This window comes from Trachypithecus francoisi, unplaced genomic scaffold (assembly GCF_009764315.1).
Source record: "Trachypithecus francoisi isolate TF-2019V2 unplaced genomic scaffold, Tfra_2.0 Lachesis_group0, whole genome shotgun sequence".
Taxonomy (NCBI): domain Eukaryota; kingdom Metazoa; phylum Chordata; class Mammalia; order Primates; family Cercopithecidae; genus Trachypithecus; species Trachypithecus francoisi.
Genome location: NW_022681453.1, coordinates 144,465,782 through 144,535,679, shown reverse-complemented (window position 1 = coordinate 144,535,679; position 69,898 = coordinate 144,465,782). Strand labels below are relative to the sequence as shown.

The 69,898-nt window shown below is 39.4% G+C and overlaps 1 protein-coding gene and 2 long non-coding RNA genes across 3 annotated transcripts; all 3 read right to left on the bottom strand.

The window, feature by feature from the left end:
* Positions 1–28,292: 28,292 nt before the first annotated feature.
* TM4SF1 (transmembrane 4 L six family member 1) lies at positions 28,293–37,065 on the bottom strand. The gene is made up of 5 exons (XM_033212349.1): positions 36,616–37,065; positions 34,921–35,010; positions 34,684–34,829; positions 30,955–31,135; positions 28,293–29,129 (listed from the first exon to the last, which is right to left on the bottom strand). Exons 1-5 carry the CDS (start codon positions 36,790–36,792, stop codon positions 29,115–29,117), a joined length of 609 nt encoding a protein of 202 aa, XP_033068240.1. The 5' UTR covers positions 36,793–37,065; the 3' UTR covers positions 28,293–29,114.
* Positions 37,066–37,993: 928 nt separating this feature from the next.
* Positions 37,994–48,679, bottom strand: LOC117084043. Its single transcript, XR_004437295.1, has 3 exons — positions 46,629–48,679; positions 40,681–40,892; positions 37,994–38,563 (listed from the first exon to the last, which is right to left on the bottom strand). It is a non-coding gene; the product is annotated as an uncharacterized LOC117084043 (long non-coding RNA).
* Positions 48,680–59,641: 10,962 nt separating this feature from the next.
* LOC117084044 lies at positions 59,642–63,570 on the bottom strand. The gene is made up of 3 exons (XR_004437296.1): positions 63,056–63,570; positions 60,471–60,615; positions 59,642–59,816 (listed from the first exon to the last, which is right to left on the bottom strand). It is a non-coding gene; the product is annotated as an uncharacterized LOC117084044 (long non-coding RNA).
* Positions 63,571–69,898: the final 6,328 nt, after the last annotated feature.

The window sequence follows — 69,898 nt, the reverse complement described above, 5'->3', positions numbered from 1 at the left end:
GCTTTTGTATATTAACTCACTAAATTTTTTCCCCAGTTACAACTATTAGACCCAATTTTTTTTTTTTTTTTTTTTTTTTGTTGAGACGGAGTCTCGCTCTGTCGCCCAGGCTGGAGTGCAGTGGCCGGATCTCAGCTCACTGCAAGCTCCGCCTCCCGGGTTTACGCCATTCTCTCGCCTCAGCCTCCCGAGTAGCTGGGACTACAGGCGCCCGCATCTCGCCCGGCTAATTTTTTGTATTTTTTTAGTAGAGACGGGGTTTCACCGTGTTAGCCAGGATGGTCTCGATCTCCTGACCTCGTGATCCGCCCGTCTCGGCCTCCCAAAGTGCTGGGATTACAGGCTTGAGCCACCGCGCCCGGCCTAGACCCAATTTTTACACAGGAAGAAATCAAGGCACAAAGAGGTTAAATAATGTGCCAAAGGTTCTCAAGCAAGTGAGAGTTATAACTGTGATAATCAGGCGGCAAAATCTGTGCTCTTGACCACTACATACCCTGTATTAATTTACTGCATCTATCAGTGTTTACTGTGGCATAAAACACAACAAATGAACGGAGTGATAGTCATTAACAGTAATCATCTGATATTTCCAAATCATTGACTCCCCCTGGGGTGAGTTGGGTCATGTGATTAATGAGCTGTATGTGTCATTTCCAGTCAAGCATTTTAATTGTGAGAGACTCTCCATGGCTGGTTTTTGCGTCTTGCATGGAGAATGGCAATGTTAGAGATGACTCTACAATTGTAGTATGATGAACAGACTTTCTATATTGACTCTAATGGGCATATCACATAAGCAAGAAATAAACCTCTGATTTTCTAAGCCCTTGCTATTTTGATACTGCTGCTTACTGAAGCATAATCTAGCTCATTTTGCTGATATAAATGATGTGTTTCTAATTAGAGTTAAATAGAAAAACATACGTTTTTAAAAATTCCAAAAAAGTAAATATATTACTTTATTCTAAAATGTTTCTCCTGAAAATTTTGTACTTTGAAAAACTGAAGGAATAACACAATGATCACCGTTTATCTTTCAACCAGATTCATCAATTGTTCATGTTTTCTCCTCTTTATCTTTCTCACATAATTTCTTTCTGAACCATCTGAAAGTTGTAGACATCATGAAACTTCACTAAAAAAACTTCATAGGCAACTTCTAAAACCAAGAACATTCTTCTACATGGCCACATTGAAAATGGAAAATCTTGATTCCTTATTGAATTACCATATTTTAAAATTCTACAATGTACATAAAATAATTTTAGAATTCCAATACCAACATAACTATAAATTATACATCTATGAAGTAAAGTTTAGGTTTCTTGTGGTCCCTTTTTTTCTTTAGAATATAAAGACACTAAGCATAGGTCATCAGGGTATTGTGTTTGGTATGGAAAAGAGTAATTCAAGTAACCTTTGGGTTTATTTTTACTTTTCAGATATTAAAAATGGAATCTCATTATATTGCCCAGGCTGGTCTCAAATTTCTGGCCTCAAGTAATCCTCCCTTCTCAGCCTCCTGAGTAGCCAGGACTACAGGCATGAGCCACCATGTCCAGCTCTCAAGTAACTTTGAAAACAGTACTCTGACTATATATTCTTAGTAAGTTGTGTTCTTTTTTTTTCTTTTTTTTTTATTATACTTTAAATTCTAGGGTACATGTGCATAACGTGCAGATTTGTTACGTATACTTGTGCCATGTTGGTGTGCTGCACCCATCAACTTGTCAGCACCCATCAATTGGTCATTTATATCAGGTATAACTCCCAATGCAATCCCTCCCTCCTCCCCTCTCCCCATGATAGGCCCTGATGTGTAATGTTCCCCTTCCCGAGTCCAAGTGATCTCATTGTGCAGTTCCCACCTATGAGTGAGAACATGTGGTGTTTGGTTTTCTGTTCTTGTGATAGTTTGCTAAGAATGATGGTTTCCAGCTGCATCCATGTCCCTACAAAGGATGCAAACTCATCCTTTTTTATGGCTGCATAGTATTCCATGGTGTATATGTGCCACATTTTCTTAATCCAGTCTGTCACAGATGGACATTTGGGTTGATTCCAAGTCTTTGCTATTGTGAATAGTGCCACAATAAACATACGTGTGCATGTGTCTTTATAGCAGCATGATTTATAATCCTTTGGGTATATACCCAGTAGTGGGATGGCTGGGTCATATGGTACATCTAGTTCTAGATCCTTGAGGAATCGCCATACTGTTTTCCATAGTGGTTGAACTAGTTTACAATCCCACCAAGAGTGTAAAAGTGTTCCTATTTCTCCACATCCTCTCCAGCACCTGTTGTCTCCTGACTTTTGAATGATTGCCATTCTAACTGGTGTGAGATGGTATCTCATTGTGGTTTTGATTTGCATTTCTCTGATGGCGAGTGATGATGAGCATTTTTTCATGTGTCTGTTGGCTGTATGAATGTCTTCTTTTGAGAAATGTCTGTTCATATCCTTTGCCCACTTTTTGATGGGGTTGTTTGTTTTTTTCTTGTAAATTTGTTTGAGTTCTTTGTAGATTCTGGATATTAGCCCTTTGTCAGATAATAAGAGCTATTTATGACAAACCCACAGCCAATATCATACTGAATGGGCAAAAACTGGAAAAATTCCCTTTGAAAACTGGCACAAGACAGGGATGCCCTCTCTCACCACTCCTATTCAACATAGTCTTGGAAGTTCTGGCTAGGGCAATCAGGCAAGAGAAAGAAATCAAGGGTATCCAGTTAGGAAAAGAAGAAGTCAAATTGTCCCTGTTTGCAGATGACATGATTGTATATTTAGAAAACCCATTGTCTCAGCCCAAATCTCCTTAAGCTGATAAGCAACTTCAGCAAAGTCTCAGGATACAAAATCAATGTGCAAAAATCACAAGCATCTTATACACCAGTAACAGACAAACAGAGAGCCAAATCATGAATGAACTTCCATTCACAATTGCTTCAAAGAGAATAAAATACCTAGGAATCCAACTTACAAGGGATGTAAAGGACCTCTTCAAGGAGAACTACAAACCACTGCTCAGTGAAATAAAAGAGGACACTAACAATGGAAGAACATACCATGCTCATGGATAGGAAGAATCAATATCGTGAAAATGGCCATACTGCCCAAGGTTATTGATAGATTCAATGCCATCCCCATCAAGCTACCAATGAGTTTCTTCACAGAACTGGAAAAACGGCTTTAAAGTTCATATGGAACCAAAAAGAGCCCGCATTGCCAAGACAATCCTAAGTCAAAAGAACAGCTGGAGGCATCACGCTACCTGACTTCAAACTATACTACGAGGCTACAGTAACCAAAACAGCATGGTACTGGTACCAAAACAGAGATATAGACCAATGGAACAGAACAGAGTCCTCAGAAATAATACCACACATCTACAGCCATCTGATCTTTGACAAACCTGAGAGAAACAAAAATGGGGAAAGGACTCCCTATTTAATAAATGGTGCTGGGAAAATTGGCTAGCTATAAGTAAAAGCTGAAACTGGATCCTTTCCTTACTCCTTATATGAAAATTAATTCAAGATGGATTAGAGACTTAAATGTTAGACCTAATACCATAAAAACCCTAGAAGAAAACCTAGGTAGTACCATTCAGGACATAGGCATGGCAAGGACTTCATGTCTAAAACACCAAAAGCAACGGCAGCAAAAGCCAAAATTGACAAATGGGATATGATTAAACTAAAGAGCTTCTGCACAGCAACAGAAACTACCATCAGAGTGAACAGGCAACCTACAGAATGGGAGAAAATTTTTGCCATCTACTCATCTGACAAAGTAAGTTGTGTTCTGAGGACAAAGGGGTCTTGCAAAGAAATCTTGATAATAATTTGACATAGACATTCATTTGTTTTCTTTTATATTCTTCTTTAGGGTTTGCTTTTTAAAATCTTTTAATTAGATGAATCACTTTTACTTGGTTTGACAGTCAGCACAATATAAAAAGGTATATTTAAAGAAGTGCCACTCCCATCCTTTGCTTCCATTCTGTTCCTACCCTCCTCCATAAGTAGATATTTTCATTAGTCTCTGTTTTATCCTTTTTGTTTCTTTTTTTTGTTTTGTTTTGCAAAAATAAGCACACACACACACACACACATTTCTCCTTATTTTCCACACGGTAGTGTCCTATATATGTTCTCTTTTTATTTTTCACTTAATAACATCTCCCAGAAGTCACTGCATATTAGTTTATAAAAATCTTGTTGTTGGTCAGGTGAGGTGGCTCATGCCTGTAATCCCAGCACTTTGGGAGGCCAAGGTAGGTGGATTACTTGAGGTCAGGAGTTCAAGACCAGCCTGGCCAACATGGTGATATTCCATCTCTACTAAAAATACAAAAATTAGCCGGATGTGGTGGCATGCACCTGTAATCCCAGCTACTGGGGAAGCTGAGGCAGGAGAATGGCTTGAACCCAGGAGGCGGAGGTTGCAGTGAGCCAAGATTGTACCACTGCACTCCAGCCTGGGCAACAGAGTGAAACTCCGTTTCAAAAAAACAAAAACAACAACAACAACAAAAAAAAACTTGTTATTGTTATTGTGTCTGCATAGTACTCCATCATGTAGCTGTGCCACAGTTTAATTTATTAGTGGCAGCTTGGGTTGCTTCCAGTATTTCACAGTTGAAATGATATTGTGATGAAAAATTTTGTATGCGCGTTCTTTCATATTAGTGGAGATATACCTTCAAGGTAGTTTCCCAGAAGTGCATTTTCTGGGTGGAAAAGTAAATAACCATAATCATAACTGTTAGATATTTCCCAGTTTCCTCCATCAGGGGTTGTATCATTCTGCATTTCCACCAGCATTGTATGACAGTGCTTGGTTCCCCCCAGCCTCACCAACAAAGTGTGTTCTCAAGTGCTTGAATTATTGCCAGTGTAATAAATAATAAATGATATTTCTACATACTTTTAATGTACATTTTTCTTATTATCAGTAAAGTTGAACATCTTTTTATGTGGTTAAGGGCCATTTATATATCTTTTTCTGTGAACTGTTTATGATTGGTTCAATTTTTCCATCAGGTTTTTAAATTTTATTCTTTTGATTTTTAGTCACTCTTTATATATTAAAGAGATTAGTCCTTTGCAATATAAGTTACAAGTATTTTTACTAGTATTTATTTGTCTTTTGACTTTGTTTATGATGTATGCCTTGCCAAAAAAAAAAAACCTTTATTTTCATGTAGTCAAATTTATCAAGATTTTCTATTATTGTTTTGGTATCTCATTTTATAGCTTTGAAAATAATTATCTCCAAACCCAGTTATAAAACTTTATTCACGCTTTCTTCTAGTACTTTTTTGCTTTACTTTTTTTTTTTTTTTTTTTTTTTTGAGACGGAGTCTCGCTCTGCCGCCCAGGCTGGAGTGCAGTGGCCGGATCTCAGCTCACTGCAAGCTCCGCCTCCTGGGTTTACGCCATTCTCCTGCCTCAGCCTCCCAAGTAGCTGGGACTACAGGCGCCCACCACCTCGCCCGGCTAGTTTTTTGTATTTTTTAGTAGAGACGGGGTTTCACCGTGTTAGCCAGGATGGTCTCGATCTCCTGACCTCGTGATCCGCCCGTCTCGGCCTCCCAAAGTGCTGGGATTACAAGCTTGAGCCACCGCGCCCGGCCACTTTTAGATTGCTGATCCACTTGAAAGTTATTCTGGTATATGCTGTGAGATAGGGATCTGAATTTATCTTTTTGAAATGTCTATTGTAGTTATCACTACACCATTTTTGAAAGTTATTATTTTCTTTAATGATCATCTTTGTTATTTACTAATTTTTATATGTCAAAAAACAAATCAGATCAAGTTAGAAAATTTTAAAGAATGTATCATACTTACAAAATAACTGTTTTCCAACCAGGAGAATTTGAATAAATGTAAGAAGGTAATAATGGTAAGAAGCTCACCTTATAGCAGTTATAGCACAGTGTTCAAAGCATAAAGAAGAAATTATTTTCACCGTTATTGTGATTGGCTATTATACATTCACACTCTTTTTAGGACAAATAGTGCTGTTCAAGTTAATTTATCTACAGCTGATTGGCTTAATTTCACCGAATTATACTGGCAAGGACATAAAGCTATGCTTTGCGTTTTGTTTATGTTTAGAAATGAGCATTTCAGGAAAATCGAGATGAACTTTTGGTTATATAGTTAAAGATGGTTAGCCTTGGGGTATATCTAAACTGTAGCCTCCATTTATTTTTTTCTTTAACACATAAATACTTGGGTCTATTTGGAAATGTCTAGTCTGTTCCATTTGTCTGTCTCTATTCATACTATATATATTTTTTAATCATATGCAGGTGTTACTCTCCTGTTTCTCTTGAAATCTAATTATAAGTGCTGTGCCCATGGGACTTGGTGACTAACTGAATGTGGAGTTTGGAATAGAGGAAAGTGTCCAGGCTAACTCCCATACTTCTTTCCCAGATGACTAGGGTGGAAAGTAAGGCTGTTTGCCAAGATGTGGCATGGAGACAGCATAAGGAGAGAGTATTAACAAAGGATGGAAACTTTGTATTGCACTAGGAGTATGCCTAGCAAGAGGAAACCAGAAAAAGGACTGAGAGCAAAGAGTTAAAGGGATGTGTATTAGTTTTGTTACCTACCATCGGGGTCTTGGGCTCACAATGCAATAAAAATTGAGGCCAAGGGTGGTGGCTCATGCTTGTAGTCCTAGCACTTTGGGAGGCGGAGGCAGGAGGATCCCTCGAGGCCAGGAGTTTGAAACCAGCCTGGACAGGATAGTGAGATTCTGTCTCTTAAAGAAAAAAGAAGAAGAAAAATAAATTGACATGAGATCAAAAGAGTTTTCCCAGACAAGGCTCAAGCACAAGGGAGGGAGCACAAGAAAGAGATTATTTGGCTGGCCTCCTCGGAAGGTGATAGAAAGGCAGTTTTAAAGGAGTGAGGTTTAGGCATGCAGAGACGGAGAACTTTTAACACCTGTACAGTTTGATTTCATGCTCCTTCAAATATAACATGTCTTATTAGCATGTTAACTCTCTACCTCTGGGTGTGATTTTTAGTATTATAATGAAGCTAACTTTAAGGATTGGTCACTCTCCTGGCTTTGTACGCATGCGGGAGATAGGGTTAACTTCCTTGAGTAAGATTTGTGGTGGGAGCTGCTTATTTCAGCTTCCTTAAGGTCCTGCAATCAGTGGGTATAGCACCTTGAGCAAGATTTATAGTGCAAGATCTGGATGGTCTGGTTGGGGTCTGGTCCATGCCAGCCCCCAACAGCTTACAGTAGAGGTCCTCGGTAGTCACAGGGCAAGTAGGCAGTGAGTTCATTCCAGATCTATCACAGCCTCTTATAGCTGACGTAACAAATTACCACAAACTAGGTGGCTTAAAACAACAGAAATATATTGTCTCCCAGTTCAGGTGATTAAAGGTCTGAAATTAAGCTGCTGACAGGGTTGCTTTCTTCTGGAAGTTTTGAGAGAGAATCTGTTGCATGCCCGTGTCCTAGCTTTGGTGGTTGCCAACAATCCTTGATGTTCCTTAATTAAGCAGCATCACTCCAATCTCTGCCCTTTGCACAGAGTAGATTCTTTATAACTGTTGGCTCAATGAATGAACGAATTAATGTATTTTAAAGTAACTGACAGTACAAAGTATATTATTCTATAAATTGCTTTTTCGTTATTGTCATAATTTCCTTTTCTTCCTCTTAAAAATAAATTGATTTACCTGGTACCTTCTGGTACAGATTTATATAGCAATATTTGAAACTCTTCTCTAACCACTCCTGAAGTGAGGACTCTTAAACTGGGTATTTCAGTGTTAGTTTCTCACCACTAAGATGTAGATTAATTTAAAGTCCCATATAGTCTGTTTATACTGATGCAACTTGGAGTAAATTACAGATGATATAAAATAAAACTGAATTAGAAAGTATATTTTATTTAGCAATTATGTGGTGCTTACTATCTTCCAGCTACTATTTTAAGTATTCTACCAATACTAGCTCATGTAATCCTCACAACAATCCAGTGAAGTGGGTACCATTACTATCTTCAGGAAAATAAGGCATAGCGAGGTCAAATTACTTGCCTGAATTCATACTGGCTGGTAAGAGTTAAGCTAAGATTAAACTGGGTAATGTGGCTGTGTGGAGTCTATGTTCTAGGCTGTCTCTTGAGAAAGTGCCTTTAACATTTTGTTAGGTTGGTAGTTGCCTTTTTCTGCAGCGTGGGATGAAGAGATCAGCCTGCATGTTTCTCCTGTGATCCCCATCTACAAGCACGATACCTGCATCCAGCTGCTCACAACACAACACACACAACTCTGTAAGAACACACAATCAGGTACACACACACTGGGCAGTGCAAATCGGAGAACAAGAAGCCATTTTCTAAAGTCACCACAACACAAAAGGCATCTTTCTGCTTAAAAACATCCTCCTACCTCTAAATTGACATGACTAATTAGAACCCTTAATTCGAATTCTGGTTACTTTTTATCTTTCTCTTTAAAATTTCATGTACTTTTGTGCTCCGTATTTGCATAATGAAAAAATACAGTAATTATTTTTCCATAACAAAGGAGTCATTAGGCAGAGCCCTCTGGGTAAATGGGTGTTTTAGATGAATGTTTTAGATTTGTCATGATAGGTCATTGATTAGGATAGAAAATAGAGTACACTGCAGTATTGTTTTTGTGAAACCTTGTATACAGAATTTCTATTTTATATATAACAATTCCCTACACAAGGTAATTCTGCCTACAAGATTTTCCATGCCTGAATTAACACAGCTCTGCTACAAGGTGGTAGAAAAGTTAGCGCTAGACAGCAAAAGCTATGAGTTATGAAACAGCCGTTTTTACAGTTTCAAAAAATATAATGCCTAATCTCCACTGGGTACTTAATTCCATTCATATATCATGGTTTACAGCGTACTTTACTGACACAGTCTCATGGACCTAACAACTACCCTGCTAGGTATGTAGGAAGGACACTGTCATCTCCATTAACAAGCGAAGAGATAAGAAAGACAAGATGGCAGAGGTGGGAGAGGCAGTCTCTTGGCTGTGCTAGAATGGAGCTGCCCCTGGAATCCACCTTTCTAGGCATTCCACAGTTGCTGGTTGAGGAGCCTGCCCTGGTACTGATGTGGTCACAAATGCCTCACGGGGTTAACAAGATGGGAGATAAAGTTAATTTTGAGCACCAGTTTGTAGAGGTGACTCCCTTCCCCAATGGTGTTTCCAAGACCACTTCTAGCTCAGAATGTGGGTGTGTAAGGGAGAAGTCCTCATCAGCAACTGCTCTGGTTGCCTGTGACCCAAGCATAGATCTGCTCAACCTCCATATTCAGTTAAACCAGTGGGTCCCAACCCTGGCTGCACATTAATTCCTGATTAAAAATCCTAAACCCAAAGCATACTGCACATAAATTGTATCACACTATTTGGGGTTGGGGTTGGGGCAACAGTATTTTTTAAACTCCTCAGGTGATTTTAATGCATAGCTGAGGTCAAGATCCACAGAATTAGAGAAATACGATGTTCAATTAAGTTCAGCCTAAAGCTGCCTCCTTACATATTTTAAATCTGGCCTAAAGTTTTCTCCGTACATAGTGAACTGTTACCTAACTGGATGTGTAAACGGGCTGTTACCTACTCTTTTACTCTTTTACCAATCACTGAGTTTTGGCCACTAAAGGTGGCCAACTGTTCAAACCATGTTCAAATAATGCAAATGCCAAGCTGTAACCAACCCAGCTATTTCTGTTCATCACTTCTGTTTTCTGTATGCCACTTTCCTTTTTCTGTCCATACATTTTCTTCCATCACACGACAGTGCCAGAGTCTCTCTGAACCTATTTTGGTTCAGGAGGCTGCCCAATTCATGAATCCTTTTTTGCTAAATTAAACTCTGTTAAATTTAATTTGTCTAAATTTTTTGTAAAGAGATAGGGTCTCACTCTGTCACCAGGGTGGAGTACAGTGGCGTGATCATAGGTCACTGCAGCCTCAAACTTCTGGGCTCAAGTCTCCTGCCTCAGTTTCCTAAGTTGCTGGGACTACAGGTGTGAGCCACTATACTTCGCTATTTTTTTTTTTAATATGGGGTGTTGGTATGTTGCCCAAGCTGGTCTCAAACTCTTGGCCTTAGGTGGTCCTCCCACCTCAGCCTCATGAGTTGATGGGACTACAGGCATAAGCCACTGTGCTCAGTTAGAAATTTTTTCTTTTAACAATGGTGAATCTCATCTGGTCTAAACCTGTAGCTCTTTATTAAATGGATCAACTCTTGATTTGAACATAAGAAAAATGCACTGATGATCTGATCAATCTACACATTTTTGACTCATTTTCATGATTATAATAAAGCTCAGTTTATAAAGCATTCCTCAGCATTTCACTTTGCCAGTATTATCTAATTTAAACCTCTCTGAAGGTAGATCTATAGTCTCTCTAAGTCACAGGTGAGAACACTGAGGCACATAGGGCGATGTACTCAGATCACACAGTTGGTAAATGTGGAACTGGGATTCAAACCAAGTATCCTTGACTCCAACACCTGACAATTTCTGAGCAGCATTCCCTCCCATGTAAATTACTGATTTCATGAACTGGCTCTACTTTTGGTTTTTGGTATTTGTACATACATTTATGCTTCTCAAAGTTAGTGGTGGCAACTGAAATTAGCTCAGATCTTCCTCCTCTCTGCTCCTAAAACTGTCCTGTACTTCTCTCCAGCCAAGTGGATTCCTTGAGTGGAGAGGCTGTGTTTGTTCTATACTGTTCCATGCTAGAAAAATGCCTGACACTGGGGCTCACACTCTAAACCACATGAACTATAGACATTCACTAATTCACACAGTCATATGCCTATGTATTAAAAAATGCCACAAGAAACAGACTGCCGTGTTCAACTAGAAATAAAAGCAAACATTCCAACTACAAGACCATAGTGAGTGGCACGAATAACTTTCCCAGGAGATTCTTTAAAAATTAAACAGTTCCCTATAAAATTGTAGACATTTCAACTGAAAGATATGTTAGAGAAAAACCTAATAATTCAGTGTAGTGTTATTTGAAATTCAAAAATTGGGTCATCCCACTCTCCCCTCTTCCAAAAAAAAAAAAAAAAAAAAGTTTGCATACCATGAAGTGAAACAGGAAATGAAACAAAGCTGTGTTTAGTGGCCTGGAGTGTGATTCTCAAGGGCTCCCAAAAACTTGCAAAAGTCAATATTATGTAGTTAAGAATTTTCAGAAATGTAAGTAAAATTGACTTGTAACATTTGATTTAACCAGTAGAAACTGCTCCAAAAACTCAATGTATCAACTCTGAAAACAAATTGCTGTATCCCCTGCCTACCCTAGTAATTAGAAGGTCAGTGTCTTCCTCCTGAAGTGTACCTCTCAACCGTCCAAGTTTGGGTTTAGGCTAGCCTGGTATCTTCAACACAAGGAGAGACCATTGGTCAGGGCTGTCTTTACTTCTCTAGGCCACACGGTGTCACTGTTGAAGACCAGTTGGTTCACCAAACATCATCTCTGCTGTGAGGATCCAGGGGGGTGCCAGTCCCTGCTGGGGCCACAGGGCCCTTTTTGGAGGACAGTGGCCTCCCACAACATGTAGCTCTGCTCGGGGCCCCATTGTGGCAGCCCTTTAAGTTCATAAAATCAGTTTATGAACACCGGAGCTGGCCCCAGAAGCTTTGAGTCAAATGGATTCCACTGTTTCCAAACAGATTCCACTGTTTCCTCCTAATGATGGCCAAGGGGTAGGTGGCAGTGTTATTCCCACCACAATCCTGCAACTCGGAAAACATAAAGGGTCTCTCTAATACCACCTTTTTCTAGACAATCTAGGTTACTCATCCTTTGCTTACCTCTCTTCTGTGGTTTAAATGATAGTATCCCCTTAAGAAAAAACTCCTCCTGGGAGTTCATAAGGCTCTTTTTCATCCTGGCCCGTAAGAAAAAGCTGCTTGCACTTCTCTTACTAAAAACTGAAGAGCCACAAGAGAAGATTAGCTTCTCTTGTAGGGCTAAGATAAAATAATACAATTATATTTTCATTCTATCATTTTTATTTTTTAGTAAAGTTCAAGATCTATGATATAATATCTTTGTGATTTTAAATGTATCTAATCCCCTCAGGGGTATTTTATCCTTTTATTTCCCCCACCACCAGACCCGCCCATATTTTCACCATACTCTGCTTAAATATTGTCTGGCCTAATGCCATATTTATTGAGAAGGAAATGAACTTGTTCAAGTCAGGGGCAAATGTGAGACTGAGGGCCTTGACTACTAGTACGTGCTCTTTCGACAACACAATCCTGTGTCTCCATTTCTGGAGGTATTATTAGGTTTGGAAGGCCAAATAATTACGTACAGATTGGATGGGAGCTAGAAGTGAGTTGAGATGGGTGGTTAAGTTAGGTCTGTCAGCATCTGCACTGGTTTTCTGCATTCCAGCACTGCATACACACGCATTTGACCAGGGGCCACTGAGTTCCAGTTGCAACTGGTCATTGGAGCCACCTCACTCACCCTGCTCTTTATTTTCCATATCCCTCTCTCCACCCCAGGTATTTGTCAGGTTCCCACCATGTCCACTCATAGCAACCATGTGTTATTGTTTTGACCACCTGGAATCCCCTTTTTCTTACCTTTTGAGAACTACCCTCTAGTATTCATGTCATCCTGTTCAGTTGGCCAATCGTAGTGGCCTGTTACAGCTACCCACTGAATTAGGTAGATAGACTTTGCAAGGACTGTCAAAATATCTCAACTCTGGGGCCACAGTGAGTTGTTCCTGTGACCTATCTTAACCCTTTTGTACTACTATAACAAAATACTACACTCTGGGTCATTTATAAACAATAGAAATTTATTTCTTACAGTTCTGGAAGCTGAGATGTCCAAGGTCAAGACACTGGAATTTGGTGTCTGATAAGGGCCTTTTTTGCTGTGTCCTCATATGACAGAAGCCAGAAGGACAAAAAAGGGCCTAAGCTAGCTTTCTTCAGCGTTTCTTTCAAAACAGATACCAGTAAAATTCTAAGATTTTCTGACTTGATACACGATAGGTGAAAGCTCTTCATCCGTCACCAACAATACCAACTAGTCAAACACAAAATACTCTCTTCAGTATCTTTCTGTCACTTCAGATACACAAGTGGAGTTGATACAGACTGAAGTTATTGAGTTTGACAGTAATATAAATTTAAGTGTAGACTCTTTCAACAGCATCCACATGAGGTAAAAAGGAAAGAGACTAACACTTATTTCTTATTTTCTTTTCATCATTCAGTGTGTTGGGTTCTATGATGGCCAATCTCCAAGGTGGTTCCCAGTGATCCCTGCCTCTTGGGTAGTCCCTTCCCATCTTGTACTATTGTTGGCCACTGTGACAATAGAATATGAAAGAAGGAATAATAGGTAACTTCCAAGATTAGGTATAAAAGACTGCAGCTTCCATCTTGGGCTCTCTTTCTCATCACTCACTCTAGAAGAAGCCAGTTGCCTTATTGTAAGAAGCTCTATGGAGAGGTTCACAGTGTGGAGAACTGAAGCCTTCTACCAAGAGCTGTGTAGGTGATTTTGGAAGTGGATCCTTCACTCTAGCAAACCTTAGATGACAGCAGACCCAGCTGACACCTTGACTGTAACCTCTTCAGAGATCCTGAGGCAGAACCTGAGCTAATCTCCCCCTGGATTCCTGGCCCGCAGAAACTGCGAGAAAAAAACTGTTGTTTTAAACTATTACATTTTGAATAATCTGCTATGTAGCTGTAAATAATGAATAAGTGTTTTTCCAAGGTTACCCCTTGAACAATCCTGAGGGATAGTTATTGTCATATTTAACTTAATCTAAGATGCCTCAATTTGAGGAAGACCCATCTATGAGCCATTCTTCTGTCCATGAGCTAGTCTATGAAATAGTTAAAAGGGCAAAAAATACTGCTAATGAATCTATGACCTGCCCTCAGTTGTAAGATACACTCAAATTTCAGGTATGTTATTGGGTGACAAAAATGTACATCTTAGAATTGATGAAACATATTGCCTGCATTTTTGTAACAGGGATTTCTTCTCATTCATTGGGAAAATAACAGCTTTCTTTTCATCCCCATTTTTCAGCTTGATGAGGAGTAGTCAGTCAGTATACGTTTGTTGAAAGGTTTTGTTTTTAATACAGATGGATATAACATGACTTCTAGGGTAAACCAGGACTCAGCAGAGAATTTTTTTTTTTTTTTTTTTTTTGAGACGGTGTCTCATTCTGTCGCCCAGGCTGGATTGCAGTGGTGCCATCTCAGCTCACCGCAAGCTCCGCCTCCTGGGTTCATGGCATTCTCCTGCCTCAGCCTCCCGAGTAGCTGGGACTACATGTACCCACCACCACACCCAGCTAACTTTTTGTATTTTTAGTAGAGACGGGGTTTTACCTTGTTAGCCAGGATGGTCTCAATCTCCTGACCTCGTGATCCGCCCGCCTCGGCCTCTCAGAGGGAGCACAGATCCTGTTCTTAACTATTGATCCACATGGAAAGTGTTTTGAAGACATAAATTCTTCTGAATCTCATGTTAGTCAAAGGAAGGCTCTTTTCCAGATTTCTTAAACAGCACTGTCCTCTACATTTTCTTTTGCTTAACTGATAATGTATTGCCTATGTGGCCCTTTAAAATCAGCCTAAGGCAGTTCCCAGCTCCTTAGAATAACTGACACTGAATGTCTACACCATGCCAGCATTCTCACTTACGTTATCTGAGCCAGACATTATCATTCCTGTCGGATGTATGAGGGAAGAGAAGCTGAAGGATGCTATGAAACTTGCTTAAGATCACAAAACTAAAAAATGATAGAGGCTGGAGTTCTACCAGGCTGTTCTCACCGCCCGCCTTCCCGTGTCATTGCACCTTCTCTAAAGAATGGTGGTGTGGCCTGTCCATTGGCCTTAAAGGATTTTCATAGCAAAGCAAAAAAGGCAGCCAAGTTGGGCGAGAGTTTTCAGAGACCTCTCAATGTGACTTTTGCATGAATAACATGCTGTCTCTCGTCTTGGGAACACAGAGTGTTTCATAAACATTATCTCATTAGTTCTCACAACACCAGACATTTTCAAACAAATGAGTTAATGTTTGCGGAAAGTCCTTGAGATATGAAGATTGTAGGCACAGTGTGAAAGTACAGCATTGTCCTAAAGCCTGAACAAGGCTGTCAAAGGGTCACAGCCTTGGAGAGCTTTCCTATGAAAATGTCAGATCTTTCAAGTCATGGAGATGGAGGAAGGAATCAAGCGGGTCAGGTCCAACAAAGCCATCTCTGGTTTGGGGATGGAATAGATGTATAATTCAGAGATGCCAAAGGGGATTCCACTGGCAACTCAGATCAATTATTGATCCTGCTTGACAGGCTGAGGAGAGATGGATTTCAAAGCCTAGGCTCATTGGCAAACAGTTCTGAGAATGAGTAGCGATGTTTACCATGGGTGTAGAACTGAGAACTGGAAGCATATGTTCTAGGAATTTACCATTCTTGAGGTCAGTGATTCTCAATCATGGCTGTATACTAGAATCATCTGAAGAGCTTTTAAAAATACTAATACCCAGGCATTGCCCCAGATCAGATGAATTAGAATTTCAGCGAGTGGGGCTTGCTCATCTATATATATATTTTTTAAGTGCCTGGATAATTCTAATTAGCAATTCGAATCTAACTCTAAGTGAACTCCAAGTGGTGAGTCTAACCTGACTCTAATTGAGTAGCATTCTCTAGGGCAGTAGTTCTCAGCCTTGACAGTACTTTGTGATTCACGGGTTCTATCAAAAACTTACTGATGTCTAGGTTGCACCTCATATATCCTGATTTAATTGATTTCGGGTTTGGCCTAGGCTTTGGGAATTTTGAAAGTTATGGGGTGATATTTTTAATACAGACCTTATTTTATTTTATTTTATTTGGTTTTATTTTTCCAAATATACAATTGGTTGGACCTGTTCCTGCATCTTCACCAGAAGCTGGAACACCTCCACACTGGGTGTTTCTGGTATAAATTATTTGAGCTCTGTGCATTGAAACCAGTTTGATAAGTCTTTTACTAAGTAGCTCCTGAAAGGTTGCCCTGGACAGACAACTTTTACTCTTCAGTCTCTCAGAGACCTCAGTTGGGATTATAAGCTTACAGCTGGGACTTCCCTACTGAGTTTGTCATATGTAGCTTTGTCAGGCAAGACTAGGTTATTGAGCTTGTCCCAAACTTTGCCTTTGGACCACTTCTTCTTTCTGGCCTTGCCACCAGATTTGTTTACTGGGTCTCTGTCTTTCTTGGTTGACTTTCCAGTGTCTTTCTTCTTCTTGTCATCCTTGGGCAACATCGTGATGCCCAGGGGGTAGCAGTAACCACTTTAACCTCGCTAAGATGTCAGACAAAAAACTATTTAGTTTTAAGATCACTTTTAAGTTCACAGCAACATTGAACTGAAAGTAAAGAGGGGTCAGTTCACATATACCTCCTTTCCCTACCCTCAACCCCACAGCCACCTCCATACACACAAAATCTCCCTCACTTCCAACATCCTGTATCAGAGCAGTAAATTAGTTGCAAATGATGAACTTCCATTGACACAGCATTATCACTAAAAGTTCATAATTTACATTAGAGTTCATTTGCTGTTGTATATTCTATGGACTAGGACAAATGAAAAATGACATATATCCACCATTATAATGTCATACAGGGTAGTTTCACTCTCTTAAAAATCCTCTATGCTCCACCTATTCTTCCCTCCCTCCTCAGTAACACTTGGCAACCACTGATCTAGTTACTGTCTTTATCGCATTGCCTTTTCCATGGCATTTATAGTTGGAATCATACCATATGTAGTATTTTCAAACTGGCTTCTTTCACTTCATAATATACATTTAAGGTCCCTCCATGTCTTTTCATCACTTTATAGATCATTTATTTTTAGGGCTAGATAATATCCCATGGTCCAGAAGTCCAGATGTACCACAGTTTATTTAGTCATTCATCTACTGAAGGACATTTTGGTTACTTCCAAGTTTTGGCAACTATAAATAAAGGTGCTATAAACAGTCTTGCATAGGTTTTTGTGTGAACATAAGATTTCTACTTATTTGGGTAAATACCAAGGAGTATAATTATCGGATTGTATGGTAGGAGTATATTTAGTTTTGTAAAAAACTGTCAAACTGTTTTCCAAAACTGCATTCCCATCAGCAATGGGTGAGAGCCCTTCTTACTCCACATCCTCACCTGTATTTGGTGTTGTCAATGTTAAGGACCTTGACCATTCTAATGGGATTATAATGGTATCTTGTTTTAATTTGAAATCTCTAATGATTTCTGACGTTGAGCATTTTTTTATAGGCCTATTTGTCTTCTGTATACATTTTTGATGATGTGTCTGGTCAGGTCTTTTGCCCCTTTTTTCATGAGGTTGTTTGTTTTCTTATGTTGAGTTTTGAGAGTTCTTTGTGTTTTTTACATAACAGTCCTTTAACAGATATGTATTCTGCAAATATTCTCTTCCAATCTGTTGTTTGCCTTCTGATTCCTTTTGATGGTGTCTTTCATAGAGCAGAAGATTTTAATTTTAGTGAAGTCCAACTTGTCAATTATTTCTTTTATAGATTGTGTCTTGGGTGTTATATTTTAAAAAGTCATCTCCATAGGTCATCTATGCTTTCTACAATGTTATCTTCTGGGAGTTTTATAATTTTACTTTTCACGTTTAGGTCAATGATCCATTTTGAGTTAATTTTTGTAAAAGGTATAAGTTCTGTGTCTGGATTCTTCTTTCTGGCATGTGACGTTCAGTTGTTTCAACATCATTTATTGAAAAACAACTGTCTTTTCTCTATTGTATTGACTTTGCTCCTTTGTCAAAGATTAGTTGACTATATTTATGTGGGTCAATTTGTGGGCTCTATTCTGTTTCATTGATCTATTGTTCTATTCTTTCACCAATACCATATTGTCTTGATGACTGTAGCTTTTATAGTAAGTCTTGAAGTCAGACAGTGTCAGTGCTGTAATGCTGCTCTTCTCCTGCAACATCGTGTTGGCTACTGTGCATCTTTTGCCTCTCCATATAAACTTTAAAATCAGTTTTGACACCCATAAAATGACTTGCTGAGATTGCATCAAACTAAAACGCTTCTGCACAGTAAAGGAAACAATTGACAAAATGAGAAGGCAATCTATGAAATCGGAGAAAATATTTGTAAATCATATATCTAATAAGTGGTTAATGTCCACAATATGTAGGGAACTTAATAGCAACAAACAAATGAACAAAGCCAAATAGACGTTTTTCCAAAGAAGACATACAAGTGGCCAACAGGTTTATGAAATGGTGCTCAGCATCACTAATCATCAGGAAAATGCAAATCAAAACCACAGTGCCATATCACCTCACACCTGTTAGGATGACTATTATCAAAAAGACAAGAGATAACAAACATTGTCAAGGGTGTGGAGAAAAGGGAACCCTTGCACACTGTTGGTGGGACTGCAAGTTAATACAGCCATTATGGAAAACAGTATGAAGCTTCCTCAAAAAATTAAAACTAGAACTAATATATAATCTAGCAATCTCAATTCTGGGTTTAATACATTCAAAGGAAATGAAATCAGTACCTTGATGAAATATCTGTACTTCCATGTTAATTTCAGTATTAAGTGTCCATTGACAGATGAATAGATGAAGAAAATATATATGAAATATTTTAAGTCATAAAAAATAAGTAAATTCAACTTTCAACAACATGGGTGAACTTGGAGGACATTGTGCTAAGTGAAATAAGCCAGACATAGAAAGAAAATGTTACTGCAGGATCTCACTCGCATGTAAAATCTTAAAAAGTTGAACTTATAGAAGCAGTGGATAGAATGGTGGTTGTCAGGGACCTGATGGCGGGGAAAATCAGGAGATATTGGTAAAAGATACAGACTTTCTGATATAAGATAAATAAGTTCTGAGGATCTAATGTACAGTATGGTGTGTATAGTTTATAATACTGTATTGTATACTTGAAATTTGCTAAGAGGGTAGATTGTAAGTGTTCTCACTACACACACACACACACACACACCAGAAATGGTAACTATGTGGAGTGATGGATGTGTTAATCAACTTAACTGTGGTAATCAATTCACAATGTATATGTATATCAAATCATCACCTTCTACATCTTGAATATATAAAACTTTTATTTATTCAGTTATACTTCAGTAAAACTGGGAAGAAGAATCCCAAAGTTCATGATTTGTGTGAGGAAGGGGAAAATGGGGCAAGAGCTAAGGAAGCAATTGTATAATAGAACTACAGTTCTAAGTTTTTTATGGCCAAAATAATAATCATATCTGATGCATAACTTTATAGTTTATGATGAATTTTCATTTGAGATCTAATTGAACCATCCCAATGTTGGTAGGCAGGTAGAGGTAATATTATCATCTCTGTTTTACAGATTAGGAAACTGAGGCTCAGAGAGAAAAAGTGACTTGTCCAAGATCAGCAACCATGACCCAAACAAAAGGTTCTTGAGTGAAAGCCCAGCACCCTTTCTGTTTCTTCAGTTGTTCAAATCATATGGTTGCTCAGCTACTTAAAGCTACTTTCTATGTACTTCACAGTTGTCATTTAATTCCCTGTGACATTAAGAACACAATTGTCAGTTTATTCTCTGTGACATTAAAGAGAGAATAATTTCCAAAGAAAAAAATTAATATTCACAAAGCCAAATGGGAAAAAAACAAAACAAAAAAAACCACCTACTTCTGATCTATGGGAACTGTTTAGTTTGCTTTACCTTCAAACCTGTTTCTGAGTGTTGCCAATGGGAGAGTGGAAGATGGGGAGCCATGCAAAGGGTGGTGCTTAAGGAGGACCCAGAGAGCCTCTGTAACCCTCCTCATTCTTTTTCTCTGTGCCTGAGCCCAGTTCTCCCACCCGGCATGGTTCTGCAACCATGAAACCCTGATGCCCTCACATGCATAAGGAGCCCTGACCATGTGGACGTGGATATGTCTCTCATTCTGCAAAATGAGACTCACGATGGCCTCCAGTGTGATGTTTCTTTGGGCCAAAAAAACAAAAACAAAAACAAAAAAAAACACCTGATTGCTTTCAGGTTGCCTGACTCACAGGGCATCTCGATGCTCTGGCCAGAGACACTGAAGACTGAATCACCTAGCTTGCCTTTGCAGAAACTGTTTACTAATATGTCATTTAATTTCTGTCTTTTTCCAACCTTAAGCTTTGTGTGCCCCTCATCCACAGCATGTCCTTGCCCCCCATACCTCTACTCCCATGCATAAAAGGATGCACAGGCAAATGTACATGAAAGTCTCTTTTCAACCTCTGCAGGGGATTGTAGGTGACCTATACTATTGCCCACACTTACGTACAAGCGTACCCTATGACAAGCATTATTGGGATTAAGAAATATTGAGTGGTACTTCTATCTCTGAAATTCTGTTGTCTCTCCTATTTAGAGAAGACTCTTACAATTCAACTACAGTAAGACTTTTTTCCTCCAAAATTGTGACATCGGAAATCAGGACTCGCCTTACAAACAAAAATTGTTTAAAGGACATATAGTAGGCCGGGCGCGGTGGCTCAAGCCTGTAATCCTAGCACTTTGGGAGGCCGAGACGGGTGGATCACGAGGTCAGGAGATCGAGACCATCCTGGCTAACACCGAGAAACCCCGTCTCTAAAAAAATAAAAATAAAAATAAAAATAAACAACAAAAAAAAGGACATATAGTATTTTCCTAGAGAATTGAAGCAAGAACAACAGGGTAGAAGCCCTGTAGACCTGTTTGAGTGCAGAAGACACGGACAAAGCATATCCATGTTCTCATCCATTGAACAGGCTGCAGCTTATAATGTGATACATTTTCTTTTCTCATCCTAAGCTTTTGGTTGTCATTGAAGTACTCTTCCAAATTCCACGTATCTATTGTCATTTAATGAGAGTTTACTATGTTTCCAGCTCTGCAATTTTTGTTACATCTGCTATTCATTCTCTTTCCAAAGCTGTAGCCCTACGGTCTCACAGTTAAATAATTCAGAAGTTTTGAGTTAAATAGGTTTTTACAACAAGATTTTAAAGAGCTAGTGGAATGTCCATGTGTGTAGTGAATCTTTTGGAAAATTTATTTGGTATGTATTATTTCCCAGACTTTTTCAAGGCATCTCATAAGACATGTTTAGTTCAGAAGATGCTGCTGAGGTCTCAGAGACTGCTATCCCCTTCTCTGTTATGAGTTGAGTTGTGTCTTCTTAAAAAAGATATGTTGAAGTCCTAACACTTTAGAATGTGACCTTTTTTGGAAATACAGGCTTTACAGAGGTAATCAAGTTTAAATGAAGACATTAGAGTGAGCCTTATTCCAACACGACTGGTGTCCTTATAAAAAGGAGGAAATTTGGACAGAGAGGCAGACATGGGGAGAGGGAGGACAATGTGAGGAGACAGGGAGAAGATGACCATCTACAAGCCAAGGAATGTCTGACATTTCCCAAAGCTAGGAGAGAGGTCTGTAACAGATCCTTTCCCAGTGCCTTCAGAGGGAGCATGAGCCTGCTGACACCTCGATTTCAGACTTCTGGCCTCCAGAAACATGAGACAATATATTTCTGTTTTTCTAAGCTACCTACCAGTTAGTCAGACTTTGTTTTGGAAGCCCTAGGAAATCCATATGCTCTAGCTGGGTGGTAGGTAAATCAGGCTCAATTTCTCCCCTCTTTACTTCTTTGTTTTAAAAAATATATTTGAAAACTTCTATCATAAGTATAAAATTAACAAAAAATACCCATTTATCTCCTTTACCATTGTAATAGAAGTATCCATTTTTTTCTAGGCAAATAGCCAGCTACATTAGAAACAAACTTTTTCTACAAATGACCACAGAACAAATATTTTAGGCTTTGTGCGACATGTGATCTCTGTCAACTGCTCAACTCTGCCATTATAGGGGAAAAACAACCATACACAACATGTAAATAAATCAGTGTTGCTGTGTTCCCATAAAATTCTATTGACAAAGCAGGCAACAGACCAGATTTGTCCCTTGGGCCATAGTTTGCTGACCCCGGATTACTGAGCACCTGCTGTATGTCAGGCACTATTCTAGAAGTTGGCAATGCAATAGTGAGCAACATAGTCAAGGTTTCTGCTCTCACAGAGCCGGAAAATCTTGTTTACAGCTGTGTCCTCAGCACCTTGTGCAGTGCATGACATACAATGAGCAATCCATAAATACTTAATCAGTGAGTGACTGGAAGTCCCCCAGGCAGGAAGAGATGAGCCAAACCTTGAGAGTGCTAGGCTAGAGGAAAATTCTGGGAACCCTGGGATGCTAACTAATGCAAAACAAAAGAAGCTCCACTAGCAGTTTGATTCCTTGACAAAAAACAAACAAACAAACAAAAATCAGTGAGTTCTCATATGCACCAAATGCACCAAAAGACATGTACAAAAATGATCACAGCAACATATTTCCTAAGATCCCAAAACTGAAAACAACTCAATGTCCATCAGTAGAATAACGGATATTATTCCACTCCACTGCAACATTTCACACAGAAGTTTTGTGTTTTATTTTTATGTATTTATTTTTCATGTCAATGAATTCAAAGGAATCACACGTAGGTTTTTGTATAGAAACAACACTAGTTTCCTAAGAGGTGACTTTTCTTTTTTTTTTTTTTTTTTTTGAGACGGAGTCTCGCTCTGTCGCCCAGGCTGGAGTGCAGTGGCCGGATCTCAGCTCACTGCAAGCTCCGCCTCCCGGGTTTACGCCATTCTCTCGCCTCAGCCTCCCGAGTAGCTGGGACTACAGGCGCTCGCCACCTCGCCCGGCTAATTTTTTTTTTGTATATTTTAGTAGAGACGGGGTTTCACCGTGTTAGCCAGGATGGTCTCGATCTCCTGACCTCGTGATCCGCCCGTCTCGGCCTCCCAAAGTGCTGGGATTACAGGCTTGAGCCACCGCGCCCGGCCAAGAGGTGACTTTTCAAGATATCTATGTTCACTAGTTGTAGCTTACAACTAGAAGGCTCTGTGTGTCAAACATTCCACTTGCTACTAATTCTTACCACACCCCTCCTTGTTCCCAGAACATGTACCCCAGAACTTAAAGTATAACAAAAAAATTAAAAATAAAAAAATGAAAAACTAAAAAAAAAGAAAAGAAAAAGAAAAGGAATGGTGAGAGGAGATAACTTGGCTTTGCACACAATCTTAGTGGGAAAGTTTCTAGTTCCTCATCTTGAAGTATTATGTTAGCTGCTTTTTGTAGATGTTCTTCATCAAGTTGAGGAAGTTCTCCTCTATTTCCAGCTTCCTGGCAGTTTTTATCATTAATGAGTGTTAAATTTTATCAAATACTTTTTCTACCACTAGTGATATAATCATGTGATTTTTCCTCTATAGCCTGTTGGTGTGATGGATTACATTAATCAATTTTCAAATGTTGAACCAGACTTTCATACCTGAAATAAATACCATTTGGTCATGGTGTTAAAAAAAAAAGAAAAAACAAAAAAAACAAAAAACAGGAACCCTTCAGTAAAGATTATGATATAATTTCTTAAGACTGGTGGAAACAGCAAGGCAAGGACTTTGAGGTAGGGGGTTCAAAGGCTCTTGAGATATAAACTGCTGATGTTTTCTATTGAGGAGATGGTGGATCTTTCAGAGAGTTCCAATAATAAATAATAAAGTTATTTGCATTAGGAAAGAGTCTCCTGGAATAGTAAAACTGTGCTCAACAAGAGTATGGAATAATAAAACCATGAGGATGTCAACAGTAAGCTGTGGAGCGGTTTATGGTTTCCGTTCTCCATGCCCAAGTTGTGTGAGTCTTGGGGGAGGAGGGAGTAGATGATTTGGGTTCTTAATATTTGTGGGATTCATTCATGCTGTTTCATGTATTGAATATATGACAGTTTATTATATGGATATCATCTATCATCTGAGACAGAAGTGGCCATTTCAATTGTCCCTTAGTCTTGCACACGAATCAAGGATATCTGTACACATGTAACAAAGAGGAGTGTGGTGAGAATTGGTAGCTGGTGGAATGCTTGACACAGAGCTTTCTAGATGCATGCTGCAACTACTGAACACAGGCACTTGAAATGGCACCTCTTGGGGAACTGTATTATTGCTGCTATATGAAAATCTGTGTGTGACATGTTCATGAGATATCTACTGTCTCTGTCTCAAGGAGTTAGCTACATTAACTGAGGTTACATCCAGAATTATTGTGTCCTCAAAACTGGGGGGCAGGGAGGGAGGAGAGATGGTTTTGATTCTATTTATTTATTTAAGACGGATTCTGACTCTGTTACCCAGGCTGGAATGTAGTGGTGCCATGTTAGCTCACTGCAACCTCAGCCTCCTAGGTACAAGCGATTCTCCTGTCTCAGCCTTCCCAGTAGCTGAGATTATAGGCATGCACCACCACGCCCAGCTAATTTTTGTATTTTTAGTAGAGATGGAGTTTCGCCGTGTTGGCCAGGCTGGTCTCGAACTCCTGACTTCAGGTGATCCACCCGCCTTCAGGTGATCCACCCGCCTTGGCCTCCCAAAGTGCTGGGATTACAGGCCTGAGCCACAGCACCTGGCCTTGATTCTCATTATTTACAAGAATCATCCACATTATCTCATGCAGAAATAGTTTGTTCTTTTTAATTGCTGTATATTAGGAAAGTGTGTGTGTGTGTGTGTGTGTGTGTGTGTGAGAGAGAGAGAGAGAGAGAGAGAGAGAGAAATGAGAGCAAATAATTGATTCTAGGAAGTAACATGAAATCTAGCTCCAGAAAAACGTAATAGACTTCTTTAACTACGATAATTAAAGTATGTGTCTAAATTGGCCAGGACTTGCATACACAAAATATTTAATGTTAAGAGAAGGACGACCGGGGAGAGTGGCTCATGCCTGTAATCCCGGCACTTTGGGAGGCCAAGGCGGGAGGATCATGATGTCAGGAGTTCGAGATCCCTAACCTGGCCAACATGATGAAACCCTGTCTCTAGTAAAAATACAAAAATTAGCCGGGCATGGTGGCGTGCGCCTGTAATCCCAGCTACTTTGGAGACTGAGATAGGAGAATCGCTTGAACCCAGGGGGCAGAGGTTGCAGTGAGCCGAGAAAATTAAAATAAGGAAAATGCAAGCTGTAGTACACAAAGCCCTGATAAAAAGCCAATGCTCAAAGTAAAGGTATGTCATTACTTTATTTTTAAAATACAGAAAACAGATACATGGTTGATATTTGTAAAAATTTTAGTGGCTAGACTAAGTAGAAACTGTGTACTTAACATTTCCCAAACACACAATAGAAATTATGGGCTCCCCATTATATTTTTAGCCTATGGTTACTGCCAGCCTCACCTGGCCCATCCCTTCACCTAATTGCAGGCATAATTATTCCCCCGCATTTACTGCAGGATGACTCCTCTGTCCAAGCACAAGAACAATGGTTTTCTCACATACCTGGGGAGTTTCCGTTAAAGACTGTGGACTGTTCCCTGAATTATTTTAGGACTGCATCTTTCTTCTTATCTCATTTTTGTTTTATTTCTAAAAGTAATATGTGCTTATGGTAGCAATTTCAGAAACTATAGATAAGCGAAATGAATCAAGACAAAAATCACATCGAATCTGATTGAAATTCCTTTTCAGTAATATATTTAAATGGTATGTATAATATACATATACCTAGTAGAGAGAGATATAGAACCCTTCTTTTCTATATTTTTGAAACTTTCTCTTTCATGTAATGTTGTGCGGTTCATACATTTACCTGATGTAACAGCCACTGACTAGATTTATCAAACCAATTCCTTATTATCAGACATTTAGGCTCTTGTCATTTTTTTCCTGGTGTTACAAACAATACTCCATAATTACTTCTGGAAGCTGAACTACTGTGAACGTCCTTGATGATTCCCTTAGAATAAATTTCTACAAGTAAAAATACTTGGCTAAAGGATGTGCAGGCTTTATGTATTGTCGACACATACCACCAAATGGCTTTTCTGAAAAGTTGCATCAAATCCCATACCTGTTCTCATCATGGGTAAGTGTCAGAGAAAACAATAAAAAAGAACTCACACACACACAAGAAACTCAAACTGTGGTGAAGACAACATTCTATCAATTGTCTGAGATTTCAATACATGTGATTTCCTTTGTGTAGGAATGTATTTATAAATTTGGTAACTATGGTAAATTGACACTCAGAGGCCATGTGCACTATTCAAGTGATTCAGATTCTACAGTAATTTTTATTGTTTTAATGTTGCCAGGTAAGAATGAGCTGTTTTGGTACAACCCCTGAGGGAGTTTCCAGCCAAATTGAAAGGCCTAGAATATTACAAACCAGGAGTGTAGGCTATAAACAGAGCTTAACGAGGGTGCAAGGTAACTTCATGACAATGTCTACTATTAAAGGATTCACAAACAAGGGGAAATGTTGAGTCACTCAAGCTTAGGCTCTAGGATAGGGATGACTGAGGCTCTCAGGGACCAAAGTCCCCATTAGGCGGGTGGAGTATCTGAGTGCCAGTGTAGGATAAGAGGAAGACTCTAACCCCTGGGCCCTGGTGGCAGAGGAGGTAGATGAGGCAGAGGAGAGGAGCAGGGAAAACACAGAGTTCATGTTACACCTACTTGGATTCAAATCAGTTTTTTGGTTTTTTGGTTTTTTTGGCTATAGTTTTTTCATTTGCTAAAGATGTGGCCTTGGACAGATTACTTAACCTCACTGAGCTTTGAGTCTACAAAATAGAGACAAGTAATACCTCCTAGCGCTGTTGAGAGATTTCAGTGGAATATTATGTGTAAAACTAATTACAATGAGTGACATACTGAAGGAACTCAAGAAACAGTTGCTGTTATTATGATAATGGTTGATAATTATTATTGCCATTTCCTTTGAGGATAGATTTAGGAAAAAATGATGCTTATGACTGATTGTCATGCCTTTGTTCTTGGATCCTGTATTGCAAGGGTTTTTAATCTGGTGTCCAAGAACTCCCAAAAGACCCCATGGATAAATATCCGGGGGAATGGGATATTAGATGGGAAAAAAGTGTCATTTTTTACTAACTTATAACAAAAATTTAATATTTCCTTTAATTATGACTATGCAACAAACCAAAGTAGCATCAGTAATACTGATCATACTTTGATCTACAATAAAACATTTGCATATGTTTTTATATCACATAAAATTTGCTGCAGGTATCTCAAAATATCATTTTAATTGAAATCGTATTTCAAAAGTACGATACTCAGGGGGTTGGGGGACAAGGGGAGAGAGGGCAAATACTTAATGCATGTGGTTGATGATGGGGTGATAGGTGCAGCAAACCACCATGGCACATGTATACCTGTGTAACAAACCTGCACGTTCTGCACATATATCCCAGAACCTAAAGAAAATAAAATAAAAATAAAAATAAATAAATAATAAAAGTGCTTAGCATATTGGCTAAATCTGCTCAGAAAAAAAAAAAAGTATGATAGTTCCTAGACCCACTCATTAGAAAGCTGTTAGAACACACGTTATCACTGTCTGTCCACAGGTGTTGAAGTGACAGAACTGGATGTCAAGACAACTACACTATACATTTAAAAAAAATTTTCATAAAATATTCTAGTGTATTGGTTTTCTTCATAATTCTATGCATTTTATGTATTTATGAACACTATTCTTCGAAGATGTCTGTAGGCTTCACCAGCCTGCCAGAGGGACCGTGGTACACAATAGGCTGAAATCTTCAATCAGGGGCCACCCACCTCAGGGCAGCTTGCCCATAGGAGGAGCTCTGCTGTCTAACAACTGGTTATGCTTCTCTATAAATTTGCTTGTCTATCATCCAGACCAATGAACTCCAAAAACAGAACATTTCTATAGAAAATTCCCAATAAGTCCGGGAATCCTGTCACTTCAAAGAGCCTAACCCTGTAAGTAAGGAGAAAAATGCTTGTTACCCTTCCAGGCAGGCTGATACCTGCAGCACGTGGTAGAAAGGATCACTGCCTAACTGAGGTGATGATCCCACAGGTACAGCAATGGCAATTTACAGACAGCAGAGAAAGAGGATGAGGGAGAGAGAGTAGGATAAAGAAAGGAAGCCGTTAGCAACAGGGGCCACATAACCTGCAAATTGGGAACAAAAAAGGGGGGAGAACAAAAGAGAACTTTAAGGACAATGAAACTAAACAACAACAAAATGGTAGTGAATACTTTATTGTGTTGTAAACAAGTTAGTTTTGAAGGTATTTCCTCATGGTCCTCCTGCCCTCACTCCTCCCCCGTTCCTATGACGCTGATCAACTGCTTTATTCAGTTTCCCATCTTTCTTCTGGCCCAGTCTTCTCAGCCTTTCTTTTTTTAAACACGTGATCCCTAGTACTCGTCTTTGGAGGACAAAGGGCTTTCCATATGCTGGGAAAATTTGAATCTCATAGTACTCACAACAACTAGCAGCATTGTAAGTTTTGATGCATTCATTTGGATTGGAACATTCTCAATCAGTCCTTCCACTCTAAGTAAATATTTGTTTCTCACAGAACACAAGGCAATTCAAAGGGCCTCTTGTTAGAGATTTATAGGTGTATGAATGGGAAACATCATACAAGCAGTGAAAACAAAAATCTTTCCAGGTTGTCGGATTTTCTCCCTCTTGGTCTTATAAAAAGCAACTAGACATCTTTAATTTAAAAAATACATGCACATATATACAATAGTGATTGGAATGTTATTTTTATCCAAAACATTATAGAGTTTATCTGAGATATACTGAGGACTCTCACTCAGTCTGTAAATTACCCCCAGAGGGTGGTTTGTTTCCTCATTCCTTAAAAGAAAATAGGTTTACCAAATGTAAACACTGACATCCTGTGAAGATGCCAGTCTTTATAGGCCTTTGTAAAAGTAGACTATGGGGAGTATGTTACACTAGTACAAAGTTTTACAAATGAATGAATACAAGTGAAATATATAAATTACAACAAAATAGAGGAAGATTGTGGCTCTGTCCTGGGGTGGTTCTTTTAGCAGTCATATTGCTGTAAAGAAAATAAAATACCATTAGGTTATAATCACGATAAATAATGATGACATTTTAGTCCTTTAAATTCCTATTTTAAGCGAACATAAACACATAAACAAACGGACCTCAGCTTCAGCAAAGCTTAGGCCAACCTTACTTAGGGCTGAGACAATGCTCACGAAATGTTTCCTAAACAAAACCGGATCCCTTGTTCTCCATGAGTAAAAGCCGCAGAAAGGGCCCATGGAAACTGCAGGATACTGATGCTGTGTTGCTTTCAGTGCATGTGTGTGGGGTTTTAATCTTAGGGATTTAAAAGATAATGCCATGGAAGTTTCACACTGGTATGAGCTCAATGTGGGTAACCTTTCAAGTTAAATGCTACCGAGTTATAGACCTGACTCTTCTACGTGAAAAGCTCTGCCCTTTGAAAGTGTCTTTTGTCCTATAAACAAAGGTAACAGATCTTCCCTGTAGTATCTGGGAAGAAGCCATCCCTACAGCGACTCAGCTGGGAAACCCAGTGTATTTACTACCCCAAATCAGAGGAGAGTATCACTCCCTGCCAAATCACTTCAGCCATTTTGGTCATCAGCTCTTTATGCTTGTCCCCAAAATGTACTGAGTGAGTGCATTTAGTACAAGAAATCACTTAGTTTGAACTCTGCCTTGTATGAAATTCAAGGCTAAAGGTAAGCTGCATTACAGCAATCCCCAGAGGATACTTCTCTGCCCTTCCCCAACCATATTGCTTGAAAAAAGCTCTATATTGAAGGTTTCCCACCCCCTTATTTTCTTGGAAATTTGCCAAAGAAATTATTAATCTTACTATACTTGCCTGATAAGGAAGACTAGATTTCATTTTAACTTTCCCCCAAAATTACAGAAAGTTTCCTTTTATTTTCAGCAAAGTTTTTCATGGTGGCAATGGACTTTTAATTTTCATTAGGTTTTCATCTTATTTTTAAAAGAAAATTAACAGATCTGGCACCAGAGGAGTAAATGGTTTGAAAAATATAAGACATAAAATAACCCTCTCAAAGATAGAATCAAAGCTGGACTGACATCAATTCAATAATATATATATTTTAGGAGGATATAGAAACAAGAACTTTCACTGCTACAAACAAATACATTTTTTTCCTCCTAAATCATATCAGGAAACAAGTGCTTCCTGGTTTTCTTTCACAACGAAAGGCTTTTCATGAGCTGCTGTTCAAAGGCTGCTAGTGATTCTCCATACTTACTGCTTAGGCATTTTTATGACTCCTTATTAGGAAGGAATTGCAGAAAATCCAGCAGAACAGCAAGTGTGGAATAAAGGTTAAATGTAGGAGCTTTTGCATAAAATGACTCAGGGTTTGAAGCCTGTCATTTCCTGAGTAGGTGTTCTCAAGCCTATTGCTTAATATTTGAGTCATAGTCTTATCTGAAAAATGGGTTTAGTATAGTGCCTGATGCATGCAATGGTTGGCTATTACTTATGTATACTAGTTGGGAATATGACAGCAAACAAAGAGTAGACATCGCTTTTTTTCTGTCTCTACAGCCAGAGCAGAGGCAGTGAATTAGATCCTGAAGGGAGCGCTGTGTCTATGGGCAGCGTGTTCCTGTGTACATAAAACCAACTGCAAAGAACTAAGACAATCCTGTGACTGTAAGACTTGAGGAAGCTTGTTACTGACAGCTAAAGTGAATGCTATAATTGTGTTGCTACAAAGATGATATCAGAATAAATGCTGGTAGGTCGAGCATGTTTGGTTTTGCCTTTTTCTTTATGATGAAAACAATGGTATATTAACACCAGGGCCAGACTACGACATTTTTATGCAGGTTCTTACCTGTTGGCGAGAGCAGCAAAAGCCACATATGCCTCCAAGCACTCCATTTATTACTTGAATAAGACACAAGATGAATTCAATTCCACCAAGAGCCAAGAGGATAGAAAACAGAGATACATTCCATTCCACAACGTGCTTGGGTTCAGTGCACTGGGACCATGTGGAGGTATCCAGAAGGTACCTGTGGGTAAAAAGAGAAACTTCTGACACATGGCCATACTTAAGGGGATACTTCATAAACTACTTTTGTTTGGCGGTTTTTCATTCAGAAAAAAAAGAATGAATTTTTCAATATCCTGTGTAAGTTTCTTCTAATGCATGTCATTCCATAAAATGGAGGAAGTTAGCCCAGATCCTACTATAATGATAAACATAAAATTATAATTTATAATTTTTGACCTCTAATCTAAAGGATTACATGGTCAGAAATTCTCACCTTATAATGATGTTTATATTCCCTAACAGACATCTGAATTCTTATAAACAAAAATAAAAATGCAGAACTGTATTTATGCTGTATTTAAAGCTAGGTAAAATTCATGTATGTGTATGGAAGTAAACTATGAGCAAATGCGGAAAAATGAAAATAATTCATGTGCTAACGTAGAGTAATTATAGATGTTTTTAAAAACTGTTTTCCAATTTTATTGTTGTTATTGATATAAAGATGGGTATTTGTATTCAATATTGAGTGAATACTTAGAAAATACAATCTCTTTAGGCTAGTTTTTTTTTTACTTTAAAATATTAATTTAGATCATTTTGTTACATCTCAATTTGTTACTTTTGAAAATTTTCCAAATTCTGGCTAGTTTGGAGATTTAATATGCTAGAATTTTTCAGTTGAGACCTTTGGAACAAAGCTATTTTTTGCTTTTAAGGAATAAATTAATTTGCAACATGAAGCACAGGGATTAAACCTAACTAATTTGATAGTTCTTTACTTTTTTTTGAGACGGAGTCTCACTCTGTTGCCCAGGCTGGAGTGCAATGGCGTGATCTTGGCTCATTGCAACCTCTGCCCCCCAGGTTCAAGCCATTCTCCTGCCTCAGCCTCCCAAAGTGCTGGGATTATAGGCGTGAACCACCACGCCCGGCTGATTCCTCTTCACTTTCATGATGCTGTGCCCAAGGGTCCATAATAGCAGGTAGCACACTGCATTCACTCATTCAACAAAGATTATTGAGCACTCGGTATGAGTCTGACACTGAGCCAGAGCTGGGGATATAATGGAGCACAGAACACGGGCTCTGTCCTGAAAGAGCATGGCTTCTAAAGGAAGAGACAAGTCACAAGTAATCTCAATGCAACAGATATGCTGATCAGTAAACAAAGTAGGGAAGAGCCACAGAGGAAGGGCATCTAACCTAATCCAGGGAGAACACCTGCTTATATATCTATTCAATAAGGCTGAGCTCCATGAAGGTAGGAGCCAGACCTATTCATCATTGTATATCCAGCCGCTAGAATACTATCTGACACACAATAGCCCCTCAACACATTTTAAAAGCAGTTGAATGATAAATAACAACATGAAGTTACTTTGTGAAATATCCGCAAACCATACTGAGGTGATATCTGACTACAGATTATAGGATTTAGTCAATTTTATAAATACCTGGATATTCTTCCAGTATGAATTCTACTTCTGATAGCTCTCCTAGAATTTCAGCCTTTGCTAAAGAGTATTTGGATTCTTAACGAAATATAATACAATCATGTGGGGAAATCAAGGTTTGCCTTGATTCCACAAAGAGGCCTGGTATAATTCTTTTCTCATCACGACTTCCTGCCACAACAGAACAAAGGGGCTTGGAATTTGAGACCTAACTTTAGAATCGTTTATTGAGCCAATCAGAGATTATAGTTGTTCATTTCAAAAAAAGTTCTGTCTTTGTGGCCCTGTCTTGCTGCATGTCAGCAGAACAAAAATCTGTATTTTCAGGTTGCAATGTAAAAAAAATTCTTTGGCTCTACCTGACTCCCAGGCAACTAACCTGTGGCTTGTGACTGTTAGTTATTTCCCATATTGAAATCCTTGGACAGTTTTAAATGAAGAATGACGTAGAAGAGAAGGAAGGTTTCTTGTAGAATCCATGGTGGATAATGGGAGGGGCAAACAGTCAAATAGCTATAAAAACCGTTTAGCAATACTACCACCGCTTCCTGCTTTATGGCTGCATAAGTCATGACTTTTCTTAGAAGTATGTTTGTGCAATAGTTTTGTATGTTTGTACATATGTGAATAGCCATTTTCTACGAGTACATCCAGTATATTCTGATAAAAGATGAGTCATGATTGATCACAGTTTTGAACATCAAAATTTCAAACTTCCATAAGTATCAATTTTCCTTCAAAGGCTACCATTGGGTTATGTTTATTGTAAGGTAGTAGATAATATTAACAGTTAACAGTGGCAGTTTCTCACGACGTGGCAGCCTCTGTGGGGAACATTTTACATATTATTTTATTAATTCTCATGACAATTGCAATTGATTTTGTTTTGCCAGTGGAGTAACTGAGATGCAGAGAGCTCAGTTCACCTTTTCCTGTAGGTAAGTGCAGAGCTGGGATTAAACCTAGGTAATTCAAATTCATGATCTCATAACTATGCTAAATTTATGAGATTCATATATCCTCACTACATCCTTTAAATTCATGGGACAAACACTCTTGATAATATAATTCATTATTAATATTATTTTTAATCATGAATCTCAAAACTAAACCTTTCAAAATTCATTCAGAAAGTTGAGTAGGGAAAAAGTAAACTCAGAATCAACTCCTGCTCAAAGAAACATGTCATTCATTCATCACCACATACATCCATTTCTATCAGCTGTGCTGTTTCTGTTCTTGATAACTGATAGAAAAAATTAGTATCAACATAGAACGGTGGAACAGCACCAATTATCCTGATATTACAATTGTGAATAGGCCTTACTTATATAGCTTAGTAACTAAAAAAGGGAGCATTGTACATAGTTCATATGTTTTATATGAGTGTATGTGTATATAGGGGTAAGGGCATAATTTGCCCTGGGTTTGGGTTAAATTCATACAGTTGCCATTCTTGTTATATATGGATTCTGTAATACCTTCTTATAAGACAGTAAAATGTATTACACGTAATCAGACAATTGTTCTGGTATAATGTATGAAGTAATTGAGATGTACTGTGTGAACACAAACTCTACATCTAGACTGCCTGGGTTCAAATGCTAACCACCGCTTTCTGGCAACGTGACCTGGAATGAGTTACTTCATCTCTCTGGGATTTCGTTTCCTCATCTTTAAAATAGGAAGTCACTTCATAGGGTTATTATGAGGACTGAATTACTGATTCTATTCAAAAGCACTTTGTATTTGGGAAGCTGAGGAAAGAATATTGCTTGAGCTCAGGAGTTAGAGGCTGCAGTAAGCTATGATTGTGCCACTGCATTCTGGCCTGGGTGACAGATCAAGACCCTGTCTCTGGAAAAAAAAAAAAAAGAAAGAAAGAAAGAAAGAAAGAAAAGAGAAGAAGCATTTAGAACTTGTTTAGGTCAGGGACTGGGCATCCATCCTTGGATACCTATTGCCTAAACCATGCCTGAGTCAGTGAGAATAAACAGTGGCTAGGTGGGTGGATGGATGGATAAGTGGATGCCTATCTGGTTTGATGGAGCTGCCACTATATACATGTGGTGGATAAAAATGTGTAGCGATGTAGAGAATAATTACATACTGGCCCTCGGTGCTGGCAAAGGTGTAGTTCCACTGGCCGAAGGAATCAAGACATAGTGGTCCTTCTGCCAAGCCGAGGGCTGCCACAATGACACAGTAACCAGATCCTGCAATTCCAATGAGAGCAGCCAGTACAGAAGAAAGCATCTAGGGAAAAGGAGAAACACAGGAAGTGAGCCACAGAATGCCACAGCTACACCTTAGGAGTCATTTTCACCACCAAGGCAGGAGGACCTACCGCACATCGTTTGCCACAGTTTTCATGGCCACAGCAGCCACAGCAGTCATCCTGTTCCAACCCAATGAAGACAAATGCTGGCAGGAGCATCTGGTTAGGAAACAAACAAAGTCAAGTCATTAACTTGCCCAGGCTCATATGGGTCGGGTTAGGCATCTCTCGGTAAAATATATTTATTTCTATTGATGTTAACTGGCTTTGATGAGGTTGACCAAGTATCTCAAAGAATGTAAGCCTCTGAGGAGAAAAAAAAAACATCTAAATGTCATATCTGCTTGTTTTCAAGTAATCTGTCAAAACACTTTTTAGGGTGAGGGTGTAACATGGGAGGAGTAAAGTAATAAACTATAAATGTGTTTATTCCACAAGAGTTTGTCATACAGTCCTAGATACAAATTCTGTTTTGGAAATAGTAAACCCTTTTATTAAATCTAATTTTTTCCCCTTGTAAAATGCAGAAGATACCAACAAATCTTTAATAGAATAACTGAAACTTTTTTGTAAATGGGAGACATGAAAGCTATATATAATAAATATGAACTGCTTCCTTGATTGTACAAATGCATAGTTTTAACTTAACATTATTAAGCTCTTAAGATAAAGTAAGCATGAAATACTTCAGGTTCAAGATCGAAAGAAACTTAAGTGTGATGTTATGTTTAAGACAAATAATCATGTTAACAAGATAATAATGCTTAAATCTCAGGCAGACGGGCACAGTGGCTCATGCCCGTAATCCCAGCACTTTGGGAGGCCAAGGTAGGAGGATCACTTGGGCCCATGAGTTCAAGACCAGCCTGGGCAACATGGTGAAACCCCATCTTATTAAATAAAATAAAATTAAATAAAATCTCATTAAACAGATAATTTAGGGCAGATTTGCCATGTCATAATCAGTGTATTAGGTTTAAACGTTTTAGTATCTTTTACTTGATTAAGAAAATGTATCATGTATGGTGCCATTCCATAAAATTTTTCTTTAAAATTTTTAATCTCAGTACTTTAAAGTAGCAAACTTAAGTTTGTTCACATTCTTTCCATGCTGTGGTTGAAGCTAATGCTTTCAGCTCCCAGGATGGCAGAGAATTTCCTTTCACTTCAATCAAAAACAAATCTTGGAAAAAACAACACATTCCACTGTTAGCTTCAGACACCGACCTGCTGCTAACTGTAGGGTTTTTCCAAGATGCCACACCCCAGCCTTACATAAAGGAGAAAGCTTAGAGTTCTTTTAAAATAGCAGTGCACTCACAATTCATTATTTTTCCCTATCACAGATGGCTGAAAATAAACAGTAGAGAATTTGGATTCAAAACTGTTGATTTAGGCAGAGAACCAGCCAACCCCTCCCGGCTCCCCGGAGCAAATGTTAAATGACTACCCACTCTAGCAGAAACTCTATATATAGTCTCTCAAATCTGATTTAAGAACGAATATCTGTTTCCTACCTATAGAGTTTAGCAAAAAGGCAGTTCACTTTTAGTTGAAAGAGAGTTTTGTAAAACAACATCTAATAAAATTACTAGGCTATACTGTACTTACCTCACTTTTGTATAATCTGCTTTCAAAGGAATGAACAACAAAAAAGTGTCCCTTGATTTGGAAATATGCATTACAAAAAACTTTCCATGAAAATACATAATTAAAACATCTAGGAAACAGGAGAGAATTCAGTAATAATCCTGAACGACTTACCAGCAGGCCCCCTCCTACGATGCCAGAAAAGAACCACACGAAGCGGCTGAGGTGGTTTTCGGAGGCATACCTTGTTTCCCCATTGGGAAAGTAAAGCAAAATATTAGCTGTAATGCACAGGAGGGCGAGCCCCACCAGAGAATGTCCGATGCATCGTGCACACTTCCCGTAGCACATGGTGGTCTGCTAGGTTTTCTCCCCTTTCTCTTTGTCTTCAGCTCAGTGATACCCCAAATTAGATGAAAGCGTGCCCGTCTGGTGGAGAAACCAAACACCACTCTCAGCCCATTCCTGCTACCTCTTAAATACTGCGATTCTTAGTCACTGAGTGGATGAGGTACTTTGCTTTCATTGGTCCTAATGGCAGGCTCTGGCTGTGGTGCGAAGAGGCAGGGGGAATGTCCCGCCCTTCAGACGAAATCCTTGGGACAGGCAAAACCAGGGGCAGGACGTGAGAAACAGCCTCAGTTATAGGCAACAGGGAAAATGATTAATCTTGAACAAGGCATTGACTGTGCAACTCCTCCACAAGATAAAGAATCAACAGGAAAGCCTAACATGACTTTCCAGTAACTGCCAAGTGTCTGAGATGCGACAGCCCTGGTTGAGGCTTTGAAAGACAGTGGGCTGTGCCCCTGCTCCATGCAGCTGTCTGGACAGCTTCCAGTCTGAGAGCTCTGTGTTCATTTTACCTTTGCGCTGATTTAATTTACAACCTGGGGCAAATCTCCTGAGCTCATTTCCTTGCCTATTAAATACAAGGTGTCTGAGACATCACCCATGGATTTGAGGAGGCTGTTGGGGAAACTACAGAGCAAACTTCTTTACTCTGCCTACAGCAAGCTCTGCAGGATGGATTTCAGTGTTCAGCCTCCCTGGATATGTGCCCTTAAAACAAATCTGCACAACAGAGGCGGCATCAGTCAGCACAAAGGGCTCAGGTGCTTTTTAAAAATTATTGAGTGTTGCTGTCAGGAAAAGCAATGCCAGGAATGGCCAAGGAAGGCTTAAAGCATGGGACAAAAATAAAAAGAGGAAGAAGAGAGGGGGAGGAAGAGAATGAGAGGGAAAGAGGAAAGGAGGAAGGAAAGAAGAGAGGGAGGGAGGGAGGGAAGAGAAGAGGGAGGGAGGAAGGGAGGAAGGAAGAAAAGGAGGGAGGGAGGGAGGAAGGAAGGAAGGAGGGAGGGAGGGAGGGAAGGAGGGAGGGGGAGAAAAAAGTAAGAGAAAGGGACTTGGCAAGCAGAGTGGAGAAACAAGGTTCAGAGAAACAGAACTGACTAGGACTGTCACAATCCACACAGAGGTAAACAGATGGTTTACCCAGCCAGATCCTGAGACCAGCTTCCACAGGCTCCCCACACAGGGCAGATAAGGGGTGTTAGACTAACTTTCTATGTGGTTACCTTGAAGAAGGAGGGGCTGGGCACTGAATAAATTTAAGCCTTGAACAGCAGATTGCACCAGCCAATGGATGGCAGTGGGAGGTGGACAGGGTGGTTGGGTAGGGCCAAGACTGGAGGGCCTGGTCACCAGGACAGGATAGAGAGTACAGAAAATAGAAAAGGCTCAAGGTAGGGAGGCTTTAGCTTAGAAGAAGGTGAATGAGGTTCGTGAATCTAGAGTCTGAAGGATTTGACCCGAAACTAGAGCGTGGGACACATACCAAATTTGAGGAGACCAGCTGTGGTTCATGACACGGCATGGGACCAGAGGAGGGCCCAAGAAGTGTGGCCTCAGCACACTAACAGGGGTGAAGCCAGGATCCAGGATGGCCTGAGGAAATAAATCAGCGGAGTTGGGAAGCCTGGAACCACCCACCTGCTCAGGCAGAGGCAGGCAAATCCTCACAAGAGTGCCACTGGGTCACCACCATGTGTCCAACAACAGGGAACGTGTGTTCGGCCTGACGGCTTGGAGACAGGATTCCACTGGTGACAGAGCCTGGGCCCTATGGGTGAATGACAGCTTGCTTTGTTGAAGCGTAATCATTGCAACCCTACTCTCTGCTGATGTATCCCACCTGGGGCCAAAACGGGGAAAACTGATTCTTAAACTGATATGGTTAGGCTTTGTGTTCCCACCCAAATCTCATCTTGAATTGTAATCCCCATAATCCCCATATGTCAAGTGAGAGACTAGAGAGAGGGAACTGAATCATGGGGCAGTTTCCCCCATGCTGTTCTTGTGATAATGAGTTCTCATTAGATCTGACAGTTTTATAAGGAGCTCTTCCCCGTTCTCTCAACACTTCTCTTTCCTGCTGCCTTGTAAACAAAGTGTCTTGCTTCTCCTTCACCTTCCGCTATAATTGAAAGTTTCCTGAGACTTCCCCAACCATGCAGAACTGTGAGTCAATTAAACTTCTTTCCTTTATAAATTACCCAGTCTCAGACAGTTCTTTGTAGCAGTGTGAAAATGGATTAAAACGACGACTTTGCCCTCAAGTGCTTAAATCTCTTTCTGTCTTCTTTCCACCATCTCCAAGTCAGTAGGGAATGGAGAAGAGTGAGGGACTTGGAAAGAGAAAGCCTGGAGTGAGACCCCCAGCTCTGCTATATTTCAGCTGTGTGGACTCAGTCCAGTCACTTACATTCCAGGACTGTTTGCTAATCTATAAGACAAAGGGCAGGGCTAGATCAGTAGTTCTTGGAAGGTTTTTGAGAATCTTAAAATAAAAAATAAAGATTTTTTGAAAATCTTAGAATAAAACCCTCTCCCCAGAAAAAAGAAACATACATGCTGCAGGATGCTGCTCACATGTGACTTCGTCAAAGAAGTCCTCTCTGAAGACCTATCTAGTGAAGATATTCCTCTATCTCCAGTTACGCTCCATCACGTTACCCTGCTGTATTATCATCACAGAATTTATCAGCCTCTGAAGTTACTCTGTGTATTTGCTTCTTTCCTTTTCTGTTGGTGTCTCACCTCCCAACTGAGTGCAGACAACTTCTGCCTTGTCCACCATTGTTTCCCCAGTGCCTGGAGCATGTCTGGTGCATAATAGGTACTCAGTAATAGTATTGAAGAGTTGGGTGAATAAAATAAGTGAATCTATGAGTTTTTAAGCCTCTTGTTAACCAGGCTGATGCTCCAGTCTCCCCACCCTCAATTTCATTATGCCTCTCTGTGAACTCAAGATCTCCCAGCCTCTCACACTATTGCTCCCAGGCCCTACCACTGTCTGGTTGTTTGATTTGGGGCAAGCTATTAACCATTGTGTACTGTGTACCTCTATTTCTATAATTCATTCATTCACCAACATCTGTTGATTCCTACTATGTGTTGTAAGTTCTGAGGTTATAGCAGTAAGCAAAGCAAACAACAAAATTCCTGCCTTTAAGGAGTATCCACTCTATCAGAAAGAGGGAGGCAAATAAAAAATAATAAGTAAAATACAGAGGGTATTAGATGGTGATAAGAGCAGAAAAGGGAAATAGGTGGGAGGAGAAGGCCTTACTAGAGGACCTCTCTGAGACAAATAATAGAATCTGCCTCACAGGGTTGTGGTATGCAGAACTGAGTCAATGTGTGTAAAGCTTGAAGATTCTGGCATTTAGCAGTCACTCAAAAAATGTTACTTATGATTATTTACTATTTTTATCAGCCTGCTCTCTCAGAGGAGATGTCTCTACTTTATCTGTGATTCATTATATTTGCTTTTCTGGGATTCTATCATTCCAATATATGTTGGATTCCTTTGTTATCTTTCCCAATAAATTTTAAAATACTGGACTTCCCCCAGTTATAGTAAAACTCATTTCTAGCTCCTTCATCCCTTCTGGAATCACCCTTAATCCATGACACCCTTGGAAGCAGTGGTTTTTACATCACAGAACTGCAGGTTCCAGAGCATGAGCTGCTGGTTCTCAGCCCCATGTTTGGATATGCCAAAACTGCCAGAAAGGCCCTGCTATTCCTGCCCAGCCTACCCTACCCCTGCCTTATTACCCTGACTGAACTTGTTACTTCATCCATGATGCCTTTCATCACACCCCTGCCTGCTTCCCCAACCACCCCACCGTCTGCCTGCTCATGACTCCCGCTTTGTTCTTATACACAACACACCTCCATGGCAGCTCCGATCCGACCACGATGTGCAAGTGTGTATCCTCCTTAGCTTCCTTCACTGAAGTCTCAGAGAGCAGGGACCTTCTATTTTCTTCTTTGAGGGCACAGCGGCTAGCACAGTGTCAGGCATTTAGTTGACTTTCAATTAATATTTGCCAAATTTTGTTCAGATGAAGAGGGAAGTTGAATATGTTCAGTTCTAAGATTATCTGCATTTAAGCAAAGTCAAAACATCTTATGAAAAGTTAGGGAAAATGGGCATTTACTGTATTTAAATTAGAAAATGTTCAATTTTACCTATCATTAACATAAGCAACTGGTATATGCTTCTTAGCATTAGCTCTTTCAACGTTTTCATGCACAGACTGTGGCTTGCAGAATAATTCCAGGGGAAACTCCTTTTGCTTATATCAAGTGCTATATAAGCATAGATTTTCATGCTGAAAGAAGCCTCAATAGAGTGAACGGAATCATTATGGCCATTTTATAGTTAATCCCACAGGGGTTAAAAACTCTTCCCAAGGTCATCTAGCTAGTTTGCAGTGGAATTGGGTTACCTTTAAGCATTAACATAAACAGTCTATGATTCTATGTGGTTGTGTGATTCTAGGAGGAAGATTTGAACTCAGATCTCTTGCACCCTAGTTGTGTTTTTTCCACATGTATTTCTCCTTCCTTGTAGATTCTTACTCATTTGAACACGACAAATGTAATGATTCCTATATAGTAACCATGCTCATTAGAGCCTTCTGATTATAGTAACCATGCTCATTAGAGCCTTCTGATTATATTATAGAAGCCAGTTGAGTTACCTAAAACAAAGGGGCATTAATTACAAACTTCAAAGGTGGAGATGCAGATAGGACGATGGAACTCATGGATAGGGCAACAAAGGTCTGAAAATTCTGAATGTCCTACTCCACGTTTTGCATTTTTGACTCTTTCTATTCATATACTTTATTCTTCTTAGTGCAGTCTCATTGTCTCTGGCTCTCAGTTCACACACAAAAAATATGGTTACTGACAATTCTGAAGTTTATGGTTTTCTCAGTTCAAGAGATTCATCCCAAGTCCAGATTGTGAGAGAGGGGACATGCATTGGACAAGACCAGGCCAGGTGTCCATGCTTGTGGGGTCAGGTGCCCATGCCTGTGGGACCAGGCTCCCATGCCTGTGGGGCCTGCATAAACTTGGCTGCTGGGAGCCATCCCTGCAACCAGGTACATGGAGGAGAAGTCATTCTCAGGAAAAGGTGAGTGTGGGACCAGGCAGGGAAGCCAGTTGCTGTCCTTTATTTGGAACTATAATCAGGGCAGACAACCACAGTAAAGAGATGCAGAGACAGGGAGCAGTGTAAAACCACCTTACACACAGCTTCCTGGCTTTCCCCTCACTTTAGGTTATATCTCAAATTATTATTGGGCTAAAAAATAAGCTCTGTTGGCCCAATTAAACCAGAATTAATCACCAATTCCCTATCTCTATCTGGTAATTTTAGTTCAACATTGCTCAGCTGATGGCTCATTAAGCCAAGAACTCTCCCAGGTCTCAGTTGCCATTTTCAGACAAGACACCTCCTGAGGTGCCTGCCCTATGGTCTGAAGCTCAAGATGTGGCTCTGGGTCTCCCTTCCTGAGGGCTAGCTACTCAGAAGCGCTGGTCTGACTTCCTGTTGAATGAGTGAGCTGATGGCATCCAGGGCACCTAGGACATCTAGTGCACAAATACTTGAAGGGGGAAGGACTCTCATGTTCTGATTTGAGTATCATTTCCTTGGGTTGAATCATTAGAGCCTGGCATGTGAGATGTGGAGGGCTTCAAAGACCATTTGACTTTCAACAGAAAATGGTCTATGGTCTAAAGCAACACACCCTGATTCAGCCCAAGGGAAATAGAATGTCTATGGGTGAGGCCAAGAATCTGCATTTTAAGTAAGTCCCTCAAATGACTCCAGTGCACAAGCAGAGTTGAAGTTCACTAATGTAGGCGGCCCAACTTTCTAGTTTTATACGTGAGGCTACACAAGTCCAGCAGGGTTCATTTCAGTTGAGAAGAAAAATCATTGATTAAAATAAAAAACCCTGGCCGGGCGCGGTGGCTCAAGCCTGTAATCCCAGCACTTTGGGAGGCCGAGACGGGCGGATCACGAGGTCAGAAGATCAAGACCATCCTGGCTAACATGGTGAAACCCCGTCTCTACTAAAAATACAAAAAAAAAAAACTAGCCGGGCGACGTGGCGGGCGCCTGTAGTCCCAGCTACTCGGGAGGCTGAGGCAGGAGAATGGCGTGAACCCGGGAGGCGGAGCTTGCAGTGAGCTGAGATCCGGCCACTGCACTCCAGCCTGGGCGGCAGAGCGAGACTCCGTCTCAAAAATAAATAAATAAATAAATAAATAAATAAACCCTAAAAAATTTAAACTGATGAATTAATGTGTTTGCACCTTTTGAACCTGGTTCACCAAGTGGTTCTTTGTGAGATAGGAGAAGTAGCAGGCCACTTCCAGTTCCTCTCTCTGTCTGATGAGAGACCAGTTCCTCCCTGGGAAAAGTGGGAAGTTCTCTCATGCTGGCCTCCTTCCCCAGATCACAGCTGCCTTTGGGGAGAATGACAAAACTGTTTAGGGTTCCTGGTTAATACGTACCCACTTTCCGTGCATTCAGGGGAAGGGGAGTGTGGAGTGGAAGGAGAGTAGGCACATGCAAGTCACTCTGATGCTGTAATTTAAATTTACAGCTCCCTTGTGCAAAGCTGTTTACAGGTGAGGAAACTGAAGCTCCTCTGGGTTAAGCATGCGGGCCAAAGTCACAAGGCTGGTGAGGAATTAGGCCTGGATTCCTCCTACGCAGGGCTCCCTGACTCACGTACCCATGCTCTTTCCTTCACACACTGGGCGGATTTTACTACAATGTTGATCAGATTTGGGGACTGTTTCTTTGGCATTTCTAAATAACATAACTTTGAGACATTAATCACTTGGATTCTACTTTAATTCGACGAATGATTTTAAGGTTAACCTGATATCTCAAAATTAAAGCGACAGCTCCTGTTCTACAAACTTGGTTTTATTGTAGCAAAATAGAACTAACAACAAACAAGAGATGTGTGCAATTAAAAGTTTTTAAAAGAATTGTCTAGATTCAGTAGAGGAGAGAAATAATAAAGCCTATTTTCATTTCCTTTACCGTGGTCTAACTTATAAAAGGATTTCCCTACCTGTGTCACTGGTCATGATTGCAAGTTGTCCAGGTTCTCGGTGTTTTGAACAAAGAATTGGACAAAATGCCCAGCAAAGCAAAGAATGAAGCAACAAAAGAAGAAAAGCAGGGATTTATTGAAAATGAAAGTACACTCCACAGTGTGGAAGTGGGCCCAAGCTGCAGCTCAAGGGCCCGAATACAGAACCTTCTTGGGTCCGAATACCCCCTGAAAGTTTCTCATTGGCTACTTCATGCTCACTTCATATAAATGATGTGGTAGCCTGAGATCAATCTGATTGGCTGCAGACAGCAGACAACCAGAGGATGAAGTGAAGTTACAAAGGTCACACTCCCCTGCAAACATCTAATTGGTTTCAAAAAGCAACCAGAGGATAGGGTGAAGTTCCAAAGTTATACTTCTATACAAACTGAAGACTCCGCCCATGATCAGTCTGATCAGAGCCACAATCAGACCATCCAGAGTCTGGAGTGAAGTTACTAAGTTTCAAACAAAGACTGTGCCAGCAATCAGTCTGATTTGTCGCTTACAGCCAATTTCCCATCTGCCACACAGGAAAGGTCAAAAGGAGTAGCCTCTGGTCCTTTTGTTACTGAGTAATGGAAAGTTAGGGTTTTCCTTGCAATTTCGTTCTAGGAAGTCGACGTGAAAAGCCTTAGGTTCCCTGTCTCCAGACTCTATTCTCCTCCCTCACATGGCCTTTTGACCTTATATAAAATATGCTTGCTTTTTTGCAGAAAGATTGGGGTGGAACTCTCCACTCCTGCTTTCATATCATTTGAAGTTCAGACCAGTGAGACTTCCATCAGTTGGGAGTTGAAGATGCCACAAGGACAAGAACTGAGGATGGTTTGCTCAGAGCTGATTTTTAGACACCATTTTCCAGGGATCCCTGGTGATAGAGGAGCATTTTTTTGTGGTTGAGTTCTGAATTTAAAAGTTTCCTACTATACATTTGTTTGGTCATTTCTGTGACTTCACTACTTTCAGAGACTTGGACCAAAGCATAAATAAGAGGCAGTGTGAGCATTCTCCAAGTAATCATTCCAAGTTGGTGAGTTCATACTACACCTAGACCTCATGGCCTCGCCACTCTCAAGTCAGACTGGTTTTTGTGGCTGTCAAAGTCCAACATGGCAAATTTCCCACTGATACTAAGTGAGCTGAAAACTCAAATTACAGTTGATTTTGCCCTAGGGAATCTTACCAAGAACAGCTTTACAGCAGTGGAGAGTTGAAACGTGTGTGTGTGTGTGTGTGTGTGTGTGTGTGTGTGTGTGTGAGAGAGAGAGAGAGACAGAGAGGGAGAGACAGAGAGAGAGACAGAGAGAGAGAGAATAAGTGAGCATATGTGTTAGAAAGACAGACACCCCCAAAAATGTGGCAGATTTGGTTTGGCTACACTGCTTGCTCTTCTGGCCCAGGTGGACAGTTAACCTTCCTTCCCCCTCCCTGTTCATAGTCTCTGACTGGCTTTGATGCGGTAGAACCGAAGTCCAAATAAGCATGACCCTAGACTCTAATACAAACACCATGCTTCAGATTTCCTCCCCAGAAAGGGAGTTGAGATTCTAACCAGCTGAATCATCTAGTGACAACTCCCTTCATTGTGTTAAGTTACAAAAACAGTTGTTCACTATGGGAACCCTGATGGGAAATCCATTCCGCTTTCAGGTTAAACCGTTAGCCTGGCCTGTTTCACATGACTGTAAGATTCAACAAGGTCCTGATATTTCAATAATGCCTTCACCGTGATTTGGAAGTTACTTTTTCAGACTTAGAAGGTGAGGAAAACTTCAGTAAGAATTGCAAAGGAACTGAAAAACCAATTTGAAACATAAACACTATCTGGAATGTTTATAATGCATTTATTCCTTGCCCAATAGAAACCAAATAAGCTTCTCTGCTGAGACCCTTCAGAATAGCTGTCCCTAAGAGGAACTAAATCAGGAATTGGGGATAGCTGGCAAGAAGATTTATCAAAGCAAGCTCAGGATGTGGAATCCCTACATTGCCCTGGATCTTCTTTTGCAGGTGCAGGTTCCTAGAGTTCTTATTCACCATCCTGAGGACACCAGGGGAATAAGAAGGGTTGTGGGGCCTCGTCCTTCTTGACTTTCTCGCCCTCTGATTTCCTGACTGTCTTCTCAATGGTCCTGATGTCTTCTATAATGACTTGATGATTTTAGGAATCAGAGTCCTGGACACAGAGACACATCCAGGTTTGGCACCAGGCTTGTGTGAATTCTTTTCTGACTATTTTTTTAATGAAGAAGAAGGAAGAACATAAACAAGTGTAAGTGGAAAGCATTTTTTTTTCTTCTAGGATCACATATGTGATACTTTACATGGATTTCTTCTAGGTTGTCAATATGTCAAAAACAGCTAAAAAAATTATTACAGGGAATTATTAAAGTCTTAAAGGAAGATAGTCTCACAGGAGGATGAGATCCCTGACAAACCTATATTTTAATTATTGTCTTAAAAGGATGTGGAGCAGAATTTTCCCCTCATTTTCATTCTTCAGTTAGAGCTTCTGATCAACATAAGGATCATTCACCCAACAAATATTTACTGAGCAATCACTTAGTGCTAGGCATAAGTCTAAGAGCTTCACACATGTATCTTACTACGTTCCACAGCAATCTTCTAGGTAGGTGCTATCGTAAACACTATCACACAGGGTATAAAACTGTAAGAGCTTAAGTGCCTTTCCCAAGGACTTACAGATTTTCCAGGGTGGCCAGGATTTTAATTCAGGCAGTCTAAATCCAGAGCCTCTTAACCACTATACCGTGTTGCCTCCAACCTGGGGGAACTGGTCTGAAGAGAGCAAGTATTACCACGAGTGTTAATACCATTATAGGTAAAATACACACAGTGCCCAGACACTGGTTTCTAAATACGATTCTTCAGTGAAAGAAACCAAGGCACTTTGGACTTTGGAGAAGTGGCTAACTGCAGGGCTGAAACAAGAAGAATGTGAGATGATTCTGGAATATTTTGTGCCGGTGTTCTGTGTTCTTTTATGAGATGGTCATTCAGGTGAGGTCACAAAAGGACATACAAGGAGGCTCAGGAAAATGCAGTTTACCGTACCCACAGATCCTAAAGACAGGAGGCACAGTACACCACAAACAGCCTCAGGGGAAAGTTCCGGGGTTGCCAGGAGGCAGAGGGTTAGGAGTGAGAGGAGAGCCAGGCCACATGGCCATGGGAAAAGTGGGGCAGGGTGAACTGTTTAGGACTTGCTGGTTTGAATATTTTCCATAGGCTCTAAGTCATGGAGGTGTCCTCTAGTTGCTTGGTATCTGGCCTTGGAATGACTAAAGCAGAGAAGGGTTACCTCTTGTGTGTATAGCCAAATAGAAGAGATAATGATCTGGTCTGGTTAGTTTACATATCAGAGACATGCTCCTGGCTGAGGCGGGTGTTGGTCTCTCTCCCCAGTTCTACCGGGAAAGGATTCACTTTGAAGCTTACTCCGGTCATTGGCAGAATTTATTGCTTAGTATTTGTAGGACTCTCACTTTTTCGAAGTCAGCAGGAAAACAAGACTGTAGAAGGAGTCTGCCAGCAAGACAGATCCTTACATAATGTAACAATCACAGGAGTGACATCCCATCACCTTTGCCTTATTTTATTGAATCCCATCACCTTTGCCTTATTTTATTGATTAGAATCAAGTCACAGGTCCTACCCACACTCAAGAGGAGGGGATTATATGAGGATGTGAATACTAGCAGTCAGGGATTTCGGGGGGACATGATAAATTCAGCCACGGTGATGCTGTGTTCTCATTGCATCCTATGAGGTGGTTCGCCATACCCCTTAGTCTACTACAAGCGATGTTAACTTGAATCACTTAATGAAAGTGGTGTCCACCAGGCTTCTCCAGTGCACTTACTCTTTTCCCGCTTTGTAAATAGTGTTTTGTGGAGAGATACATTCGACAATGTCAATATTGCCTTTTCATCAAATTTTAGTTAATATCTCTATGAGCTCATGAAGTCCTATTTTGTTCAATGAATTATAATCCATTACTAATGCTCAAATTGTCCCAGATTTGGCCTGTGAAAGCCCTTTAAAGCTGGCTCCTGTGTCCTTTTCACGGGACATTATTCTTTGGCCACTTCCTTACTTTCTGGATGTATTGTTTATATTTTTTATTTTCTGTATATTATAATGTTTTGATTTCTTAAAAACCTTGATTATAGCCTCATAGAATATCCAGCTAAATTGCCCAAAGTCTTGACCCACAGGAACTGTGAGATAATAACTATGTGTTGTTTTAAGCTGCTTTGTGAAAATTGATTGACTGCAATATAGAAAACTAATATAGTTGTTTCCATTTTATTCTCACCAAAGATGCCTGCAATCTTCAGTTGCATCAAGATAACAAAAGTAAGGAAAGACTGAGGAAACATGCTGGGTTGAAGGAGACTAAGGACATATAACCACACAATGCAAGATACTATCTTGAACTGGATCCTGGACTGGAGGGAAAACTATTGCTATTAAGGACATTACTCTGACAACTGGTAAAATTTAAAATTGGTAAAATTTAAATATGGACTGTGGGTTAGATAACAGCATTTTATAAATGTTTAATTTCCTCATTTTGATTATTGTATGGTAGTTATATAGAAAATTATAAAGTGAATGTGACAAGATGTTAATTTCTGAACCTAGTAAGGGGTATATGGGAGATATTGGTACTATTCTTGCAACTTGGCAGTCAGTTTGAAGTTATAAAAAGATAGAATAGTCCAGCCATGTTTGTTCATACCTGTAATCCCAGCACTTTGGGATGCCAAGGCAGGAGGATCTCTTCAGCTCAGGAGTTCGAGCACAGTCTGGGCAATACAGTGAGACCTCGTGTCTACAAAAAAAATCAAAACATTAGTCAGGCATTGTGGTACACACCTGTAGTCCCAGCTACTCAGGAGGCTTAGGTGGGAGGATTGCTTAAGCCCAGGAAGTCAGGGCTGCGGTGAGCTGTGATTGTACCACTTAAGCCTGGGTGACAGAGTGAGGAAATAAAAAATAAAAAAATTTCTAATGTGTGATTTTACTTTTAGAATAGTATTGGAAATCATTCAAAGAGCTCTTTTGCCTCTGTGGGAACTTTAGGGACTTGAGGAGCACTGAGATATAAGGTACTCACCTATCAGTGTCACATAGGTATAAAGAGCATGAATGATACATAGCCTTTTATCACATTATATAGGTTTGGTGTTTTGTCAGGAATTTGATGTCAAGACTTGCCCTTTATGACTAATTCTTATGTGTCATTCACCTAGAAGCAATAATCCTTGGATAGGTGTGCAGTAAATTTGGCGTGACAACAATGTTGTCTTTGGTAGACCCTGATGGGACACAGTCCAGCTCTCTTTCTGGCCTGAGGCCCTTGTTCCTCCTCCTGCTGAGAGCGTGCTGTGAGTGTTAGCCATCCACAGCCCAGGTTCTCTCAGGGACTGCCCTCTACCTAAGGAAGCTGCGTCACCCAAGCTATGGCCCCTCCCTGAGGAGAAGCCATCTCTAACCACTGAGGAGGCAGACTATATACCTGGCTTCCTTGCCTCAACTGACAAACTTGGTAGCAGTAGGGAGTTGAATTAACTCATTTCTTTTAGGTCCTATACATGTGTTGTTGTTTTTTTTTTTAAAATCAGTTTAAAAATTCACGTTCCTTATGGCTCAGAAATGTTCCTGTCTGCATTCCATAGGAAGCAGCAGCAATGTTGTCAGGCAGCCTAGGGTTTGGGAGGTGAGTTGATGGGTTTGGAGAACGCATGTGCTGAAGACGGGCTTCCCTGGGAAACAGATTCTGCGTGGAGATGAGCTTACAGGTGGTCTCTTAGGGAGTACCCTCAGGATCATCCCTATGAGGGGAGAGGAGTGAGGGAAGCAGGGCTGGGCAGCAGATGAACTCTGATGCAGTTCAACAGAGGCCTCCGCCAACCCCACGGACAGCTGTGGAGCTAGGATGACCCTACCAAGTTTGTCAGTATCACAGACCCTCTTGTGATACAATGTCCCTTTTCAGGACAAAATGATCTTTAATGAGTTGGTTTACTTAAAAAAATTTTAACATATACAAAATTAGAATAACATAATATAAAGCCCCATAGATTTTCTCTCACATGGCTCCAACAATTATCCGTGACCAATTTATCTGCTTTGATACCTCAACTATTCCCACATTATTTGAAGCATATTCCAGATACAATATTATTTCATCTGTTTTTCAGTATCTTTAAAAGAGAATGAACTATTTGAAAAAACATAATCCTCATAGCATTACGTACAATATTATAAATTAGTAAAACAAGTTCTTTAATATCATCAAATATCCTTTCAGTGTTGAAATTTCCAGTTGTTTCATAAATGTTATAAAAGTTGTTTTGTTTAGACAGTTTGTATATTTGAATCAAAATCCAAATAAGGTCTGTGTATAATGATTGGTTGATAGTCTCTGAAGGTTCCCCTCCACCTACCTCTTTTTCTCTCCCTTTCAGTTTCTTGGTTGAAGAAAGCTGTAGAATTTCCTGCAGTCCATAGACTGGAAACCTCTTGTACTGCTTAACATGCCAATTGGACTTTGGACTTGGAGGCTTCATCAGATTCAAAGTTTTTTGTTGTTGTTGTTGTTATTTTTGCTTTTTCCTGTATTTGGCAAAACAACTTTTTATGTGGGATTGCGCTTTTTCATTAGGACACACCTAAGGCCAAGTTGTTTTCCTTTTGGTAAAGCTCACTGTGGGTGGCCAATGTCTAGGTACAATCATTCATTAGGAATTATGAATTTTATCATTCTGTTTTAATTTATTAACTGGATTATTTTTTATGAAAAGAAACTTCTCCTTGTCTATTATTTGATGATCTGGAGACTCAGTTTGTATTAAAAAGTTAGAATAGGGCCGGGCACAGTGACTGACGCCTATAATCCCAGCACTTTGGGAGGCCAAGGCGGGCAGATCACCTGAGGTCGGGAGTTTGAGACCAGCCTGACCAACATGAAGAAACCTTGTCTCTACTAAAAATACAAAACTAGCCGGGCATGGTGGTGCATGCCTGTAATCCCAGTTCCTCGGGAGGCTGAGGCAGAGAATTGCTTTAACCTTGGAGGAGGAGGTTGCAGTGAGCCGAGATCACACCATTGCACTCCAGCCTGGGCAACAAGAGCAAAATTCTGTCTCAAAAAAAAAGTTAAAATAAATGCTAGATTCTTTGCCTGGAAATACCAATTTTTAAAATAATTTGTTGGTTCGCCATCATCTACCCAGTATGACCGATTAATTTTCATTTTGTTTAATATTAGTATGAACTTTATGCACTCTAATGTATTTCATCATAGCCATTACAGTTATTATCTTAATATTGATGCTTAACTTGCTCTGTCTTTGGTCAGTAGAAGCCTCTTCAAGTTAGTTCATGAGTCCTTTTACCATGGCCCTAGTCATCTTCATAACTTTCTTGCTATATGGTATTAATAAGAGGTGCCAGGCTCATCCTGTACATTTCCTGCCCAAGACCTGCAATCAGTCATTTCTCTAAGAAGTCCTGGTTCTTTTTGAATGGTATTTCAAAACCGTCACTTAGGCTGAAGTAGGAGTGCCCTGTAATTTTTTTAAACTCCTACCTTGAGAGTAGGTAGGAAAAAGAGATTCTGTTACTATCCTTTTTATGTCCTTCTGTAATATTTGAACTTTTATCACATATATTTATTATTTTATTTTCTCCACACAAATTATACATAAGTACACAGTTGAAAAAAAGTCAAAATAAAAATTTTCCCCACACCTTTCCCATACTACTTCCTCTGCCAGAGATAGCTATAGTTAGCAATGTGTTGTGAATTCTTCTAGAGTTTTTCTTAGATAGTATTGTTACCTAAATAAGACTAAGGCACTTAGGATTCCAGATTATATTTTAATCTATTTGGACTATTCAAAGAAACGGAAGTCTGAGATAAAAATATAATAGACAGCTATTTAAATCTTCTTTGGGATCAACAGCCAGGGCCTCCGCGTTGCCAACTCCAGGGGGTGCTGTGTACATTCAGGTCTCTGTAACTAATGTCCCCTGGCATTTGCAACACAGCAAACCTGCTAACAAACCAATAGGACAATGAGCAAGGGGTATGAGCACACAGAAAAGAAGATGGTTCATAAATATATGAAAAGATGTTCAAATTTGCTTTTGACAAGAAAGTGCAAAATAAAACCACCAAAATATTATTTTTCATCTCTCAGATTGGCAAGGATTAAAATGCTTGTTAACATACCCTTATTCAGTGCTGGTGGAATGACTGCATTTTCGGCAGTTTGGCAATATGCATTCAATTATAAATGTATTTGCAGTTGCTAATGTAAAACACTTCTAAAAAATATACCCTACACATACACTTGAGTGTTTGGGAAATGATGTATGTATAAGGCAGGGTTTCTTAACTCCAACTAAAATTTGTCATTTCCTTTAATTATGAAAGCATGCAGGAAACTATCATAGTATCAGCCTATGCCTTTGTTACCAATAAAATCACAGATGTTTTACGTCACATTGCAATTGTTGCAGATATTTTGAAACAGCATTTATGCTCATTCATATTTTGAAATTACAGGAATTTGATCCACTGCTAGATCTTATTATGTGTTAATAAATAAGTACATATATTTCTAAATAAATCTTTATATAAAGAATATTTTGATACCTATATATCAGCATAATTGGTTTCCTTTTAATCCTGAGGATTTTGCATGCACTGAAAAACATTATATTAAGAAGAAATTAATAGGCTTCACCAGACTGCCAAAGGGGTTCATGACACAAAATAAATTACAAATTTACAGCATCGTGTATGTAATAGCAAATTATGAGAAGCAACCAAGAGTGGAAACTGACGAAAAACCATTTGTACCTTGCTATAGTGAATACTCTGCAGCTGAAAAAAATAAAGAAAGAAAGAATGAAGAATCTGTCTAATAAAATGAAACAATATCCAAGATATTTTACAGAGAGTAAAGCAGGATACAAAATAATTTATGTAGCAGGTTGCTACTTGTTTTTAAAAAATGAAAGAGAGAGTGAATATATACAAATGTCTGTTTGCTTGTATGTGCATAAAATAGCTCTGGAGGACACACAGGCAACTGATAATATTGGTGGCTTCTGGGGATGAGAACTGGGTGGTTTGGGGCTGGAGTGTTACGGAGAGTTTTTCCTGATAAACCCTACAGGACCTTAAAACTTTTGAACCTTGCAAATGTATAATCTATTCAAAAATTAAATTTAAAAAAGTGAACACTTAAGAACTCCTTACTGGAGTCTGTACAGGGGATTCATACACAGCCCCAAGGCACCACCTGGTTAAGTCCTTTCTCCCCAGCCTGCTCTGCAGCAAGCCCTATAGTTTCTATGCCCTCAGTCTCCTATTCTGAACCCTCAATCATAACTTTCTCTCTAAGCCTTCTTTGGCTCTTGCCTTTTCCAACACCTTTAGCATTTTCTCATGGGCCTATTCTAATGCAAAACAAGCACACTCCAGCCCTGTCTCTCTATTTTTGCTGCACACAAATTGTTACAAGTCAACTGGCTTTGGTGGAACCGTTCTTAATGGGCAGTGAAGTATGTGAATATTCACAAGTTTTTTGTTTCAAGTATTTTTTATGTTTTCATAGTATAATTATTTTAAAATGAAATCCTATTCATAGAACGAGGGCAAATTTTTAGTTTGTTGGTCACAAGTGGGGCCTAATCACTACTATTTGTAAGAAGGCATAAATATTATGGGATTAGATCACTAAAATATTTCATCTTCCCAAAACTCCCCTGATAAATTTTCTACTATTTCAAAAATGAAGCCAAGTTTCAGCACAGTATAGTGATGACCACCCTTGTCCAATACATCTTTGGCTATAATATAAGGTACATTTATATTATAAAAGTAACATATTTTGAAGAAAACATTAATGCCAAGCCCTGAGTGATGATACTAGCATGAGTAATGATTGCCAAAATTATGCAAGCTGCAAAACAAATGTAAGCAGGGTTTATAAATATTTGTTTAGAGCCTTATAACAAATGCTGACTCTTCTTGAGATTTGGGTCAGCAGAAGGAAGCCTGCTATATTTTTGGCAAATATTTTGTTTAAAAGGTTCTTTATATGATCAACAAAACTATAGCAAGGTCTTTCCATAAGGATCTGCATGAACAAATAATTTAAAATTAAAATGTAACTTTTTATGGTGGACTCTGGGAAAATATCTGAGTTCTCAACAGAAACTGCCAGTTTGTTTTTGAATGGGAAATGTGTTTTCTTTGGAGTCATGAACAGGACGAAAAAAACTGGGACAACTGCCAAGACTGGGCTTCCAGCATCTCCGTGCTGCAGAACAGAACAGGGCAGCCGGTGGATGTGGTGAGGGTGGGATTTAGAGAGGAGAGGGATAAAATTTCCTGTGGCTTCTGAAGAGCTGTATAACAAGGTGAGTTATTAAGAAAGGAATAACTGGCATTTCCAGCTTCTTTTCTCATTCATGACACCTAGTACAAAAGTTTTCCCAGATTGTGTTCACAAAGGAGAGGCATGGATGTTGTCTTTGGAGTTGAAGACACAGAAGCTACCTAATTTAAGGAAACATTTGATTTTCCTCAGGCTAGGAGTGAGGAGTGTGCACAGGAATCAGGCAGGTTTCTGGAAGGGCGTTGGCTCCCTCATACACATGTGCTGGCCAGGAATTATTTCAGGATGTGCTTTAGAGGCTAAACACTTAACGCCAAGCTCACAGGAGACATTGAGATCCTGAAGGTCTCTGTGGGCCTATGTGTCGTCAAGGAGTGGACCATTATGAGGTGCATCTCTGGTCTGGCTGGAACATATGGCCTGTCCAATGCTTTCAAACACCAATGACTCTGACAAGCATCTTGCAAGCTTCTGTCACTCCAAATACTAGGAGATTTTTGGATGAACACTGAAGCCCCCAAATATTACTGAGATTGACTTTTCTACCATCATGTGAGTGAAAATACAGAACTAATTTTCTGTCATATTTACACACCAGAAAGTGGCACAGTGACATTCTCACCTGCTATATTGGAAGTATTTCTATGCAGTCACATTTAAAGTTCACCTCCCCTGGGCTACTACTGCTCCCATGCAAACATACATGCAAGCACATTCTTCTATCAACATCTTGGAAGTAAGATCGACTGGGGCTGGCTAACCTCCCTGCCCTTCTTCACATACCCCTCAGTCTTCATGTTGTCTGTCTCATTTGTCTTCTTTACTTGTTGGCCTCATTCACTTTTCATGGAATTAATTCTGCAGAAAATCTAAAGAACCCAATATTTGCCTGTAACTCAAGGGCATAATTTCGGTCTCAAAATGGTCATGGTCTAGAGTTTGATGCGGAGTAGAAGGTAGAAGGGTATGGTGGGAGGATATGAGAGCAGTGCCAGCCCATGGAATGAGGACAGGGAATTTTAGTGGTACAGAGGGGTGGGTAACCCAATCTGGAACAAGAGGAGGGGTCAGGTGAAGATTTTACAAGAAACTGATGACTTAGTATTAGCAGATCTTAAGTTGCAGAGAGTAAATAGGGACAAGAAAAGCATTCTAGGGAGATAGATTAGTCAGGAAAAAGCTTGGGGACATGAAAAATACGGTCTGCTCCCTGAACCTCAGAGTTTAGCATTGTAAAAATGTAAGCTCCAGGGGGAGCAACCAAACACTCTTTCTCCCCATTCTTGTGCGGTTTCTACACATGCTCTCCAAACTGTCCTTAACAGTCATCTAACTCATTTCTCCACCTCTCAAGAGTCTGCCCAGTGTGGATCCATGTAAGAAGCAGAGCAAATCAAGCAAAATGATTTCTAGCAGCAAAATGAAAGACTAAACTAGACTGTTGGGAGAGTTTTATCAGACAATTTCTGAGCTCCTCCTGCTATAAAGGATTAATCAATATATATTAGTCAAATGCCTAGACCCTTTCATTTCTGTACCTAGATTAAGATTTGTAATATAATCATTTTCTGAGAACAAGCATACATTAACAGATGTTACTGCAAGAAATATATTACCTTATGTGAACAGACTGGATGTATAATGTAGTGCTTGTCAGTTGAAAATAGAATTATGAAATTATTTCATACATAATTTGATTACCTAGGCTGACAGGACACAGAGAGTTAGTTCAGGGCATGGATTTTCACATAAAGACAAATGTTGTTTTCAGACTCAATGCAGAAGTTCTTCTTCAAGGTAAGATTTTATCGTTGGCTAAATCCTCCACATAGATATTCCTTCCCCTTCCACTTTATTCTGTCTTAAATTGCCATTCCTTTCAGGAAATGTCCCATGAACCAAACTCAGTTTGTTTTCAGCACACCATTAATTTTGCCAAGAATAAAAAGGGGCATCATTTCTACGCATGTTTATGACACATGTGTTATTTGTCAAGAATTCATTCAATCAAGTAAATAAATGGAAGAGATGATGAAATTAAGGAATTGTTGCCCTAACATCTCTCTTCCTTAAAAAAAAAAGTTTTGAAAATTTTATTCCTAGGGAATAATTTAAGATTTTCAGTGAATGTCTTTTTAGAGCAAGTTTTTAAAACTTTTATTTGCACTGTGGACCCGTGTGGTAGCAGAGTAATACCTGTACCCCTCTCAGAGCACTGTTTTTAAAGGCATAAAATAGAATACATAAGATGACAACTGAAATAGAAAAATAATTATATGGAAATATAGTTATCAAAATTACTCTTAAAATTTCATTCTAAAATAACATATGTGTTTCTTAACATATTAAATAATAAGATCCAGGTGCAAGCCTAGTAGCTACCATATTTTGAAGTTGTGATTAGTGCAAAGGATAGTTTCAAGATACAGTCATGCATTGCTTGATGGTGAAGGGTGAAGGATGAGGGTACATCCTGAGAAATGGGTCATTAGGATATTTTGTCACTGTGCAAATATCCACAAAGTGTACTTACACAAACCTATGATGATATTGCCTACTACACACCTGGATGTATAGTACAGACTATTGTTTCTAGGCTGCAGCTAGTTACTCTACTGAACACTGTAAGAAATTGTCATTCAACAGAAGGTATTTGTGTGTCCAAACATAGAAAATATACAGTAAACATATATAATCTTATGGGACCACTGTTGCATATGCAGTCTGTAGTTAACTGCAATTTTTACGCAGGGCGTTACTATATCTAAAATTATCTTGTGAGAGGAAAATATATTTTTTACTTACCTTGGTGACATACTTATAGGAACAGCTAATAATTGCCATGGTTTGGAATCTAAATTCATAACTGAGAGAAATGCTAGAGGTTCAGGAAATCAAAAACAGGAATGTTTTTCTTCATGCAGGCCCATGAACTGCCTGAATTCTATCCCTGGACCCCAAAAAAAAGTTTGTTTTCAGGGGCCCAAGATCAACATATTGACTCAATTTCTGCCATTAATATAGAGATGACCCTAATGAGATCAATTTCTTCATGAGAGGGCAAGGAGCTTCTTAATCTCTGATTACAAGGTATGAGAAGGAAGAGGAGGTTTACTATTGTGTTGTCCCTCGAAGATGCTTCACTGCAAACTCATTCTGCACTCTCTCCTACCCTAATCCATTCTAACCATTTCAGAATTTACTTTTTAAAAAGTTTTAACCCAGAGGCGGCCCAGAAGAATGAAAACAACCATGAGCTTGACAGAGGCCTCTTGAGCCCCAGCCTCATCTCCTGTGTGACATTGGTATGTCCCTTAACTTTGACTGTCAGTTTATTCACCATAAAACAGGTGCAATTATGCCTACCTAGCAGTGTCCTAGTGGTGTTTAAACATGATGACAATTATGAAAATGATTTGTAAGCTATGAAGAGCTATGCAGTCTTTCCTATGTCTTTTTCTCACTATAGTACACAACTATGGGATACGAGAAAGGGAAAGCTAATGACAGCACATTAAGGAAGAAGAACCCAGGTTAGATTGGTACAGAGCACGAGAAAAGCAGAGAATATTCCCTACACACTGGAGGATCTCAGAGCTTTTCTCCCTGCTATTTCATGGCTATATAAAAGCATTCTCCCCCACCAGCCCTTACAAGAACAACAAAAGTCCGTATTTGCTTTAGTAACCCAAGTGTTCATCCTTCCATCCACCCACAGTCATGAGAGGATGTTAGAAATGGTTTTGCAGGTGCCAACCAATTGGAATTACATGGGCAAATGATCCAAATAGATATATTGATATCTCAAAAAACAGACAAAAGACCACAAATATATATATTTTAAAATTCTCAGCATCATTAATCATCAGAGAAATGCAAATTAAAACCACAATGAAATATCACCTCATCCCTGTTAGAATGGCTCTTGTGAAAACAGGAAAAAATAACAAATGCTGGCAAGGATGCAGAAACAGGGGAACCCTTAAACACTGTTGGTGGGAGTGTGAATTAGTAAACCCATTGTGGAAAACAGTGTAGAGGTTTCTCAAAAAACTAAAAATATAACTACCATATGATCCAGCAATTCTACTATTAGGTAGTTATCCAAAGGAAAGAAGTCAGTATATCAAAGGGATATCTTCATTCCTATGTTTATAGCAGCACTATTCCCAATAGCCAATGTATGGAATCAACCAAAATGTCCATCAACAGAAGAACAGAAAGAAAATGTGACATACACAATGGAATACTAGTTGGCCATAAAAAAGTATAAAATTCTGTCATTCATGGCAACATGGATGAGCCGGGAAGACATTATGTTAAGCAAAATAACCCAGGCACAGAAAGATAAGTACTGCATGTTCTTACTCATATGTGGGGGTAAAAACATTCTGTGCTAATAGAAGTAGAGAGCAAAATTTTGACTATTACAGGTTGGGAATGGTAGGGGGCTGGAGAGGTTGGGGAGAGGTTGGTCAACAGATACAAAATTACAGCTAGATAGAAGAAAGGAATTCTGGTGCTCTACAGCACTGTGAGGGGAATATGGTTAACGATGATTTATTGCATATTTTTAAAAAGCTAAAAGAAAGGATTTTGAATGTTCACAATACAAAGAAATGATACATATTTGAGATGATGGATGTGCTAGTTACCCTCATTTGATCATTATCCATTGTATACATGGGTATTGAAATATCACTGTATCCCATAATAAGTACAGTTATTACATGTCAACTAAAAATAAAAAGAAAAGTAAAAAATAAAAATTCAATGTATACATAGCACTCAAGGGCACATTTGCTTAATCCTTAGAGTGACATTTTGTTCAAAGCAAAAGAGTGATGCAAGAAGTTAAAATGAATGTGCAGGGTATACTCCTTACTAATAATACTAACAATACTTCCATTTATATAAACTTTTATGGTCTTCAAAGCCCTTCTAAATGTATAACCAAAATGTTGACAAAAGGCTATATGATTGCTACATTTACTGACCAGAACTGAGCTATTTTGTTTGACGCTCCAAACAATGTTATGATATAGGTAGAGAAGGTGTTTTATTACTTCATCGTTATTATTATTATTATCTTACAACTGGAAAAACTAAGACTCAGAGAGTTCAGATGACTTGTCCAGAATCCAGAAAAAGTAGCAAGACTAGAAGTAAACCTGTGTCTCCAATCCTAGTACCTTTTCTCTCCTAATATGCCATACAGTTTCTAAGATAATTATGAAAGGTAATTAACCTGAATCACTTGTTTACCTTTGAAGAGAGATTTTCTTTCCAGATTTCCAGTTGCCTGTGAAGACCAGCCCTCTGTCAAGACTCTTGGAGTCATGACTAACAGGAGGGGAGCAGGTGGCAGCGTGGCCACCTGCCATGCAGAAAGACTGGGTCATTTCCTGTTGGTAAAGGGTTTCCTGGTTCAGGTTTGTCAGGCATTCTAAAATTGAGAGAAAAACAAAAGCATCTCTAAAGCACATGGAAAAACAAACACCAAAGTCAATGTTTCTGTGTTCTAAGTGAAAATGTCACTTTAAAGAGAATCAGCTGTTATTTTTAGAAAGAAAGAATACAATTTCAGCTCTGTATACCAAAAGCATAGCCTCATCCATTAGGGACACTGATGTAGAAGCAAGTAGAAACTATTCAAAGTCTTCAGTTCCTACCTAACTAGGTAATGCTTAAATAAATAATCGGTTCCCATCATGCAACTCAATGTTTAGCTGAGTTCAAACATACTGCTGCCAACATTTTAAAGTCAACAATGATATCTAAAATAAACATAGGCTGACTAACACACACTAGTACTTTAATAAAAATATATTGTGAAATAGCTCCTTACCAATAGAAGTTCTTGGGCTCTTTCTTTGGATAACTGTGGACTATTCGGAAGAACGTTAAGCCACCTATATATTTTTTAATTAATTCAACAACATCCCCCATTTTTTGAGCACTTACTCTTAAGAACTTGAAGGATCTGAGATTTTATCCTATTTTATCCTATTTTGAAGCTATTTGTTAGCTTGCCAGTTTCAAAGAAGCTGGTAGAAGTCATGACATTCTTGGGTCAGAGACAAGTGATTTTGTTACTTACAGCAGTAAAAGTAGCCAGTGTCAGCATTTGAGAGGAACTCTGAGCTTAGGGAAACCAGGCCTTTTACACTGAACAGGAAGCATGCCTACTCATTACTCTTGAGACACTTTTTCACTCTTCCAAGGTGGTCTGCTACACAAACATCCTTGAAAAATAGTGCAGAACAAAGTCAGTCAATCCCTTTACTCGTAAGACATGTAGAAATGTGAGAAATCCAAGGAGAATTGTCTCCAGACACTCTCTACCAGACATTGTAATAGATGCTAAACATACGAAGATAGAAAGAAAGAACATGCTACCTAATTCTTGATAAATATAATAGCGCTAATAAATTCAACTATGACATTAAACTCTCAAGTTCTGTCCATAGAAAATGTGGGAAGTTCAGTTTGTTTAGTAACCCTCTTTAAATTCTTCTAATCAAGAAAATTGGTGAAGGATTCACAAGGCAGAAAGCCTGGCTTTTTTCATCACCAGCTTGTTTGCCAGTGAAGTGTTAAAGTGCTACGTGTTGGCAAAATGGAACTAATGCATTACAATTACATTAGAGTGCAATATCTCAGCACTTTTCAAAGTGTTCAGTCTGTGGTGTAATGATCAAGATGACATAAAGGCAAAGGTCACTGGCAGGGGAAGTAGATAAGAAAAAAGTGAAAGCTGATAGAAAAAAAATATTATCAAGGAAACCTTTCTTAATTGTACTGGTAGGACTTTGCTATAAAAGAAATTAGAGTTAAGCCACACCAAAATTCAGACCAAAACAGCTGACTCTAGCAAATGCATGAGTTACAAATGCCTTTAGAATACAATTTAGAGGTGAGTTTTTCTTTTTTTTCTTAAAAACAAGCAAAGAAACAAACAACAACAACAACAAAATGGGATACATGTGCAGAACGTGCAGGTTTGTTACCTAGGTATACGTGTGCCATGGTGGTTTGCTGCACCTATTGACCTGTCCTGTAAGTTTCCTCCCCTCACCCCCCACCCCCCACCTCCGCCCCCCAACAGGCCCTGGTGTGTGATATTCCTCTCTCTGTGTCCATGTGTTTTCATTGTTCAACTCCCACTTATGAGTGAGAACATGCAGTGTTTGGTTAGAGGTGAGTTTTTCTATGGGGACTTGAGCATTATTACCAGAACAAATTTTAAAACAAAATTTTAAAATTCCACTGAAAATACACAGTCTGACCTTCTGAAAAAGATATAGACATGTTTTCTAAATCATTTCTACTTCAGTTAATTCTTTATAATGCCATTTCTCCCATTATTCTGATCCAGTTCCCTTTAGGCTCACTCGGTTTTTGACAAGGAACTTTTCAAACGGAAATTGACTTCCTAAGCAGACTTTTCCACAAGTGAGAGAAAATTCTGACCTGACAGTATGGATATTTCAGACTCCTTAATAGCACTCTTTTTTTTTCCATTCCAAATTAGTTAATTGGCGATTTGATTTGTCAATAAGGCTCTTGTGAATTTAATTAGCATAAGCCACTTCCATCAGAGTCTTTCTCCCAGGTAACATGAAAAAAATTACTGGATATTTTGAAGATGCAAACAAACTGTTGAGAAATACTTTGTTCCTAAGTGGGCTCATGCTGAGGCCCCACTGATAAGTGCAAGTCCTCTGGAGACTGAATGGCTTACCTGATGGCTGTTCTCCCTTTGATTTTTTTTCAATATGATAATAATTTTGCCTTTTTCCTTTCATTTTTCCATGAAAGTTAAAATTTAAGAACCTGTTGAAGATCTGTCTCTAGTATAGTACACAAAATACCATTTCCTCCATCTAAGCTAATATTATTCTCTTGGGCTACCTACAAAACTGGCAATTTCTATGTAGGGTAGCATACAGTCATGTCTGTAATTCTTTGATCTGTCACAGGTACAGGAGTTCCTCTAGGACTATAAATGTATGTTTATAAAACTGGTAACATATACTGCACTTGATTTTAGCCAAAAGGCTGAGAAATGATTTTATATATATGTGTGTGTGTGTATATATATATATGTATGTATGTATATGTATACACACACACACATATATATATGCATATATAGGATTGCCAGTATATATATATGTATATGTGTGTGTATATATATAGTATTTTGAGACATAGTAAAATAATATTGGATAACAAAGGCCTAAATGGAAATACAATGTATGTTTAGATTCTTTAAAATAATTTAATATTAGTAATTAATTATCTTCAAATTAATTTATCATCCTGAACTATTTGAATCATTTAGCACTTAGGAAATTTTTTAATTTCCCAGTGTCTCGGGAATTTTTCCATGAGTATTGATTCCAGTGTACTTTGATTGTGAAGCAAGGCTGTGAAACAAGTCTTGTTATCTCCATATTCAGAGGCATCCAATGTTCTGACTGTTCTTAGGAAGATTATAAAAGTCGTAAAACTTACCACTGTGAAGAGAATTAATAAAATACTTTTAACATCTATTGTCTGTGTCTGAAAGAGTTAATGCTAAGGGTAATGTGGCTGTTAGGTGGGCTTCTGAGGAAATGGTGGGAGAGGCCCTGGTGAGGCATCTCCATGAGAACCTGCCCCACAAACCCATGCACTTACCCATAGCAAGAGATGTCCAGAGCAAAGCCTCCTTGGATGTGTAAGGAGGAAGGAAGGAAACATCAAACCAGTGGAGCCAAATTTGCTTCTCTATGATTTCTTTTTGGGTTGCCATCAGTCAGAGGTGTGTGCCTTTTCCCAGCTGTCAACAGCCTGAGTCATAAGAGAAGGAAGATAGCAGATCACCCAGAGAAGCTGATGAGCCATAGCCGATCAATTTTAGCAGGAAATGTTGTGGGCATTTGATTTGAAGAGAGATTAAACATGTGCACAGGGGCCAGGGGGAGGTCTGGTGTCTACCCTCTGCATGGAGTTTCCAAAAGTTGTATATTTTACAAACAAATGTGGCACATCTTATAAGGTTTAATGTTTTTAGTGAACAACTTTGATATGACAATTGTGAAGGCCACGATGAAAAGACAAAACAGAAAACAGTGTGAAAGTAGGAGCCTGACATTACGAAGAACGACACCTTTGTGTGTTTGCTCCCCCAACAGCCAGCACCAGGCCTTGCTTTCCGCCAGCGCTACCGTAGGTTTGCAGTCTCTCAAGTTAGACACTGGTTATTTCCCCAAGCAAAACAAGGGATATAAACAAAAAAGAAAAAAGAAAAGAAAAAGGAAGAAAAGAAAAGCACTCATCCACCTGAGTTAGAATCTTGGCTGCCATTCTCTAACTTGACTCAGTTACTTGGCTGAGTCTCAGTTTCCTCACCTGAAGGATGGAGTTTTTTAAACACCTACCTCCCGGAGTATTATAAAAATTTAATAAGATAAAGTTTGTGTCTCGGCGTGGGTTCCCAGAAGAGACCTGAAACTAGGACCTGAGTGCAAGTAGTTTATTTGGAAGGTGAAGGGAACACTCAAAGAGGAGTGGGAGCTAAGATAAAGGAAAGGAAGAAACTCTTCAAAGGAGCATTAGCCGAGCCTGGGCAACATAGTGAAACCTCGTCTTAAAAAAAACAAAAAATCAAAAAATTAGCCAGGTGTTGTGGTGCATGCCTGTAGTCCCAGCTACTAGGTAGACTAAGGTGGTAGGCAGACTGTAGCTCGGAAGCTAGAGGCTGCAGTGAGCTATGATCATGCCACTGCACTCCAGCTTGGGCAACAGAGCAAGTCCCATCTCAAAAAATTACACAAAAAAGCTATTAGCAAGCCACCTTTCCCTGTGTGTTGCTGGAGCTTAGAATATCACTAACAATTCTTTGAAAGAAGGAAAAAAGTCAGAAAATATATATGCACACATACAAATACACATGTATATTTGTTCATGCAAAAATACATTTAAACACAAAAAAAGGTATTACAGAGGTTGCCTCTGGGGAAGAAAATTGGAGGACAGGGAAACATGAGCAGGAGGCACCCTTAAATTTGCTCATATCACCTCCCGTACCTCAAAATTTCCGTGCTTGTGTATACTTTTGAATGAAGAAAATTGACAAAGTTTGCTAATACTGATTATTCCCTAGCCCACTCCCTTTTCTTTTTTAATCCTGAGGCTCATTACCTGACAAACTCAATGTTACAGAAGAATTTTTAAAAGTTTTAAATGCGAAGCTGGGCCTAGCGGCTTGCATCCCGTAATGCTAGCCACTCGGCAGGCTGAGGCAAAACTGCTTGAAGCTAGGAGTTTGAGGCCAACCTGGGCAACATAGTAAGAGCCCACCTCTATTTAAAAAGAAAGAAAGAGAGAGGGAGGGAGGGAGGGAGGGAAAGAAGAAGAAAGAAAGGAAGAAAGAAAGAAAGGAAGAAAGAGAGAAAGAGAGGAAAGAAAGAGAGAAAGAGAGGAAAGAAAGAAAGAGAGAGAGAGAAAAAGGAAAGTAAGAAAGAAAGAAAGAAAAGAAGGAAGGAAGGAAGGAAGGAAAGAAAGAGAAAGAAAGAAGAAAGAAAGAAACAAAGAAAGGAAAAGAGAAAGAGAGAGAGAAGAGAGAGGGAGGGAGGGGGGAGGGAGGAAGGAAAGAAAGAAGGAAGGAATGAAGGAAAGAAGGAAGGATGGAAAGAAGGAAGGAAAGAAGGAAGGAAAGAAGGAAGGATGGAAGGAAGGAAAGAAGGAAGGAATGAAGGAAAGAAGGAAGGATGGAAAGAAGGAAGGAAGGAAAGAAGGAAGGAAGGAAAGAAGGAAGGATGGAAAGAAGGAAGGAAGGAAAGAAGGAAGGAAGGAATGAAGGAAAGAAGGAAGGAAGGATGGAAAGAAGGAAGGAAGGATGGAAAGAAGGAAGGAAGGATGGAAAGAAGGAAGGAAGGATGGAAAGAAGGAAGGAAGGAAAGAAGGAAGGAAGGAATGAAGGAAAGAAGGAAGGAAGGAAAGAAGGAAGGAAGGAAAGAAGGAAGGATGGAAAGAAGGAAGGAAGGAAAGAAGGAAGGAAGGAATGAAGGAAAGAAGGAAGGAAGGAGAGAAGGAAGGAAGGAAGGAGAGAAGGAAGGAAAGAGAGAAGGAAGGAAGGAAGGAAGGCGAGAAGGAAGGAAAGAAGGAAGGAAGGAAGGAAAGAAGGAAGGAAGGAAGGATGGAAGGAAGGAAGGAAGGAAGGAAGGAAAAGTTCCATATGGGAAACAACTCAAATGTCCATCAATGGATGTATGAATAAGTCATGATGCATATGAGGGAATGTTATTTGGCTATAAAAAGAAATAGAGTACTGACACACAGTACAATGTGGATGAGCCTCAAAAATATGCTAAGTAGAAGATATCAGACACAAAATTCACTTATCTTATGATTCCATTTATAGAAAATATCCAGAAGAGGTAATCCACAGAGATCAAAAGCAGATTTGTAGTTGCTAGGGACTGGGGTTAGGGGAGAATGGGGAATTACTGCTTAATAGATAAGAAGTTTCATTTTGGGATGATGAAAATGTTTTAGACTTAGAGGTGGTAGTTGCAAAATACTGTGAATGTAATAAATGCCAGTAAATTGTTCACTGTAAATGATTAATTTTATGTTATGTTAATTTCATATCAATGAAAAAAAGTTTTATAATCACAAAAGCAATAAATCAATGCCCACTTTAGGTTTAAAGAACAGAGGTTTAAAAAGAAAGAAAAGAGACAGGAAAGAAGGAAGAAAGGGAAGAAGGGAGGGAGATACAAAGAAAAGGAGAAAGGACCACTCCTATTTCCACCACTCAGGGAAATTCATCATTAATATTTTGAGTTAATATTTTGGTATATTGGTATTACCTTGCAGTCTGATAATAATAGTCAAATATATTCCAGACACACAATGCTTGGTATTACACAACCTTCCAGTCCTTTTTTTCTCTACACAAATATGCTTTTTTAAAGAAAATTTTAAAATGTATTATATTGTACATATGCCCACATCTCCTGCTTTGTTCACTTAATATAGCACAGGTTTTCACATCATTAGTCTTCCACATGATGTTTCATGTTGTATTGTACACTAGAGCATAATATACTATAATCTATCCAACTAATCCCTTAATGTTAGATGTTTAGGCATGCAGAGTTATTGTTGAGAGATTAAAACATAAAGACTATAGTTATGAGACTGGTTTTTGTGTGTGACTTGAGGTACTAACTTTTTCCTTGATAGTGTCACCTCACTCATGTAAAGTCAGCACAGCTCCCTCTACTTTCTCACAACTGAGGCACCCCCCACCCCTTAGCCAAAATCATATATAGAGTGTTTTATTTATAAAGAAGCCTTTCGTTAATATTGGGAAACTGGAAAAAAAAAACACAGTACATTAAAAAATATTTCACAAATCATTCTCTCATGATTATGACACTAATTGGTAACTGTGGAATTATCTTTTAAATGTCAAGATACAAGGAGGTGCTCATTTTATTTTACAGAAATTATCACAGGGTTTGAGCAAACTTGCCCAGGAACCAGAACATTTGCAGAGCAGAAATGCAGAGAGAAAATGGAGCATGTTTATCAAATAATGTAAATAAAGTTATCAGTGGTTTGATAGCTTCTGAAAACAACAGACTCTTGCATTTAACAAAGTCATTTCAACCATCTGTTCAAAAACCACAATTCCGTACAAGGTCAGGCTTCTAAAGGTACAAAGCTGAAAGGAACTTTATAGGCTTAAATTATCAGTTTCCCACAATGTCTGCACCCTAGGGGCTTGGAGGGATGCTGCTGTCTACTGCACCGTCTCAGAAAGTGAGACTTGAGCAGCTCGGACCCTGCCCTGTGGCTTGAAGACTTGAAGGCTCTGAGAAGTGCTTCCATAGCAGAGTAGTACCCTTGGGAGCTAACTGGCTAAATGTATGATAAAAATCATTATGAAAATAACAGTTTTAGATAACTTGATGTTACACTCAACATTGTCATATATATTAAATTTGACCTAACTGTTAGAAAATATTTTGATCTATGTCTTGTACCTTAAACATAATGTTAATATATGCTATTCATTCATTCAATAAATATTTATTTGGTGCTTGTTGCCAGACACCCTTCCCAACTCTGGGGATATGAGGGTAAAAAGAGCAGAAAAAGCCGTTCTGGGCCGGGCGCGGTGGCTCAAGCCTGTAATCCCAGCACTTTGGGAGGCCGAGAGGGGCGGATCACGAGGTCAGGAGATCGAGACCATCCTGGCTAACACGGCGAAACCCCGTCTCTACTAAAAAATACAAAAAAGTAGCCGGGCGAGGTGGCGGGCGCCTGTAGTCCCAGCTACTCCGGAGGCTGAGGCAGGAGAATGGCGTAAACCCGGGAGGCGGAGCTTGCAGTGAGCTGAGATCCGGCCACTGCACTCCAGCCAGGGCGAGAGCGAGACTCCGTCTCAAAAAAAAAAAAGCCGTTCTGCCATGGATCTTACATTCTCATGTTAGGGGCTGTCAATAAAATAAACAAGCCAACAAATTAACAAAATAATTGAAATGACTATCAATAAGTGCTATGAAGAGAATAAACATGGGCTGAGATTGAGAAAAATGAAGCGAGATGTCCTTTAGGTAGGCAGCCAGGGAGAAACTCTTAAAGGAGATGAAGTTTAACCTGAGATCCGTCTCCAAGAAGAGAGAGATCTAAGCTTGGGAGTGTGGGAGGAGGGACACTCCAAGTAGAGGGAACAGCCTCCCAGGCCTCTGACGATAGATCATACCTGGCATATCTGAAAAACTGAAAGAAGACAAGCGTGGCAAAGTGTGGTGATGTAGAAGTGGGACAAGATAAGGCAGAAGAGATGGTTGGGACCCTGTTAAACAAGGCCTTGGAGGCTGACTAGGAACCTGGCTGTTTTTCACAATGCGAAGTCAATCATCACGTTTGTAGTGATGCTTTCCTAAAGGTCCTACTCAAGAAGTTAAACAAACTCAAAGTCAATGAATTGTTCTATTTGAAGAATAAAGACATAAGAGTTATTTTCATGCCAACTCAGGAGACTGACAGCATCATGTAGCTAAATTCAACCAGTCAAAGTGGGTTGGGGCTAGGGTGATCATATATCCCAGTTTGCTCGAAAGACTCCCAGTTTACACCTGAATTTCCAGCATCCTCTTGGTGTGTACCATTTGTCCCCAATACTTCACTTTTTAATGGAGTGTGCTTGTTAGTAGTTGCATTAAAACAAGCCAGAATGGATTAGGCAGACAGCTACTTTATACTTTCAGCTTCTCTCCTTTCATGGTGTTATGGAATAGTGTGTGAGATGTATGTATAATGTTGACTTTTCACTTTGACATATGGTAAAATCTGGCAGACACTAACAATAACCCATTTCTCTTTTTTCAACTCTTTCAAGAAGCAATGTAGCTAGTATTTTCTTTTCAGAAGAACCATACAGTATTGCTGCTGATAAAATTAAGTTGGCAGTCATTCCTTGGAGATACTGCAGGTTCAGTTCCAGACCACCACAAGAAAGCGAATATTGTGATAAGCAAGTCACATAAGTTTTCTGGCTCTCTAGTGTATATAAAAGTTATGTTACATGCCAGGCATAGTGACATGCACTAGCTACTTGGGAGGCTAAATTGGGGGTACCACTTGAGCCCAGAAGTTTGAGACCAGCCTTGGCAACATAGTGAGACCCTGTCTCTACAAAAAATTTAAAAAATTATTTGCCAGGCACGGTGATGCATTCTGGTAGTCTCAGCTATAGGCTGAGATGGGAGGATTTCTGGGCCCAGGAGGTCAAGGCTACAGTGAGCCATGATCATGCTACTGAACTCCAGCCTGGATGACATAATGAGACCCTGTCTCCAAAAATAAAATACTTTATTGCTAAAAAACAAACAAACAAAAACAAAAAAAAACAAAAAAAATGCTAACAATCATCTGAATCTTCATCGAGTCATAATCCTTTTGCTGGAGGAGGGTCTTTCTACCCACAAGAAGCAACTCCTCATCTGTTCAAGTTTGATCATGAGATTGCAGCAACTTAGTCCCATCTTCAGGCTCTACTTCTAGTTCTAGTTTTCTTGCTATTTCCACCACCTCTGCAGTTACTTCCTGCCTGAATTCATGAACCCCTGAACGTCATCCACGAAGATCGGAATTAACTTCCTCCAAACTCCTGTTAAGGTTGATATTTTGACACTCTCCCATGGATTACAAATTTTCTTGATGACATGTAGAATAATGAATCTTTTTCAGAAGGTTTTCAATTTACTTTGCCCAGATCCATCAGGGGAATCGCTATATATGACAGTTTATGAAATTTGTTTTTGTGTGGTAAGACTTGAAAGTCTAAAAATTATTACTTGATCCATATGCTGCAGAATAAATGTTAGATTTTCAGGCAGCGAATGAGAATTGGTTTCAACTTAAAGTCACCAGTTGTATTAGCCTTAACAAGGGAGTCAGCCTGTCCTTTGAAGCTTTAGCCAGGCATAGACTTTTCTTCCTCTCTAGCTACAAAAGCCT

Excerpts from the sequence above, each read along its gene's own strand:
- TM4SF1 (XM_033212349.1), bottom strand. The coding sequence starts at position 36,792 with ATGTGCTACGGGAAGTGTGCACGATGCATCGGACATTCTCTGGTGGGG. Across the intron at positions 35,011-36,615 it reads TCGTAGGAGGGGGCCTGCTG|ATGCTCCTGCCAGCATTTGT; the intron begins GTAAGTCGTTCA and ends TTTCCTAACCAG. Across the intron at positions 31,136-34,683 it reads TTTGCCAGCACCGAGGGCCA|GTACCTTCTGGATACCTCCA; the intron begins GTATGTAATTAT and ends TTTTACCCACAG.